Source organism: Hetaerina americana, unplaced genomic scaffold (genome assembly GCF_022747635.1).
Source record: "Hetaerina americana unplaced genomic scaffold, ioHetAmer1.1.p SCAF_37, whole genome shotgun sequence".
Lineage (NCBI taxonomy): Eukaryota > Metazoa > Arthropoda > Insecta > Odonata > Calopterygidae > Hetaerina > Hetaerina americana.
The window spans coordinates 144555-216643 of NW_027286952.1; positions in this window are offsets into that span (position 1 = coordinate 144555).

Below are 72089 nucleotides of genomic sequence, written 5' to 3' on the forward strand. Positions count from 1 at the left end.
CACTTGCATCTTTTAGGCTAAGCATCTTTTAGGCTAATTACTTGTCTTTCAGGATTTATTCTGGGTTTTATTTTGTTTTTTTGATGAAAATGAACAACAATACACACCATGGAACATTTTTCTTTGATTTGTGTCGAGTGGGATTTTCACCTAGAACCCAAAGGTATTGGCACTTTTCATGGAAAAATGTGAAAAATTAAAATTTCTAAAAATGAAATAAATGCCTTCTATACACCTCAAACATTCACTCTAAAAATAAGATTGTTGTTTTTCGCAATATTTTTTGACATTTGGGCTCTTTTAGCAACGTTAACACTTGCGCTGAAGCATCTTTTATGCTCATTTCTTGTTTTTCAGGATTTATTCTGGGTTTTATTTAGTTTATTTGATGAAAATGAACAAAGAGACACACCATGGAAACATTTTTGTTTGATTTGTGTCGAGTGAGATTTTCACCTAGAACCCAAAGGGGGGGGTATTGGCACTTTTCATGGAAAAATGTGAAAAATTAAAATTTCTAAAAATGAAAAAAATGCCTTCTATACACCTCAAACATTCACTCTAAAACAGAAGATTGCTGTTTTTCGCAATATTTTTTGAAATTTGGGCTCTTTTCGCAAGGTTAACATTTTCGCTGAAGCATCTTTTATGCTCATTTCTTGTCTTTCAGGATTTATTCTGGGTTTTATTTTGTTTATTTGATGAAAATGAACAACAATACACACCAAGGAAACATTTTTGTTTGATTTGTGTCGAGTGAGATTTTCACCTAGAACCCAAAGGGGGGGTATTGGCACTTTTCATGGAAAAATGTGAAAAATTAAAATTTCTAAAAATGAAAAAAATGCCCTCTATACACCTCAAACATTCACTCTAAAACAGAAGATTCCCGTTTTTCGCAATATTTTTTGAAATTTGGGCTCTTTTAGCAACGTTAACACTTGCTCTGAATCATCTTTTATGCTCATTTCATGTCTTTCCGGATTTATTCTGGGTTTTATTTTGTTTATTTGATGAAAATGAACAACAATACACACCATGGAAACATTTTTGTTTGATTTGTGTCGAGTGAGATTTTCACCTAGAACCCAAAGGGCACTTTTATTGGCACTTTTCATGGAAAAATCTGAAAAATTAAAATTTCTAAAAATAAAATAAATGCCTTCAATACACCTCAAACATTCACTCTAAAAAGAAGATTGTTGTTTTTCGCAATATTTTTTGAAAATTGGGCTGTTTAAGCAATGTTAACACTTTCGCTGAAGCATCTTTTATGCTCATTTCTTGTCTTTCAGGATTTATTCTGGGTTTTATTTTGTTTATTTGATGAAAATGAACAACAATTCACACCATGGAAACATTTTTGTTTGATTTGTGTCTAGTGAGATTTTCACCTAGAACCCAAAGGTATTGGCACTTTTCATGGAAAAATGTGAAAAATTAAAATTTCTAAAAATAAAATAAATGCCTTCTATACACCTCAAACAATCACTCTAAAACAAAAGATTGTTGTTTTTCGCAATATTTTTTTTAATTTGGGCTTTTTTAGTAGCGTTAACACTTACGCTGAAGCATCTATTAGGCTAATTACTTGTCTTTCAGGATTTATTCTGGGTTTTATTTTGTTTATTTGATGAAAATGAACAACAATACACACCATGGAAACATTTTTGTTTGATTTGTGTCGAATGAGATTTTCACCTAGAACCCAAAGGGGGGGTATTGGCACTTTTCATGGAAAAATGTGAAAAATTAAAATTTCTAAAAATGAAAAAAATGCCTTCTATACACCTCAAACATTCACTCTTTTAACAGCAGATTGCTGTTTTTCGCAATATTTGTTGAAATTTGGGCTCTTTTAGCAACGTTAACACTTGCGCTGAAGCATCTTTTATGCTCATTTCTTGTCTTTCCGGATTAATTCTGGGTTTTATTTTGTTTATTTGATGAAAATGAACAACAATACACACCATGGAAACATTTTTGTTTGATTTGTGTCGAGTGAGATTTTCACCTAGAACCCAAAGGGGGGGTATTGGCACTTTTCATGGAAAAATGTGAAAAATTAAAATTTCTAAAAATGAAAAAAATGCCTTCTATACACCTCAAACATTCACTCTAAAACAGAAGATTGCTGTTTTTCGCAATATTTTTTGAAATTTGGGCTCTTTTAGTAACGTTAACACTTGCGCTGAAGCATCTTTTATGCTCATTTCTTGTCTTTCAGGATTTATTCTTGGTTTTATTTTGTTTATTTGATGAAAATGAACAACAATACACACCATGGAAACATTTTTGTTTCATTTCTGTCGAGTGAGATTTTCACCTAGAACCCAAAGGGGGGGGTATTGGCACTTTTCATGGAAAAATGGGAAAAATTAAAATTTCTAAAAAAAAATAAATGCCTTCAATACACCTCAAACATTCACTCTAAAATAGAAGATTGGTGTTTTTCGCAATATATTTAAAAAATGGGCTTTTTTAGCAACGTTAACACTTGCGCTGAAGCATCTTTTATGCTCATTTCTTGTCTTTCAGGATTTATTCTTGGTTTTATTTTGTTTATTTGATGAATTTGAACAACAATACACACCATGGAAACATTTTTGTTTGATGTGTTGAGTGAGATTTTCACCTAGAACCCAAAGGGGGGGGTATTGGCACTTTTCATGGAAAAATGTGAAAAATTAAAATTTCTAAAAATGAAAAAAATGCCTTCTATACACCTCAAACATTCACTCTTTTAACAGAAGATTGTTGTTTTTCGCAATATTTTTTGAAATTTGGGCTGTTTTTGCAATGTTAACACTTGCGCTGAAGCATCTTTTATGCTCATTTCTTGTCTTTCAGGATTTATTCTGGGTTTTATTTTGTTTTTTTGATGAAAATGAACAACAATACACACCATGGAAACATTTTTGTTTGATTTGTGTCGAGTGAGATTTTCACCTAGAACCCAAAGGGGGGGTATTGGCACTTTTCATGCAAAAATGTGAAAAATTAAAATTTCTAAAAATGAAAAAAATGCCCTCTATACACCTCAAACATTCACTCTAAAACAGAAGATTCCTGTTTTTCGCAATATTTTTTGAAATTTGGGCTCTTTTAGCAACGTTAACACTTGCGCTGAATCATCTTTTATGCTCATTTCATGTCTTTCAGGATTTATTCTGGGTTTTATTTTGTTTATTTGATGAAAATGAAAAAGAATACACACCATGGAAACATTTTTGTTTGATTTGTGTCGAGTGAGATTTTCACCTAGAACCCAAAGGGCACTTTTATTGGCACTTTTCATGGAAAAATCTGAAAAATTAAAATTTCTAAAAATAAAATAAATGCCTTCAATACACCTCAAACATTCACTCTAAAAAGAAGATTGTTGTTTTTCGCAATATGCTTTGAAAATTGGGCTGTTTAAGCAATGTTAACACTTTCGCTGAAGCATCTTTTATGCTCATTTCTTGTCTTTCAGGATTTATTCTGGTTTTATTTTGTTTATTTGATGAAAATGAACATCAATTCACACCATGGAAACATTTTTGTTTGATTTGTGTCTAGTGAGATTTTCACCTAGAACCCAAAGGTATTGGCACTTTTCATGGAAAAATGTGAAAAATTAAAATTTCTAAAAATAAAATAAATGCCTTCTATACACCTCAAACAATCACTCTAAAACAAAAGATAGTTGTTTTTCGCAATATTTTTTTAATTTGGGCTTTTTTAGTAGCGTTAACACTTACGCTGAAGCATCTATTAGGCTAATTACTTGTCTTTCAGGATTTATTCTGGGTTTTATTTGTTTATTTGATGAAAATGAACAACAATACACACCATGGAAACATTTTTGTTTGATTTGTGTAGAATGAGATTTTCACCTAGAACCCAAAGGGGGGGTATTGGCACTTTTCATGGAAAAATGTGAAAAATTAAAATTTCTAAAAATGAAAAAAATGCCTTCTATACACCTCAAACATTCACTCTTTTAACAGAAGATTGCTGTTTTTCGCAATATTTGTTGAAATTTGGGCTCTTTTAGCAACGTAAACACTTGCGCTGAAGCATCGTTTATGCTCATTTCTTGTCTTTCCGGATTAATTCTGGGTTTTATTTTGTTTATTTGATGAAAATGAACAACAATACACACCATGGAAACATTTTTGTTTGATTTGTGTCGAGTGAGATTTTCACCTAGAACCCAAAGGGGGGGGTATTGGCACTTTTCATGGAAAAATGTGAAAAATTAAAATTTCTAAAAATAAAAAAAATGCCTTCTATACACCTCAAACATTCACTCTAAAACAGAAGATTGCTGTTTTTCGCAATATTTTTTGAAATTTGGGCTCTTTTCGCAAGATTAACATTTTCGCTTAAGCATCTTTTATGCTCATTTCTTGTCTTTCAGGATTTATTCTGGGTTTTATTTTGTTTATTTGATGAAAATTTACAACAATAAACACCATGGAAACATTTTTGTTTGATTTGTGTCGAGTGAGATTTTCACCTAGAACCCAAAGGGGGGGGTATTGGCACTTTTCATGCAAAAATGTGAAAAATTAAAATTTCTAAAAAAAATAAATGCCTTCAATACACCTCAAACATTCACTCTAAAATAGAAGATTGGTGTTTTTCGCAATATATTTAAAAAATGGGCTTTTTTAGCAACGTTAACACTTGCGCTGAAGCATCTTTTATGCTCATTTCTTGTCTTTCAGGATTTATTCTTGGTTTTATTTTGTTTATTTGATGAATTTGAACAACAATACACACCATGGAAAAATTTTTGTTTGATGTGTTGAGTGAGATTTTCACCTAGAACCCAAAGGGGGGGGTATTGGCACTTTTCATGGAAAAATGTGAAAAATTAAAATTTCTAAAAATGAAAAAAATGCCTTCTATACACCTCAAACATTCACTCTTTTAACAGAAGATTGTTGTTTCTCGCAATATTTTTTGAAATTTGGGCTGTTTTTGCAATGTTAACACTTGCGCTGAAGCATCTTTTATGCTCATTTCTTGTCTTTCAGGATTTATTCTGGGTTGTATTTTGTTTATTTGATGAAAATGAACAACTATACACACCATGGAAACATTTTTGTTTGATTTGTGTCGAGTGAGATTTTCACTTAGAACCCAAAGGGGGGGGTATTGGCACTTATCATGGAAAAATGTGAAAAATTAAAATTTCTAAAAATGAAAAAAATGCCTTCTATACACCTCAAATATTCACTCTAAAAGAGAAGATTCCTGTTTTTCGCAATATTTTTTGAAATTTGGGCTCTTTTAGCAACGTTAACATTTGCGCTGAAGCATCTTTTATGCTCATTTCTTGTCTTTCAGGATTTATTCTTGGTTTTATTTTGTTTATTTGATGAAAATGAACAACAATACACACCATGGAAACATTTTTGTTTGATTTCTGTCGAGAAAGATTTTCACCTAGAACCCAAAAGGGGGGGTATTGGCACTTTTCATGGAAAAATGTGAAAAATTAAAAATTCTAAAATTGAAAAAAATGCCTTCTATACACCTCAAACATTCACTCTTTTAACAGAAGATTGCTGTTTTTCGCAATATTTTTTGAAATTTGGGCTCTTTTAGCAACGTAAACACTTGCGCTGAAGCATCGTTTATGCTCATTTCTTGTCTTTCCGGATTAATTCTGGGTTTTATTTTGTTTATTTGATGAAAATGAACAACAATACACACCATGGAAACATTTTTGTTTGATTTGTGTCGAGTGAGATTTTCACCTAGAACCCAAAGGGGGGGGTATTGGCACTTTTCATGGAAAAATGTGAAAAATTAAAATTTCTAAAAATAAAAAAAATGCCTTCTATACACCTCAAACATTCACTCTAAAACAGAAGATTGCTGTTTTTCGCAATATTTTTTGAAATTTGGGCTCTTTTCGCAAGATTAACATTTTCGCTTAAGCATCTTTTATGCTCATTTCTTGTCTTTCAGGATTTATTCTGGGTTTTATTTTGTTTATTTGATGAAAATTTACAACAATAAACACCATGGAAACATTTTTGTTTGATTTGTGTCGAGTGAGATTTTCACCTAGAACCCAAAGGGGGGGGTATTGGCACTTTTCATGCAAAAATGTGAAAAATTAAAATTTCTAAAAAAAATAAATGCCTTCAATACACCTCAAACATTCACTCTAAAATAGAAGATTGGTGTTTTTCGCAATATATTTAAAAAATGGGCTTTTTTAGCAACGTTAACACTTGCGCTGAAGCATCTTTTATGCTCATTTCTTGTCTTTCAGGATTTATTCTTGGTTTTATTTTGTTTATTTGATGAATTTGAACAACAATACACACCATGGAAAAATTTTTGTTTGATGTGTTGAGTGAGATTTTCACCTAGAACCCAAAGGGGGGGGTATTGGCACTTTTCATGGAAAAATGTGAAAAATTAAAATTTCTAAAAATGAAAAAAATGCCTTCTATACACCTCAAACATTCACTCTTTTAACAGAAGATTGTTGTTTCTCGCAATATTTTTTGAAATTTGGGCTGTTTTTGCAATGTTAACACTTGCGCTGAAGCATCTTTTATGCTCATTTCTTGTCTTTCAGGATTTATTCTGGGTTGTATTTTGTTTATTTGATGAAAATGAACAACTATACACACCATGGAAACATTTTTGTTTGATTTGTGTCGAGTGAGATTTTCACTTAGAACCCAAAGGGGGGGGTATTGGCACTTATCATGGAAAAATGTGAAAAATTAAAATTTCTAAAAATGAAAAAAATGCCTTCTATACACCTCAAATATTCACTCTAAAAGAGAAGATTCCTGTTTTTCGCAATATTTTTTGAAATTTGGGCTCTTTTAGCAACGTTAACATTTGCGCTGAAGCATCTTTTATGCTCATTTCTTGTCTTTCAGGATTTATTCTTGGTTTTATTTTGTTTATTTGATGAAAATGAACAACAATACACACCATGGAAACATTTTTGTTTGATTTCTGTCGAGAAAGATTTTCACCTAGAACCCAAAAGGGGGGGTATTGGCACTTTTCATGGAAAAATGTGAAAAATTAAAAATTCTAAAATTGAAAAAAATGCCTTCTATACACCTCAAACATTCACTCTTTTAACAGAAGATTGCTGTTTTTCGCAATATTTTTTGAAATTTGGGCTCTTTTAGTAACGTTAACACTTGCGCTGAAGCATCTTTTATGCTCATTTCTTGTCTTTCAGGATTTATTCTTGGTTTTATTTTGTTTATTTGATGAAAATGAACAACAATACACACCATGGAAACATTTTTGTTTGATATGTTTCGAGTGAGATTTTCACCTAGAACCCAAATGGGGGGGGGTATTGGCACTTTTCATGGAAAAATGTTAAAAATTAAAATTTCTAAAAATGAAAAAAAAGCCTTCTATACACATCAAACAATCACTCTAAAACAGAAGATTGTTGTTTTTCGCAATATTTTTTGAAATTTGGGCTCTTTTAGCAACGTTAACACTTGCGCTGAAGCATCTTTTATGCTCATTTCTTGTCTTTCAGGATTTATTCTGGGTTTTATTTTGTTTATTTGATGAAAATGAACAACAATAACACCATGGAAACATTTTTGTTTGATTTGTGTCGAGTGAAATTTTCACCTAGAACCCAAAGGGGCATTGGCACTTTTCATGGAAAAATGTGAGAAATTAAAATTTCTAAAAATAAAATAAATGCCTTCAATACACCTCAAACATTCACTCTAAAAAGAAGATTGTTGTTTTTCGCAATATTTTTTGAAAATTGGGCTGTTTAAGCAATGTTAACACTTTCGCTGAAGCATCTTTTATGCTCATTTCTTGTCTTTCAGGATTTATTCTTGGTTTTATTTTGTTTATTTGATGAAAATGAACAACAATACACACCATGGAGACATTTTTGTTTGATTTGTGTCGAGTGAGATTTTCACCTAGAACCCAAATGGGGGGGTATTGGCACTTTTCATGGAAAAATCAGAAAAATTAAAATTTCTAAAAATAAAATAAATGCCTTCAATACACTTCAAACATTCAATCTTTTATAAGAAGATTGGTGTTTTTCGCAATATTTTTTGAAATTTGGGCTCTTTTAGCAACGTTAACACTAGCGCTGAAGCATCTTTTATGCTCATTTCTTGTCTTTCAGGATTTATTCTGGGTTTTATTTTGTTTATTTGATGAAAATGAACAACAATACACACCATGGAAACATTTTTGTTTGATTTGTGTCGAGTGAGATTTTCACCTAGAACCCTTTTCATGGAAAAATGTGAAAAATTAAAATTTCTAAAAATAAAATAAATGACTTCTATACACCTCAAACATTCACTCATTTAACAGAAGATTGCTGTTTTTCGCAATATTTTTTGAAATTTGGGCTCTTTTAGTAACGTTAACACTTGCGCTGAAGCATCTTTTATGCTCATTTCTTGTCTTTCAGGATTTATTCTTGGTTTTATTTTGTTTATTTGATGAAAATGAACAACAATACACACCATGGAAACATTTTTGTTTCATTTCTGTCGAGTGAGATTTTCACCTAGAACCCAAAGGGGGGGGTATTGGCACTTTTCATGGAAAAATGGGAAAAATTAAAATTTCTAAAAATAAAATAAATGCCTTCTATACACCTCAAACATTCACTCTAAAACAGAAGATTGTTGTTTTTCGCAATATTTTTTGAAATTTGGGCTGTTTTAGCAATGTTAACACTTGCGCTGAAACATCTTTTATGCTCATTTCTTGTCTTTCAGGATTTATTCTTGGTTTTATTTTGTTTATTTGATGAATTTGAACAACAATACACACCATGGAAACATTTTTGTTTGATGTGTTGAGTGAGATTTTCACCTAGAACCCAAAGGGGGGGGTATTGGCACTTTTCATGGAAAAATGTGAAAAATTAAAATTTCTAAAAATGAAAAAAATGCCTTCTATACACCTCAAACATTCACTCTTTTAACAGAAGATTGTTGTTTCTCGCAATATTTTTTGAAATTTGGGCTGTTTTTGCAATGTTAACACTTGCGCTGAAGCATCTTTTATGCTCATTTCTTGTCTTTCAGGATTTATTCTGGGTTGTATTTTGTTTATTTGATGAAAATGAACAACTATACACACCATGGAAACATTTTTGTTTGATTTGTGTCGAGTGAGATTTTCACTTAGAACCCAAAGGGGGGGGTATTGGCACTTATCATGGAAAAATGTGAAAAATTAAAATTTCTAAAAATGAAAAAAATGCCTTCTATACACCTCAAATATTCACTCTAAAAGAGAAGATTCCTGTTTTTCGCAATATTTTTTGAAATTTGGGCTCTTTTAGCAACGTTAACATTTGCGCTGAAGTATCTTTTATGCTCATTTCTTGTCTTTCAGGATTTATTCTGGGTTTTATTTTGTTTATTTGATGAAAATGAACAACAATACACACCATGGAGACATTTTTGTTTGATTTGTGTCGAGTGAGATTTTCACCTAGAACCCAAAGGGGGGGGTATTGGCACTTTTCATGGAAAAATGTGAAAAATTAAAATTTCTAAAAATGAAAAAAATGCCTTCTATACACCTCAAACATTCACTCTAAAACAGAAGATTCCTGTTTTTCGATATATTTTTTGAAATTTGGGCTCTTTTAGCAACGTTAACACTTGCGCTGAAGCATCTTTTATGCTCATTTCTTGTCTTTCAGGATTTATTCTTGGTTTTATTTTGTTTATTTGATGAAAATGAACAACAATAGACACCATGGAAACATTTTTGTTTGATTTGTGTCTAGTGAGATTTTTACCTAGAACCCAAAGGTATTGGCACTTTTCATGGAAAAATGTGAAAAATTAAAATTTCTAAAAATAAAATAAATGCCTTCTATACACCTCAAACAATAATTCTAAAACAAAAGATTGTTGTTTTTCGCAATATTTTTTGAAATTTGGGCTCTTTTAGCAACGTTAACACTTGCGCTGAAGCATCTTTTATGCTCATTTCTTGTTTTTAAGGATTTATTCTGGGTTTTATTTTGTTTATTTGATGAAAATGAACAAAAATACACACCATGGAAACATTTTTGTTTGATTTGTGTCGAGTGAGATTTTCACCTAGAACCCAAAGGTATTGGCACTTTTCATGGAAAAATGTGAAAAATTAAAATTTCTAAAAATCAAAAAAATGCCATCTATACACCTCAAACATTCACTCTAAAACAGAAGATTGCTGTTTTTCGCAATATTTTTTGAAATTTGGGCTCTTTTCGCAAGGTTAACATTTTCGCTGAAGCATCTTTTATGCTCATTTCTTGTCTTTCAGGATTTATTCTGGGTTTTATTTTGTTTATTTGATGAAAATGAACAACAATACACACCATGGAAACATTTTTGTTTGATTTGTTGCGAGTGAGATTTTCACCTAGAACCCAAAGGGTACTTTTATTGGCACTTTTCATGGAAAAATCTGAAAAATTAAAATTTCTAAAAATAAAATAAATGCCTTCAATACACCTCAAACATTCACTCTAAAAAGAAGATTGTTGTTTTTCGCAATATTTTTTGAAAATTGGGCTGTTTAAGCAATGTTAACACTTTCGCTGAAGCATCTTTTATGCTCATTTCTTGTCTTTCAGGATTTATTCTGGGTTTTATTTTGTTTATTTGATGAAAATGAACAACAATTCACACCATGGAAACATTTTTGTTTGATTTGTGTCTAGTGAGATTTTCACCTAGAACCCAAAGGTATTGGCACTTTTCATGGAAAAATGTGAAAAATTAAAATTTCTAAAAATAAAATAAATGCCTTCTATACACCTCAAACAATCACTCTAAAGCAAAAGATTGTTGTGTTTCGCAATATTTTTTTTAATTTGGGCTTTTTTAGTAGCGTTAACACTTACGCTGAAGCATCTTTTAGGCTAATTACTTGTCTTTCAGGATTTATTCTGGGTTTTATTTTGTTTATTTGATGAAAATGAACAACAATACACACCATGGAAACATTTTTGTTTGATTTGTGTCGAGTGAGATTTTCACCTAGAACCCAAAGGGGAGGGTATTGGCACTTTAAATGGAAAAATGTGAAAAATTAAAATTTCTAAAAATGAAAAAAATGCCTTCTATACACCTCAAACATTCACTCTTTTAACAGAAGATTGCTGTTTTTCGCAATATTTGTTGAAATTTGGGCTTTTTTAGTAGCGTTAACACTTGCGCTGAAGCATCTTTTATGCTCATTTCTTGTCTTTCCGGATTTATTCTGGGTTTTATTTTGTTTATTTGATGAAAATGAACTACAATACAAACCATGGAAACATTTTTGTATGATTTGTGTCGAGTGAGATTTTCACCTAGAACCCAAAGGGGGGTATTGGAACTTTTCATGGAAAAATGTGAAAAATTAAAATTTCTAAAAATGAAAAAAATGCCTTCTATACACCTCAAACATTCACTCTAAAACAGAAGATTGTTGTTTTTCGCAATATTTTTTGAAATTTGGGCTCTTTTCGCAAGGTTAACATTTTCGCTGAAGCATCTTTTATGCTCATTTCTTGTCTTCCAGGATTTATTCTGGGTTTTATTTTGTTTATTTGATGAAAATGAACAACAATACACACCATGGAAACATTTTTGTTTGATTTGTTGCGAGTGCGATTTTCACCTAGAACCCAAAGGGCACTTTTATTGGCACTTTTCATGGAAAAATCTGAAAAATTAAAATTTCTAAAAATAAAATAAATGCCTTCAATACACCTCAAACATTCACTCTAAAAAGAAGATTGTTGTTTTTCGCAATATTTTTTGAAAATTGGGCTGTTTAAGCAATGTTAACACTTTCGCTGAAGCATCTTTTATGCTCATTTCTTGTCTTTCAGGATTTATTCTGGGTTTTATTTTGTTTATTTGATGAAAATGAACAACAATTCACACCATGGAAACATTTTTGTTTGATTTGTTGCGAGTGAGATTTTCACCTAGAACCCAAAGGGCACTTTTATTGGCACTTTTCATGGAAAAATGTGAAAAATTAAAATTTCTAAAAATAAAATAAATGCCTTCTATACACCTCAAACATTCACTCTAAAACAGAAGATTGCTGTTTTTCGCAATATTTTTTGAAATTTGGGCTGTTTTAGCAATGTTAACACTTGCGCTGAAGCATCTTTTATGCTCATTTCTTGTCTTTCAGGATTTATTCTGGGTTTTATTTTGTTTATTTGATGAAAATGAACAACAATACACACCATGGAAACATTTTTGTTTGATTTGTGTCGAGTGAGATTTTCACCTAGAACCCTTTTCATGGAAAAATGTGAAAAATTAAAATTTCTAAAAATAAAATAAATGACTTCTATACACCTCAAACATTCACTCATTTAACAGAAGATTGCTGTTTTTCGCAATATTTTTTGAAATTTGGGCTCTTTTAGTAACGTTAACACTTGCGCTGAAGCATCTTTTATGCTCATTTCTTGTCTTTCAGGATTTATTCTTGGTTTTATTTTGTTTATTTGATGAAAATGAACAACAATACACACCATGGAAACATTTTTGTTTCATTTCTGTCGAGTGAGATTTTCACCTAGAACCCAAAGGGGGGGGTATTGGCACTTTTCATGGAAAAATGGGAAAAATTAAAATTTCTAAAAATAAAATAAATGCCTTCTATACACCTCAAACATTCACTCTAAAACAGAAGATTGTTGTTTTTCGCAATATTTTTTGAAATTTGGGCTGTTTTAGCAATGTTAACACTTGCGCTGAAACATCTTTTATGCTCATTTCTTGTCTTTCAGGATTTATTCTTGGTTTTATTTTGTTTATTTGATGAATTTGAACAACAATACACACCATGGAAACATTTTTGTTTGATGTGTTGAGTGAGATTTTCACCTAGAACCCAAAGGGGGGGGTATTGGCACTTTTCATGGAAAAATGTGAAAAATTAAAATTTCTAAAAATGAAAAAAATGCCTTCTATACACCTCAAACATTCACTCTTTTAACAGAAGATTGTTGTTTTTCGCAATATTTTTTGAAATTTGGGCTGTTTTTGCAATGTTAACACTTGCGCTGAAGCATCTTTTATGCTCATTTCTTGTCTTTCAGGATTTATTTTGGGTTGTATTTTGTTTATTTGATGAAAATGAACAACAATACACACCATGGAAACATTTTTGTTTGATTTGTGTCGAGTGAGATTTTCACTTAGAACCCAAAGGGGGGGGTATTGGCACTTATCATGGAAAAATGTGAAAAATTAAAATTTCTAAAAATGAAAAAAATGCCTTCTATACACCTCAAATATTCACTCTAAAAGAGAAGATTCCTGTTTTTCGCAATAATTTTTGAAATTTGGGCTCTTTTAGCAACGTTAACATTTGCGCTGAAGTATCTTTTATGCTCATTTCTTGTCTTTCAGGATTTATTCTGGGTTTTATTTTGTTTATTTGATGAAAATGAACAACAATACACACCATGGAGACATTTTTGTTTGATTTGTGTCGAGTGAGATTTTCACCTAGAACCCAAAGGGGGGGGTATTGGCACTTTTCATGGAAAAATGTGAAAAATTAAAATTTCTAAAAATGAAAAAAATGCCTTCTATACACCTCAAACATTCACTCTAAAACAGAAGATTCCTGTTTTTCGATATATTTTTTGAAATTTGGGCTCTTTTAGCAACGTTAACACTTGCGCTGAAGCATCTTTTATGCTCATTTCTTGTCTTTCAGGATTTATTCTTGGTTTTATTTTGTTTATTTGATGAAAATGAACAACAATAGACACCATGGAAACATTTTTGTTTGATTTGTGTCTAGTGAGATTTTCACCTAGAACCCAAAGGTATTGGCACTTTTCATGGAAAAATGTGAAAAATTAAAATTTCTAAAAATAAAATAAATGCCTTCTATACACCTCAAACAATAATTCTAAAACAAAAGATTGTTGTTTTTCGCAATATTTTTTGAAATTTGGGCTCTTTTAGCAACGTTAACACTTGCGCTGAAGCATCTTTTATGCTCATTTCTTGTTTTTAAGGATTTATTCTGGGTTTTATTTTGTTTATTTGATGAAAATGAACAAAAATACACACCATGGAAACATTTTTGTTTGATTTGTGTCGAGTGAGATTTTCACCTAGAACCCAAAGGTATTGGCACTTTTCATGGAAAAATGTGAAAAATTAAAATTTCTAAAAATCAAAAAAATGCCATCTATACACCTCAAACATTCACTCTAAAACAGAAGATTGCTGTTTTTCGCAATATTTTTTGAAATTTGGGCTCTTTTCGCAAGGTTAACATTTTCGCTGAAGCATCTTTTATGCTCATTTCTTGTCTTTCAGGATTTATTCTGGGTTTTATTTTGTTTATTTGATGAAAATGAACAACAATACACACCATGGAAACATTTTTGTTTGATTTGTTGCGAGTGAGATTTTCACCTAGAACCCAAAGGGTACTTTTATTGGCACTTTTCATGGAAAAATCTGAAAAATTAAAATTTCTAAAAATAAAATAAATGCCTTCAATACACCTCAAACGTTCACTCTAAAAAGAAGATTGGTTTTTTTCGCAATATTTTTTGAAAATTGGGCTGTTTAAGCAATGTTAACACTTTCGCTGAAGCATGTTTTATGCTCATTTCTTGTCTTTCAGGATTTATTCTGGGTTTTATTTTGTTTATTTGATGAAAATGAACAACAATTCACACCATGGAAACATTTTTGTTTGATTTGTGTCTAGTGAGATTTTCACCTAGAACCCAAAGGTATTGGCACTTTTCATGGAAAAATGTGAAAAATTAAAATTTCTAAAAATAAAATAAATGCCTTCTATACACCTCAAACAATCACTCTAAAACAAAAGATTGTTGTGTTTCACAATATTTTTTTAATTTGGGCTTTTTTAGTAGCGTTAACACTTGCGCTGAAGCATCTTTTATGCTCATTTCTTGTCTTTCCGGATTTATTCTGGGTTTTATTTTGTTTATTTGATGAAAATGAACAACAATACAAACCATGGAAACATTTTTGTATGATTTGTGTCGAGTGAGATTTTCACCTAGAACCCAAAGGGGGGTATTGGAACTTTTCATGGAAAAATGTGAAAAATTAAAATTTCTAAAAATGGAAAAAATGCCTTCTATACACCTCAAACATTCACTCTAAAACAGAAGATTGTTGTTTTTCGCAATATTTTTTTAAATTTGGGCTCTTTTAGCAACGATAACACTTGCGCTGAAGCATCTTTTATGCTCATTTCTTGTCTTTCAGGATTTATTCTGGGTTTTATTTTGTTTATTTGATGAAAATGAACAACAATACACACCATGGAAACATTTTTGTTTGTTTTGTGTCTAGTGAGATTTTCACCTAGAACCCAAAGGTATTGGCACTTTTCATGGAAAAATGTGAAAAATTAAAATTTCTAAAAATCAAAAAAATGCCTTCTATACACCTCAAACATTCACTCTAAAACAGAAGATTGCTGTTTTTCGCAATATTTTTTGAAATTTGGGCTCTTTTCGCAAGGTTAACATTTTCGCTGAAGCATCTTTTATGCTCATTTCTTGTCTTTCAGGATTTATTCTGGGTTTTATTTTGTTTATTTGATGAAAATGAACAACAATACACACCATGGAAACATTTTTGTTTGATTTGTTGCGAGTGAGATTTTCACCTAGAACCCAAAGGGCACTTTTATTGGCACTTTTCATGGAAAAATCTGAAAAATTAAAATTTCTAAAAATAAAAATAAATGCCTTCAATACACCTCAAACATTCACTCTAAAAAGAAGATTGTTGTTTTTCGCAATATTTTTTGAAAATTGGGCTGTTTAAGCAATGTTAACACTTTCGCTGAAGCATCTTTTATGCTCATTTCTTGTCTTCAAGATTTATTCTGGGTTTTATTTTGTTTATTTGATGAAAATGAACAACAATTCACACCATGGAAACATTTTTGTTTGATTTGTGTCTAGTGAGATTTTCACCTAGAACCCAAAGGTATTGGCACTTTTCATGGAAAAATGTGAAAAATTAAAATTTCTAAAAATAAAATAAATGCCTTCTATACACCTCAAACAATCACTCTAAAACAAAAGATTGTTGTGTTTCGCAATATTTTTTTTAATTTGGGCTTTTTTAGTAGCGTTGACACTTACGCTGAAGCATCTTTTAGGCTAATTACTTGTCTTTCAGGATTTATTCTGGGTTTTATTTTGTTTATTTGATGAAAATGAACAACAATACACACCATGGAAACATTTTTGTTTGATTTGTGTCGAGTGAGATTTTCACCTAGAACCCAAAGGGGAGGGTATTGGCACTTTAAATGGAAAAATGTGAAAAATTAAAATTTCTAAAAATGAAAAAAATGCCTTCTATACACCTCAAACATTCACTCTTTTAACAGAAGATTGCTGTTTTTCGCAATATTTGTTGAAATTTGGGCTCTTTAAGCAACGTTAACACTTGCGCTGAAGCATCTTTTATGCTCATTTCTTGTCTTTCCGGATTAATTCTGGGTTTTATTTTGTTTATTTGATGAAAATGAACAACAATACACACCATGGAAACATTTTTGTTTGTTTTGTGTCGAGTGAGATTTTCACATAGAACCGTAAGGGGGGGGTATTGGCACTTTTCATGGAAAAATGTGAAAAATTAAAATTTCTAAAAATGAAAAAAATGCCTTCTATACACCTCAAACATTCACTCTAAAACAGAAGATTGCTGTTTTTCGCAATATTTTTTGAAATTTGGGCTCTTTTCGCAAGGTTAACATTTTCGCTGAAGCATCTTTTATGCTCATTTCTTGTCTTTCAGGATTTATTCTGGGTTTTATTTTGTTTATTTGATGAAAATTTACAACAATAAACACCATGGAAACATTTTTGTTTGATTTGTGTCGAGTGAGATTTTAACCTAGAACCCAAAGGGGGGGGTATTGGCACTTTTCATGCAAAAATGTGAAAAATTAAAATTTCTAAAAAAAAAATAAATGCCTTCAATACACCTCAAACATTCACTCTAAAATAGAAGATTGGTGTTTTTCGCAATAAATTTAAAAAATGGGCTTTTTTAGGAACGTTAACACTTGCGCTGAAGCATCTTTTATGCTCATTTCTTGTCTTTCAGGATTTATTCTTGGTTTTATTTTGTTTATTTGATGAATTTGAACAACAATACACACCATGGAAACATTTTTGTTTGATTTGTGTCGAGTGAGATTTTCACCTAGAACCCAAAGGGGGGGGTATTGGCACTTTAAATGGAAAAATGTGAAAAATTAAAATTTCTAAAAATGAAAAAAATGCCTTCTATACACCTCAAACATTCACTCTTTAAACAGAAGATTGTTGTTTTTCGCAATATTTTTTGAAATTTGGGCTGTTTTTGCAATGTTAACACTTGCGCTGAAGCATCTTTTATGCTCATTTCTTGTCTTTCAGGATTTATTCTGGGTTGTTTTTTGTTTATTTGATGAAAATGAACAACAATACACACCATGGAAACATTTTTGTTTGATTTGTGTCGAGTGAGATTTTCACCTAGAACCCAAAAGGGGGGGTATTGGCACTTTTCATGGAAAAATTTGAAAAATTAAAATTTCTAAAAATGAAAAAAATGCCTTCTATACACCTCAAATATTCACTCTAAAACAGAAGATTCCTGTTTTTCGCAATATTTTTTGAAATTTGGGCTCTTTTAGCAACGTTAACATTTGCGCTGAAGCATCTTTTATGCTCATTTCTGGTCTTTCAGGATTTATTCTTGGTTTTATTTTGTTTATTTGATGAAAATGAACAACAATACACACCATGGAAACATTTTTGTTTGATTTCTGTCGAAAAAGATTTTCACCTAGAACCCAAAAGGGGGGGTATTGGCACTTTTCATGGAAAAATTTGAAAAATTAAAATTTCTAAAATTGAAAAAAATGCCTTCTATACACCTCAAACATTCACTCTTTTAACAGAAGATTGCTGTTTTTCGCAATATTTTTTGAAATTTGGGCTCTTTTAGTAACGTTAACACTTGCGCTGAAGCATCTTTTATGCTCATTTCTTGTCTTTCAGGATTTATTCTTGGTTTTATTTTGTTTATTTGATGAAAATGAACAACAATACACACCATGCAAACATTTTTGTTTGATTTGTTTCGAGTGAGATTTTCACCTAGAACCCAAATGGGGGGGGGTATTGGCACTTTTCATGGAAAAATGTTAAAAATTAAAATTTCTAAAAATGAAAAAAAGCCTTCTATACACATCAAACAATCACTCTAAAACAGAAGATTGTTGTTTTTCGCAATATTTTTTGAAATTTGGGCTCTTTTAGCAACGTTAACACTTGCGCTGAAGCATCTTTTATGCTCATTTCTTGTCTTTCAGGATTTATTCTGGGTTTTATTTTGTTTATTTGATGAAAATGAACAAAAATAACACCATGGAAACATTTTTGTTTGATTTGTGTCGAGTGAAATTTTCACCTAGAACCCAAAGGTATTGGCACTTTTCATGGAAAAATGTGAAAAATTAAAATTTCTAAAAATAAAATAAATGCCTTCAATACACCTCAAACATTCACTCTAAAACAGAAGATTGTTGTTTTTCGCAATATTTTTTGAAAATTGGGCTCTTTTTGCAACGTTAACACTTTCGCTGAAGCATCTTTTATGCTCATTTCTTGTCTTTCAGGATTTATTCTGGGTTTTATTTCGTTTATTTGATGAAAATGACCAAATATACACACCATGGAAACATTTTTGTTTGATTTGTGTCAAATGAGATTTTCACCTAGAACCCAAAGGGGGGGGTATTGGCACTTTAAATGGAAAAATGTGAAAAATTAAAATTTCTAAAAATGAAATAAATGCCTTTTATACACCTCAAACATTCACTCATTTAACAGAAGATTGCTGTTTTTCGCAATATTTTTTGAAATTTGGGCTCTTTTAGTAACGTTAACACTTGCGCTGAAGCATCTTTTATGCTCATTTCTTGTCTTTCAGGATTTATTCTTGGTTTTATTTTGTTTATTTGATGAAAATGAACAACAATACACACCATGGAAACATTTTTGTTTCATTTCTGTCGAGTGAGATTTTCACCTAGAACCCAAAGGGGGGGGTATTGGCACTTTTCATGGAAAAATGTGAAAAATTAAAATTTCTAAAAATAAAAAAAATGCCTTCTATACACCTCAAACATTCACTCTAAAACAGAAGATTGTTGTTTTTCGCAATATTTTTTGAAATTTGGGCTCTTTAAGCAACGTTAACACTTGCGCTGAAGCATCTTTTATGCTCATTTCTTGTCTTTCCGGATTAATTCTGGGTTTTATTTTGTTTATTTGATGAAAATTTACAACAATAAACACCATGGAAACATTTTTGTTTGATTTGTGTCGAGTGAGATTTTAACCTAGAACCCAAAGGGGGGGGTATTGGCACTTTTCATGCAAAAATGTGAAAAATTAAAATTTCTAAAAAAAAAATAAATGCCTTCAATACACCTCAAACATTCACTCTAAAATAGAAGATTGGTGTTTTTCGCAATAAATTTAAAAAATGGGCTTTTTTAGGAACGTTAACACTTGCGCTGAAGCATCTTTTATGCTCATTTCTTGTCTTTCAGGATTTATTCTTGGTTTTATTTTGTTTATTTGATGAATTAGAACAACAATACACACCATGGAAACATTTTTGTTTGATTTGTGTCGAGTGAGATTTTCACCTAGAACCCAAAGGGGGGGGTATTGGCACTTTTCATGGAAAAATGTGAAAAATTAAAATTTCTAAAAATGAAAAAAATGCCTTCTATACACCTCAAACATTCACTCTTTAAACAGAAGATTGTTGTTTTTTCGCAATATTTTTTGAAATTTGGGCTGTTTTTGCAATGTTAACACTTGCGCTGAAGCATCTTTTATGCTCATTTCTTGTCTTTCAGGATTTATTCTGGGTTGTATTTTGTTTATTTGATGAAAATGAACAACAATACACACCATGGAAACATTTTTGTTTGATTTGTGTCGAGTGAGATTTTCACCTAGAACCCAAAAGGGGGGGTATTGGCACTTTTCATGGAAAAATTTGAAAAATTAAAATTTCTAAAAATGAAAAAAATGCCTTCTTTACACCTCAAATATTCACTCTAAAACAGAAGATTCCTGTTTTTTCGCAATATTTTTTGAAATTTGGGCTCTTTTAGCAACGTTAACATTTGCGCTGAAGCATCTTTTATGCTCATTTCTGGTCTTTCAGGATTTATTCTTGGTTTTATTTTGTTTATTTGATGAAAATGAACAACAATACACACCATGGAAACATTTTTGTTTGATTTCTGTCGAAAAAGATTTTCACCTAGAACCCAAAAGGGGGGGTATTGGCACTTTTCATGGAAAAATTTGAAAAATTAAAATTTCTAAAATTGAAAAAAATGCCTTCTATACACCTCAAACATTCACTCTTTTAACAGAAGATTGCTGTTTTTCGCAATATTTTTTGAAATTTGGGCTCTTTTAGTAACGTTAACACTTGCGCTGAAGCATCTTTTATGCTCATTTCTTGTCTTTCAGGATTTATTCTTGGTTTTATTTTGTTTATTTGATGAAAATGAACAACAATACACACCATGGAAACATTTTTGTTTGATTTGTTTCGAGTGAGATTTTCACCTAGAACCCAAATGGGGGGGGGTATTGGCACTTTTCATGGAAAAATGTTAAAAATTAAAATTTCTAAAAATGAAAAAAAGCCTTCTATACACATCAAACAATCACTCTAAAACAGAAGATTGTTGTTTTTCGCAATATTTTTTGAAATTTGGGCTCTTTTAGCAACGTTAACACTTGCGCTGAAGCATCTTTTATGCTCATTTCTTGTCTTTCAGGATTTATTCTGGGTTTTATTTTGTTTATTTGATGAAAATGAACAAAAATAACACCATGGAAACATTTTTGTTTGATTTGTGTCGAGTGAAATTTTCACCTAGAACCCAAAGGTATTGGCACTTTTCATGGAAAAATGTGAAAAATTAAAATTTCTAAAAATAAAATAAATGCCTTCAATACACCTCAAACATTCACTCTAAAACAGAAGATTGTTGTTTTTCGCAATATTTTTTGAAAATTGGGCTCTTTTTGCAACGTTAACACTTTCGCTGAAGAATCTTTTATGCTCATTTCTTGTCTTTCAGGATTTATTCTGGGTTTTATTTCGTTTATTTGATGAAAATGACCAAATATACACACCATGGAAACATTTTTGTTTGATTTGTGTCAAATGAGATTTTCACCTAGAACCCAAAGGGGGGGGTATTGGCACTTTAAATGGAAAAATGTGAAAAATTAAAATTTCTAAAAATGAAATAAATGCCTTTTATACACCTCAAACATTCACTCATTTAACAGAAGATTGCTGTTTTTCGCAATATTTTTTGAAATTTGGGCTCTTTTAGTAACGTTAACACTTGCGCTGAAGCATCTTTTATGCTCATTTCTTGTCTTTCAGGATTTATTCTTGGTTTTATTTTGTTTATTTGATGAAAATGAACAACAATACACACCATGGAAACATTTTTGTTTCATTTCTGTCGAGTGAGATTTTCACCTAGAACCCAAAGGGGGGGGTATTGGCACTTTTCATGGAAAAATGTGAAAAATTAAAATTTCTAAAAATGAAAAAAATGCCTTCTATACACCTCAAACATTCACTCTTTTAACAGAAGATTGCTGTTTTTCGCAATATTTGTTGAAATTTGGGCTCTTTTAGCAACGTAAACACTTGCGCTGAAGCATCGTTTATGCTCATTTCTTGTCTTTCCGGATTAATTCTGGGTTTTATTTTGTTTATTTGATGAAAATGAACAACAATACACACCATGGAAACATTTTTGTTTGATTTGTGTCGAGTGAGATTTTCACCTAGAACCCAAAGGGGGGGGTATTGGCACTTTTCATGGAAAAATGTGAAAAATTAAAATTTCTAAAAATAAAAAAAATGCCTTCTATACACCTCAAACATTCACTCTAAAACAGAAGATTGCTGTTTTTCGCAATATTTTTTGAAATTTGGGCTCTTTTCGCAAGATTAACATTTTCGCTTAAGCATCTTTTATGCTCATTTCTTGTCTTTCAGGATTTATTCTGGGTTTTATTTTGTTTATTTGATGAAAATTTACAACAATAAACACCATGGAAACATTTTTGTTTGATTTGTGTCGAGTGAGATTTTCACCTAGAACCCAAAGGGGGGGGTATTGGCACTTTTCATGCAAAAATGTGAAAAATTAAAATTTCTAAAAAAAATAAATGCCTTCAATACACCTCAAACATTCACTCTAAAATAGAAGATTGGTGTTTTTCGCAATATATTTAAAAAATGGGCTTTTTTAGCAACGTTAACACTTGCGCTGAAGCATCTTTTATGCTCATTTCTTGTCTTTCAGGATTTATTCTTGGTTTTATTTTGTTTATTTGATGAATTTGAACAACAATACACACCATGGAAAAATTTTTGTTTGATGTGTTGAGTGAGATTTTCACCTAGAACCCAAAGGGGGGGGTATTGGCACTTTTCATGGAAAAATGTGAAAAATTAAAATTTCTAAAAATGAAAAAAATGCCTTCTATACACCTCAAACATTCACTCTTTTAACAGAAGATTGTTGTTTCTCGCAATATTTTTTGAAATTTGGGCTGTTTTTGCAATGTTAACACTTGCGCTGAAGCATCTTTTATGCTCATTTCTTGTCTTTCAGGATTTATTCTGGGTTGTATTTTGTTTATTTGATGAAAATGAACAACTATACACACCATGGAAACATTTTTGTTTGATTTGTGTCGAGTGAGATTTTCACTTAGAACCCAAAGGGGGGGGTATTGGCACTTATCATGGAAAAATGTGAAAAATTAAAATTTCTAAAAATGAAAAAAATGCCTTCTATACACCTCAAATATTCACTCTAAAAGAGAAGATTCCTGTTTTTCGCAATATTTTTTGAAATTTGGGCTCTTTTAGCAACGTTAACATTTGCGCTGAAGCATCTTTTATGCTCATTTCTGTCTTTCAGGATTTATTCTTGGTTTTATTTTGTTTATTTGATGAAAATGAACAACAATACACACCATGGAAACATTTTTGTTTGATTTCTGTCGAGAAAGATTTTCACCTAGAACCCAAAAGGGGGGGTATTGGCACTTTTCATGGAAAAATGTGAAAAATTAAAAATTCTAAAATTGAAAAAAATGCCTTCTATACACCTCAAACATTCACTCTTTTAACAGAAGATTGCTGTTTTTCGCAATATTTTTTGAAATTTGGGCTCTTTTAGCAACGTAAACACTTGCGCTGAAGCATCGTTTATGCTCATTTCTTGTCTTTCCGGATTAATTCTGGGTTTTATTTTGTTTATTTGATGAAAATGAACAACAATACACACCATGGAAACATTTTTGTTTGATTTGTGTCGAGTGAGATTTTCACCTAGAACCCAAAGGGGGGGGTATTGGCACTTTTCATGGAAAAATGTGAAAAATTAAAATTTCTAAAAATAAAAAAAATGCCTTCTATACACCTCAAACATTCACTCTTTAAACAGAAGATTGTTGTTTTTCGCAATATTTTTTGAAATTTGGGCTGTTTTTGCAATGTTAACACTTGCGCTGAAGCATCTTTTATGCTCATTTCTTGTCTTTCAGGATTTATTCTGGGTTTTATTTTGTTTATTTGATGAAAATTTACAACAATAAACACCATGGAAACATTTTTGTTTGATTTGTGTCGAGTGAGATTTTCACCTAGAACCCAAAGGGGGGGGTATTGGCACTTTTCATGCAAAAATGTGAAAAATTAAAATTTCTAAAAAAAATAAATGCCTTCAATACACCTCAAACATTCACTCTAAAATAGAAGATTGGTGTTTTTTCGCAATATATTTAAAAAATGGGCTTTTTTAGCAACGTTAACACTTGCGCTGAAGCATCTTTTATGCTCATTTCTTGTCTTTCAGGATTTATTCTTGGTTTTATTTTGTTTATTTGATGAATTTGAACAACAATACACACCATGGAAAAATTTTTGTTTGATGTGTTGAGTGAGATTTTCACCTAGAACCCAAAGGGGGGGGTATTGGCACTTTTCATGGAAAAATGTGAAAAATTAAAATTTCTAAAAATGAAAAAAATGCCTTCTATACACCTCAAACATTCACTCTTTTAACAGAAGATTGTTGTTTCTCGCAATATTTTTTGAAATTTGGGCTGTTTTTGCAATGTTAACACTTGCGCTGAAGCATCTTTTATGCTCATTTCTTGTCTTTCAGGATTTATTCTGGGTTGTATTTTGTTTATTTGATGAAAATGAACAACTATACACACCATGGAAACATTTTTGTTTGATTTGTGTCGAGTGAGATTTTCACTTAGAACCCAAAGGGGGGGGTATTGGCACTTATCATGGAAAAATGTGAAAAATTAAAATTTCTAAAAATGAAAAAAATGCCTTCTATACACCTCAAATATTCACTCTAAAAGAGAAGATTCCTGTTTTTCGCAATATTTTTTGAAATTTGGGCTCTTTTAGCAACGTTAACATTTGCGCTGAAGCATCTTTTATGCTCATTTCTTGTCTTTCAGGATTTATTCTTGGTTTTATTTTGTTTATTTGATGAAAATGAACAACAATACACACCATGGAAACATTTTTGTTTGATTTCTGTCGAGAAAGATTTTCACCTAGAACCCAAAAGGGGGGGTATTGGCACTTTTCATGGAAAAATGTGAAAAATTAAAAATTCTAAAATTGAAAAAAATGCCTTCTATACACCTCAAACATTCACTCTTTTAACAGAAGATTGCTGTTTTTCGCAATATTTTTTGAAATTTGGGCTCTTTTAGTAACGTTAACACTTGCGCTGAAGCATCTTTTATGCTCATTTCTTGTCTTTCAGGATTTATTCTTGGTTTTATTTTGTTTATTTGATGAAAATGAACAACAATACACACCATGGAAACATTTTTGTTTGATATGTTTCGAGTGAGATTTTCACCTAGAACCCAAATGGGGGGGGGTATTGGCACTTTTCATGGAAAAATGTTAAAAATTAAAATTTCTAAAAATGAAAAAAAAGCCTTCTATACACATCAAACAATCACTCTAAAACAGAAGATTGTTGTTTTTCGCAATATTTTTTGAAATTTGGGCTCTTTTAGCAACGTTAACACTTGCGCTGAAGCATCTTTTATGCTCATTTCTTGTCTTTCAGGATTTATTCTGGGTTTTATTTTGTTTATTTGATGAAAATGAACAACAATAACACCATGGAAACATTTTTGTTTGATTTGTGTCGAGTGAAATTTTCACCTAGAACCCAAAGGGGCATTGGCACTTTTCATGGAAAAATGTGAGAAATTAAAATTTCTAAAAATAAAATAAATGCCTTCAATACACCTCAAACATTCACTCTAAAAAGAAGATTGTTGTTTTTCGCAATATTTTTTGAAAATTGGGCTGTTTAAGCAATGTTAACACTTTCGCTGAAGCATCTTTTATGCTCATTTCTTGTCTTTCAGGATTTATTCTTGGTTTTATTTTGTTTATTTGATGAAAATGAACAACAATACACACCATGGAGACATTTTTGTTTGATTTGTGTCGAGTGAGATTTTCACCTAGAACCCAAATGGGGGGGTATTGGCACTTTTCATGGAAAAATCAGAAAAATTAAAATTTCTAAAAATAAAATAAATGCCTTCAATACACTTCAAACATTCAATCTTTTATAAGAAGATTGGTGTTTTTCGCAATATTTTTTGAAATTTGGGCTCTTTTAGCAACGTTAACACTAGCGCTGAAGCATCTTTTATGCTCATTTCTTGTCTTTCAGGATTTATTCTGGGTTTTATTTTGTTTATTTGATGAAAATGAACAACAATACACACCATGGAAACATTTTTGTTTGATTTGTGTCGAGTGAGATTTTCACCTAGAACCCTTTTCATGGAAAAATGTGAAAAATTAAAATTTCTAAAAATAAAATAAATGACTTCTATACACCTCAAACATTCACTCATTTAACAGAAGATTGCTGTTTTTCGCAATATTTTTTGAAATTTGGGCTCTTTTAGTAACGTTAACACTTGCGCTGAAGCATCTTTTATGCTCATTTCTTGTCTTTCAGGATTTATTCTTGGTTTTATTTTGTTTATTTGATGAAAATGAACAACAATACACACCATGGAAACATTTTTGTTTCATTTCTGTCGAGTGAGATTTTCACCTAGAACCCAAAGGGGGGGGTATTGGCACTTTTCATGGAAAAATGGGAAAAATTAAAATTTCTAAAAATAAAAATAAATGCCTTCTATACACCTCAAACATTCACTCTAAAACAGAAGATTGTTGTTTTTTCGCAATATTTTTTGAAATTTGGGCTGTTTTAGCAATGTTAACACTTGCGCTGAAACATCTTTTATGCTCATTTCTTGTCTTTCAGGATTTATTCTTGGTTTTATTTTGTTTATTTGATGAATTTGAACAACAATACACACCATGGAAACATTTGTTGTTTGATGTGTTGAGTGAGATTTTCACCTAGAACCCAAAGGGGGGGGTATTGGCACTTTTCATGGAAAAATGTGAAAAATTAAAATTTCTAAAAATGAAAAAAATGCCTTCTATACACCTCAAACATTCACTCTTTTAACAGAAGATTGTTGTTTCTCGCAATATTTTTTGAAATTTGGGCTGTTTTTTGCAATGTTAACACTTGCGCTGAAGCATCTTTTATGCTCATTTCTTGTCTTTCAGGATTTATTCTGGGTTGTATTTTGTTTATTTGATGAAAATGAACAACTATACACACCATGGAAACATTTTTGTTTGATTTGTGTCGAGTGAGATTTTCACTTAGAACCCAAAGGGGGGGGTATTGGCACTTATCATGGAAAAAATGTGAAAAATTAAAATTTCTAAAAATGAAAAAAATGCCTTCTATACACCTCAAATATTCACTCTAAAAGAGAAGATTCCTGTTTTTCGCAATATTTTTTGAAATTTGGGCTCTTTTTAGCAACGTTAACATTTGCGCTGAAGTATCTTTTATGCTCATTTCTTGTCTTTCAGGATTTATTCTGGGTTTTATTTTGTTTATTTGATGAAAATGAACAACAATACACACCATGGAGACATTTTTGTTTGATTTGTGTCGAGTGAGATTTTCACCTAGAAACCCAAAGGGGGGGGTATTGGCACTTTTCATGGAAAAATGTGAAAAATTAAAATTTCTAAAAATGAAAAAAATGCCTTCTATACACCTCAAACATTCACTCTAAAACAGAAGATTCCTGTTTTTTCGATATATTTTTTGAAATTTGGGCTCTTTTAGCAACGTTAACACTTGCGCTGAAGCATCTTTTATGCTCATTTCTTGTCTTTCAGGATTTATTCTTGGTTTTATTTTGTTTATTTGATGAAAATGAACAACAATAGACACCATGGAAACATTTTTGTTTGATTTGTGTCTAGTGAGATTTTCACCTAGAACCCAAAGGTATTGGCACTTTTCATGGAAAAATGTGAAAAATTAAAATTTCTAAAAATAAAATAAATGCCTTCTATACACCTCAAACAATAATTCTAAAACAAAAGATTGTTGTTTTTCGCAATATTTTTTGAAATTTGGGCTCTTTTAGCAACGTTAACACTTGCGCTGAAGCATCTTTTATGCTCATTTCTTGTTTTTAAGGATTTATTCTGGGTTTTATTTTGTTTATTTGATGAAAATGAACAAAAATACACACCATGGAAACATTTTTGTTTGATTTGTGTCGAGTGAGATTTTCACCTAGAACCCAAAGGTATTGGCACTTTTCATGGAAAAATGTGAAAAATTAAAATTTCTAAAAATCAAAAAAATGCCATCTATACACCTCAAACATTCACTCTAAAACAGAAGATTGCTGTTTTTCGCAATATTTTTTGAAATTTGGGCTCTTTTCGCAAGGTTAACATTTTCGCTGAAGCATCTTTTATGCTCATTTCTTGTCTTTCAGGATTTATTCTGGGTTTTATTTTGTTTATTTGATGAAAATGAACAACAATACACACCATGGAAACATTTTTGTTTGATTTGTTGCGAGTGAGATTTTCACCTAGAACCCAAAGGGTACTTTTATTGGCACTTTTCATGGAAAAATCTGAAAAATTAAAATTTCTAAAAATAAAATAAATGCCTTCAATACACCTCAAACATTCACTCTAAAAAGAAGATTGTTGTTTTTCGCAATATTTTTTGAAAATTGGGCTGTTTAAGCAATGTTAACACTTTCGCTGAAGCATCTTTTATGCTCATTTCTTGTCTTTCAGGATTTATTCTGGGTTTTATTTTGTTTATTTGATGAAAATGAACAACAATTCACACCATGGAAACATTTTTGTTTGATTTGTGTCTAGTGAGATTTTCACCTAGAACCCAAAGGTATTGGCACTTTTCATGGAAAAATGTGAAAAATTAAAATTTCTAAAAATAAAATAAATGCCTTCTATACACCTCAAACAATCACTCTAAAGCAAAAGATTGTTGTGTTTCGCAATATTTTTTTTAATTTGGGCTTTTTTAGTAGCGTTAACACTTACGCTGAAGCATCTTTTAGGCTAATTACTTGTCTTTCAGGATTTATTCTGGGTTTTATTTTGTTTATTTGATGAAAATGAACAACAATACACACCATGGAAACATTTTTGTTTGATTTGTGTCGAGTGAGATTTTCACCTAGAACCCAAAGGGGAGGGTATTGGCACTTTAAATGGAAAAATGTGAAAAATTAAAATTTCTAAAAATGAAAAAAATGCCTTCTATACACCTCAAACATTCACTCTTTTAACAGAAGATTGCTGTTTTTCGCAATATTTGTTGAAATTTGGGCTTTTTTAGTAGCGTTAACACTTGCGCTGAAGCATCTTTTATGCTCATTTCTTGTCTTTCCGGATTTATTCTGGGTTTTATTTTGTTTATTTGATGAAAATGAACTACAATACAAACCATGGAAACATTTTTGTATGATTTGTGTCGAGTGAGATTTTCACCTAGAACCCAAAGGGGGGTATTGGAACTTTTCATGGAAAAATGTGAAAAATTAAAATTTCTAAAAATGAAAAAAATGCCTTCTATACACCTCAAACATTCACTCTAAAACAGAAGATTGTTGTTTTTCGCAATATTTTTTGAAATTTGGGCTCTTTTCGCAAGGTTAACATTTTCGCTGAAGCATCTTTTATGCTCATTTCTTGTCTTCCAGGATTTATTCTGGGTTTTATTTTGTTTATTTGATGAAAATGAACAACAATACACACCATGGAAACATTTTTGTTTGATTTGTTGCGAGTGCGATTTTCACCTAGAACCCAAAGGGCACTTTTATTGGCACTTTTCATGGAAAAATCTGAAAAATTAAAATTTCTAAAAATAAAATAAATGCCTTCAATACACCTCAAACATTCACTCTAAAAAGAAGATTGTTGTTTTTCGCAATATTTTTTGAAAATTGGGCTGTTTAAGCAATGTTAACACTTTCGCTGAAGCATCTTTTATGCTCATTTCTTGTCTTTCAGGATTTATTCTGGGTTTTATTTTGTTTATTTGATGAAAATGAACAACAATTCACACCATGGAAACATTTTTGTTTGATTTGTTGCGAGTGAGATTTTCACCTAGAACCCAAAGGGCACTTTTATTGGCACTTTTCATGGAAAAATGTGAAAAATTAAAATTTCTAAAAATAAAATAAATGCCTTCTATACACCTCAAACATTCACTCTAAAACAGAAGATTGCTGTTTTTCGCAATATTTTTTGAAATTTGGGCTGTTTTAGCAATGTTAACACTTGCGCTGAAGCATCTTTTATGCTCATTTCTTGTCTTTCAGGATTTATTCTGGGTTTTATTTTGTTTATTTGATGAAAATGAACAACAATACACACCATGGAAACATTTTTGTTTGATTTGTGTCGAGTGAGATTTTCACCTAGAACCCTTTTCATGGAAAAATGTGAAAAATTAAAATTTCTAAAAATAAAATAAATGACTTCTATACACCTCAAACATTCACTCATTTAACAGAAGATTGCTGTTTTTCGCAATATTTTTTGAAATTTGGGCTCTTTTAGTAACGTTAACACTTGCGCTGAAGCATCTTTTATGCTCATTTCTTGTCTTTCAGGATTTATTCTTGGTTTTATTTTGTTTATTTGATGAAAATGAACAACAATACACACCATGGAAACATTTTTGTTTCATTTCTGTCGAGTGAGATTTTCACCTAGAACCCAAAGGGGGGGGTATTGGCACTTTTCATGGAAAAATGGGAAAAATTAAAATTTCTAAAAATAAAATAAATGCCTTCTATACACCTCAAACATTCACTCTAAAACAGAAGATTGTTGTTTTTTCGCAATATTTTTTGAAATTTGGGCTGTTTTAGCAATGTTAACACTTGCGCTGAAACATCTTTTATGCTCATTTCTTGTCTTTCAGGATTTATTCTTGGTTTTATTTTGTTTATTTGATGAATTTGAACAACAATACACACCATGGAAACATTTTTGTTTGATGTGTTGAGTGAGATTTTCACCTAGAACCCAAAGGGGGGGGTATTGGCACTTTTCATGGAAAAATGTGAAAAATTAAAATTTCTAAAAATGAAAAAAATGCCTTCTATACACCTCAAACATTCACTCTTTTAACAGAAGATTGTTGTTTTTCGCAATATTTTTTGAAATTTGGGCTGTTTTTGCAATGTTAACACTTGCGCTGAAGCATCTTTTATGCTCATTTCTTGTCTTTCAGGATTTATTTTGGGTTGTATTTTGTTTATTTGATGAAAATGAACAACAATACACACCATGGAAACATTTTTGTTTGATTTGTGTCGAGTGAGATTTTCACTTAGAACCCAAAGGGGGGGGTATTGGCACTTATCATGGAAAAATGTGAAAAATTAAAATTTCTAAAAATGAAAAAAATGCCTTCTATACACCTCAAATATTCACTCTAAAAGAGAAGATTCCTGTTTTTCGCAATAATTTTTGAAATTTGGGCTCTTTTAGCAACGTTAACATTTGCGCTGAAGTATCTTTTATGCTCATTTCTTGTCTTTCAGGATTTATTCTGGGTTTTATTTTGTTTATTTGATGAAAATGAACAACAATACACACCATGGAGACATTTTTGTTTGATTTGTGTCGAGTGAGATTTTCACCTAGAACCCAAAGGGGGGGGTATTGGCACTTTTCATGGAAAAATGTGAAAAATTAAAATTTCTAAAAATGAAAAAAAATGCTTCTATACACCTCAAACATTCACTCTAAAACAGAAGATTCCTGTTTTTCGATATATTTTTTGAAATTTGGGCTCTTTTAGCAACGTTAACACTTGCGCTGAAGCATCTTTTATGCTCATTTCTTGTCTTTCAGGATTTATTCTTGGTTTTATTTTGTTTATTTGATGAAAATGAACAACAATAGACACCATGGAAACATTTTTGTTTGATTTGTGTCTAGTGAGATTTTCACCTAGAACCCAAAGGTATTGGCACTTTTCATGGAAAAATGTGAAAAATTAAAATTTCTAAAAATAAAATAAATGCCTTCTATACACCTCAAACAATAATTCTAAAACAAAAGATTGTTGTTTTTCGCAATATTTTTTGAAATTTGGGCTCTTTTAGCAACGTTAACACTTGCGCTGAAGCATCTTTTATGCTCATTTCTTGTTTTTAAGGATTTATTCTGGGTTTTATTTTGTTTATTTGATGAATGAACAAAAATACACACCATGGAAACATTTTTGTTTGATTTGTGTCGAGTGAGATTTTCACCTAGAACCCAAAGGTATTGGCACTTTTCATGGAAAAATGTGAAAAATTAAAAATTTCTAAAAATCAAAAAATGCCATCTATACACCTCAAACATTCACTCTAAAACAGAAGATTGCTGTTTTTCGCAATATTTTTTGAAATTTGGGCTCTTTTCGCAAGGTTAACATTTCGCTGAAGCATCTTTTATGCTCATTTCTTGTCTTTCAGGATTTATTCTGGGTTTTATTTTGTTTATTTGATGAAAATGAACAACAATACACACCATGGAAACATTTTTGTTTGATTTGTTGCGAGTGAGATTTTCACCTAGAACCCAAAGGGTACTTTTATTGGCACTTTTCATGGAAAAATCTGAAAAATTAAAATTTCTAAAAATAAAATAAATGCCTTCAATACACCTCAAACGTTCACTCTAAAAAGAAGATTGGTTTTTTTCGCAATATTTTTGAAAATTGGGCTGTTTAAGCAATGTTAACACTTTCGCTGAAGCATGTTTTATGCTCATTTCTTGTCTTTCAGGATTTATTCTGGGTTTTATTTTGTTTATTTGATGAAAATGAACAACAATTCACACCATGGAAACATTTTTGTTTGATTTGTGTCTAGTGAGATTTTCACCTAGAACCCAAAGGTATTGGCACTTTTCATGGAAAAATGTGAAAAATTAAAATTTCTAAAAATAAAATAAATGCCTTCTATACACCTCAAACAATCACTCTAAAACAAAAGATTGTTGTGTTTCACAATATTTTTTTAATTTGGGCTTTTTTAGTAGCGTTAACACTTGCGCTGAAGCATCTTTTATGCTCATTTCTTGTCTTTCCGGATTTATTCTGGGTTTTATTTTGTTTATTTGATGAAAATGAACAACAATACAAACCATGGAAACATTTTTGTATGATTTGTGTCGAGTGAGATTTTCACCTAGAACCCAAAGGGGGGTATTGGAACTTTTCATGGAAAAATGTGAAAAATTAAAATTTCTAAAAATGGAAAAAATGCCTTCTATACACCTCAAACATTCACTCTAAAACAGAAGATTGTTGTTTTTCGCAATATTTTTTTAATTTGGGCTCTTTTAGCAACGATAACACTTGCGCTGAAGCATCTTTTATGCTCATTTCTTGTCTTTCAGGATTTATTCTGGGTTTTATTTTGTTTATTTGATGAAAATGAACAACAATACACACCATGGAAACATTTTTGTTTGTTTTGTGTCTAGTGAGATTTTCACCTAGAACCCAAAGGTATTGGCACTTTTCATGGAAAAATGTGAAAAATTAAAATTTCTAAAAATCAAAAAAATGCCTTCTATACACCTCAAACATTCACTCTAAAACAAGAAGATTGCTGTTTTTCGCAATATTTTTTGAAATTTGGGCTCTTTTCGCAAGGTTAACATTTTCGCTGAAGCATCTTTTATGCTCATTTCTTGTCTTTCAGGATTTATTCTGGGTTTTATTTTGTTTATTTGATGAAAATGAACAACAATACACACCATGGAAACATTTTTGTTTGATTTGTTGCGAGTGAGATTTTCACCTAGAACCCAAAGGGCACTTTTATTGGCACTTTTCATGGAAAAATCTGAAAAATTAAAATTTCTAAAAATAAAAATAAATGCCTTCAATACACCTCAAACATTCACTCTAAAAAGAAGATTGTTGTTTTTCGCAATATTTTTTGAAAATTGGGCTGTTTAAGCAATGTTAACACTTTCGCTGAAGCATCTTTTATGCTCATTTCTTGTCTTCAAGATTTATTCTGGGTTTTATTTTGTTTATTTGATGAAAATGAACAACAATTCACACCATGGAAACATTTTTGTTTGATTTGTGTCTAGTGAGATTTTCACCTAGAACCCAAAGGTATTGGCACTTTTCATGGAAAAATGTGAAAAATTAAAATTTCTAAAAATAAAATAAATGCCTTCTATACACCTCAAACAATCACTCTAAAACAAAAGATTGTTGTGTTTCGCAATATTTTTTTTAATTTGGGCTTTTTTAGTAGCGTTGACACTTACGCTGAAGCATCTTTTAGGCTAATTACTTGTCTTTCAGGATTTATTCTGGGTTTTATTTTGTTTATTTGATGAAAATGAACAACAATACACACCATGAAACATTTTTGTTTGATTTGTGTCGAGTGAGATTTTCACCTAGAACCCAAAGGGGAGGGTATTGGCACTTTAAATGGAAAAATGTGAAAAATTAAAAATTTCTAAAAATGAAAAAAATGCCTTCTATACACCTCAAACATTCACTCTTTTAACAGAAGATTGCTGTTTTTTCGCAATATTTGTTGAAATTTGGGCTCTTTAAGCAACGTTAACACTTGCGCTGAAGCATCTTTTATGCTCATTTCTTGTCTTTCCGGATTAATTCTGGGTTTTATTTTGTTTATTTGATGAAAATGAACAACAATACACACCATGGAAACATTTTTGTTTGTTTTGTGTCGAGTGAGATTTCACATAGAACCGTAAGGGGGGGGTATTGGCACTTTTCATGGAAAAATGTGAAAAATTAAAATTCTAAAAATGAAAAAAATGCCTTCTATACACCTCAAACATTCACTCTAAAACAGAAGATTGCTGTTTTTTCCGCAATATTTTTGAAAATTTGGGCTCTTTTCGCAAGGTTAACATTTTCGCTGAAGCATCTTTTATGCTCATTTCTTGTCTTTCAGGATTTATTCTGGGTTTTATTTTGTTTATTTGATGAAAATTTACAACAATAAACACCATGGAAACATTTTTGTTTGATTTGTGTCGAGTGAGATTTTAACCTAGAACCCAAAGGGGGGGGTATTGGCACTTTTCATGCAAAAATGTGAAAAATTAAAATTTCTAAAAAAAAAATAAATGCCTTCAATACACCTCAAACATTCACTCTAAAATAGAAGATTGGTGTTTTTCGCAATAAATTTAAAAAATGGGCTTTTTTAGGAACGTTAACACTTGCGCTGAAGCATCTTTTATGCTCATTTCTTGTCTTTCAGGATTTATTCTTGGTTTTATTTTGTTTATTTGATGAATTTGAACAACAATACACAACCATGGAAACATTTTTGTTTGATTTGTGTCGAGTGAGATTTTCACCTAGAACCCAAAGGGGGGGGTATTGGCACTTTAAATGGAAAAATGTGAAAAATTAAAATTTCTAAAAATGAAAAAAATGCCTTCTATACACCTCAAACATTCACTCTTTAAACAGAAGATTGTTGTTTTTTCGCAATATTTTTTGAAATTTGGGCTGTTTTTGCAATGTTAACACTTGCGCTGAAGCATCTTTTATGCTCATTTCTTGTCTTTCAGGATTTATTCTGGGTTGTATTTTGTTTATTTGATGAAAATGAACAACAATACACACCATGGAAACATTTTTGTTTGATTTGTGTCGAGTGAGATTTTCACCTAGAACCCAAAAGGGGGGGTATTGGCACTTTTCATGGAAAAATTTGAAAAATTAAAATTTCTAAAAATGAAAAAAATGCCTTCTATACACCCTCAAATATTCACTCTAAAACAGAAGATTCCTGTTTTTTCGCAATATTTTTTGAAATTTGGGCTCTTTTAGCAACGTTAACATTTGCGCTGAAGCATCTTTTATGCTCATTTCTGGTCTTTCAGGATTTATTCTTGGTTTTATTTTGTTTATTTGATGAAAATGAACAACAATACACACCATGGAAACATTTTTGTTTGATTTCTGTCGAAAAAGATTTTCACCTAGAACCCAAAAGGGGGGGTATTGGCACTTTTCATGGAAAAATTTGAAAAATTAAAATTTCTAAAATTGAAAAAAATGCCTTCTATACACCTCAAACATTCACTCTTTTAACAGAAGATTGCTGGTTTTTCGCAATATTTTTTGAAATTTGGGCTCTTTTAGTAACGTTAACACTTGCGCTGAAGCATCTTTTATGCTCATTTCTTGTCTTTCAGGATTTATTCTTGGTTTTATTTTGTTTATTTGATGAAAATGAACAACAATACACACCATGCAAACATTTTTGTTTGATTTGTTTCGAGTGAGATTTTCACCTAGAACCCAAATGGGGGGGGGTATTGGCACTTTTCATGGAAAAATGTTAAAAATTAAAATTTCTAAAAATGAAAAAAAGCCTTCTATACACATCAAACAATCACTCTAAAACAGAAGATTGTTGTTTTTCGCAATATTTTTTGAAATTTGGGCTCTTTTAGCAACGTTAACACTTGCGCTGAAGCATCTTTTATGCTCATTTCTTGTCTTTCAGGATTTATTCTGGGTTTTATTTTGTTTATTTGATGAAAATGAACAAAAATAACACCATGGAAACATTTTTGTTTGATTTGTGTCGAGTGAAATTTTCACCTAGAACCCAAAGGTATTGGCACTTTTCATGGAAAAATGTGAAAAATTAAAATTTCTAAAAATAAAATAAATGCCTTCAATACACCTCAAACATTCACTCTAAAACAGAAGATTGTTGTTTTTCGCAATATTTTTTGAAAATTGGGCTCTTTTTGCAACGTTAACACTTTCGCTGAAGCATCTTTTATGCTCATTTCTTGTCTTTCAGGATTTATTCTGGGTTTTATTTCGTTTATTTGATGAAAATGACCAAATATACACACCATGGAAACATTTTTGTTTGATTTGTGTCAAATGAGATTTTCACCTAGAACCCAAAGGGGGGGGTATTGGCACTTTAAATGGAAAAATGTGAAAAATTAAAATTTCTAAAAATGAAATAAATGCCTTTTATACACCTCAAACATTCACTCATTTAACAGAAGATTGCTGTTTTTCGCAATATTTTTTGAAATTTGGGCTCTTTTAGTAACGTTAACACTTGCGCTGAAGCATCTTTTATGCTCATTTCTTGTCTTTCAGGATTTATTCTTGGTTTTATTTTGTTTATTTGATGAAAATGAACAACAATACACACCATGGAAACATTTTTGTTTCATTTCTGTCGAGTGAGATTTTCACCTAGAACCCAAAGGGGGGGGTATTGGCACTTTTCATGGAAAAATGTGAAAAATTAAAATTTCTAAAAATAAAAAAAATGCCTTCTATACACCTCAAACATTCACTCTAAAACAGAAGATTGTTGTTTTTCGCAATATTTTTTGAAATTTGGGCTCTTTAAGCAACGTTAACACTTGCGCTGAAGCATCTTTTATGCTCATTTCTTGTCTTTCCGGATTAATTCTGGGTTTTATTTTGTTTATTTGATGAAAATTTACAACAATAAACACCATGGAAACATTTTTGTTTGATTTGTGTCGAGTGAGATTTTAACCTAGAACCCAAAGGGGGGGGTATTGGCACTTTTCATGCAAAAATGTGAAAAATTAAAATTTCTAAAAAAAAAATAAATGCCTTCAATACACCTCAAACATTCACTCTAAAATAGAAGATTGGTGTTTTTCGCAATAAATTTAAAAAATGGGCTTTTTTAGGAACGTTAACACTTGCGCTGAAGCATCTTTTATGCTCATTTCTTGTCTTTCAGGATTTATTCTTGGTTTTATTTTGTTTATTTGATGAATTTGAACAACAATACACACCATGGAAACATTTTTGTTTGATTTGTGTCGAGTGAGATTTTCACCTAGAACCCAAAGGGGGGGGTATTGGCACTTTTCATGGAAAAATGTGAAAAATTAAAATTTCTAAAAATGAAAAAAATGCCTTCTATACACCTCAAACATTCACTCTTTAAACAGAAGATTGTTGTTTTTCGCAATATTTTTTGAAATTTGGGCTGTTTTTGCAATGTTAACACTTGCGCTGAAGCATCTTTTATGCTCATTTCTTGTCTTTCAGGATTTATTCTGGGTTGTATTTTGTTTATTTGATGAAAATGAACAACAATACACACCATGGAAACATTTTTGTTTGATTTGTGTCGAGTGAGATTTTCACCTAGAACCCAAAAGGGGGGGTATTGGCACTTTTCATGGAAAAATTTGAAAAATTAAAATTTCTAAAAATGAAAAAAATGCCTTCTATACACCTCAAATATTCACTCTAAAACAGAAGATTCCTGTTTTTCGCAATATTTTTTGAAATTTGGGCTCTTTTAGCAACGTTAACATTTGCGCTGAAGCATCTTTTATGCTCATTTCTGGTCTTTCAGGATTTATTCTTGGTTTTATTTTGTTTATTTGATGAAAATGAACAACAATACACACCATGGAAACATTTTTGTTTGATTTCTGTCGAAAAAGATTTTCACCTAGAACCCAAAAGGGGGGGTATTGGCACTTTTCATGGAAAAATTTGAAAAATTAAAATTTCTAAAATTGAAAAAAATGCCTTCTATACACCTCAAACATTCACTCTTTTAACAGAAGATTGCTGTTTTTCGCAATATTTTTTGAAATTTGGGCTCTTTTAGTAACGTTAACACTTGCGCTGAAGCATCTTTTATGCTCATTTCTTGTCTTTCAGGATTTATTCTTGGTTTTATTTTGTTTATTTGATGAAAATGAACAACAATACACACCATGGAAACATTTTTGTTTGATTTGTTTCGAGTGAGATTTTCACCTAGAACCCAAATGGGGGGGGGTATTGGCACTTTTCATGGAAAAATGTTAAAAATTAAAATTTCTAAAAATGAAAAAAAGCCTTCTATACACATCAAACAATCACTCTAAAACAGAAGATTGTTGTTTTTCGCAATATTTTTTGAAATTTGGGCTCTTTTAGCAACGTTAACACTTGCGCTGAAGCATCTTTTATGCTCATTTCTTGTCTTTCAGGATTTATTCTGGGTTTTATTTTGTTTATTTGATGAAAATGAACAAAAATAACACCATGGAAACATTTTTGTTTGATTTGTGTCGAGTGAAATTTTCACCTAGAACCCAAAGGTATTGGCACTTTTCATGGAAAAATGTGAAAAATTAAAATTTCTAAAAATAAAATAAATGCCTTCAATACACCTCAAACATTCACTCTAAAACAGAAGATTGTTGTTTTTTCGCAATATTTTTTGAAAATTGGGCTCTTTTTGCAACGTTAACACTTTCGCTGAAGAATCTTTTATGCTCATTTCTTGTCTTTCAGGATTTATTCTGGGTTTTATTTCGTTTATTTGATGAAAATGACCAAATATACACACCATGGAAACATTTTTGTTTGATTTGTGTCAAATGAGATTTTCACCTAGAACCCAAAGGGGGGGGTATTGGCACTTTAAATGGAAAAATGTGAAAAATTAAAATTTCTAAAAATGAAATAAATGCCTTTTATACACCTCAAACATTCACTCATTTAACAGAAGATTGCTGTTTTTCGCAATATTTTTTGAAATTTGGGCTCTTTTAGTAACGTTAACACTTGCGCTGAAGCATCTTTTATGCTCATTTCTTGTCTTTCAGGATTTATTCTTGGTTTTATTTTGTTTATTTGATGAAAATGAACAACAATACACACCATGGAAACATTTTTGTTTCATTTCTGTCGAGTGAGATTTTCACCTAGAACCCAAAGGGGGGGGTATTGGCACTTTTCATGGAAAAATGTGAAAAATTAAAATTTCTAAAAATAAAAAAAATGCCTTCTATACACCTCAAACATTCACTCTAAAACAGAAGATTGTTGTTTTTCGCAATATTTTTTGAAATTTGGGCTGTTTTACCAATGTTAACACTTGCGCTGAAGCATCTTTTATGCTCATTTCTTGTCTTTCAGGATTTATTCTGGGTTTTATTTTGTTTATTTGATGAAAATGAACAACAATACACACCATGGAAACATTTTTGTTTGATTTGTGTCGAGTGAGATTTTCACCTAGAACACATTGGCACTTTTCATGGAAAAATGTGAAAAATTAAAATTTTTAAAAATGAAAAAAATGCCTTCTATACACCTCAAACATTCACTCTTTTAACAGAAGAATGCTGTTTTTCGCAATATTTTTTGAAATTTGGGCTCTTTTAGTAACGTTAACACTTGCGCTGAAGCATCTTTTATGCTCATTTCTTGTCTTTCAGGATTTATTCTTGGTTTTATTTTGTTTATTTGATGAAAATGAACAGCAATACACACCGTAGAAACATTTTTGTTTGATTTGTGGCGAGTGAGATTTTCACCTAGAACCCAAAGGGGGGGATATTGGCACTTTTCATGGAAAAATGTGAAAAATTAAAATTTCTAAAAATAAAATAAATGCCTTCAATACACCTCAAACATTCACTCTAAAACAGAAGATTCCTGTTTTTCGCAATATTTTTTGAAATTTGGGCTCTTTTAGCAACGTTAACACTTGCGCTGAAGCATCTTTTATGCTCATTTCTTGTCTTTCAGGATTTATTCTTGGTTTTATTTTGTTTATTTGATGAAAATGAACAATAATAGACACCATGGAAACATTTTTGTTTGATTTGTGTCTAGTGAGATTTTCACCTAGAACCCAAAGGTATTGGCACTTTTCATGGAAAAATGTGAAAAATTAAAATTTCTAAAAATAAAATAAATGCCTTCTATACACCTCAAACAATAATTCTAAAACAGAAGATTGTTGTTTTTCGCAATATTTTTTGAAATTTGGGCTCTTTTAGCAACGTTAACACTTGCGCTGAAGCATCTTTTATGCTCATTTCTTGTTTTTCAGTATTTATTCTGGGTTTTATTTTGTTTATTTGATGAAAATGAACAACAATAAACACCATGGAAACATTTTTGTTTGATTTGTGTCGAGTGAGATTTTCACCTAGAACCCAAAGGGGGGGGTATTGGCACTTTTCATGGAAAAATGTGAAAAATTAAAATTTCTAAAAGTGAAAAAAATGCCTTCTATACACCTCAAACATTCACTCTAAAACAGAAGATTGCTGTTTTTCGCAATATTTTTTGAAATTTGGGCTCTTTTCGCAAGGTTAGAATTTTCGCCGAAGCATCTTTTATGCTCATTTCTTGTTTTTCAGGATTTATTCTGGGTTTTATTTTGTTTATTTGATGAAAATGAACAACAATACACACCATGGAAACATTTTTGTTTGATTTGTGTCGAGTGAGATTTTCACCTAGAACCCAAAGGGGGGGTATTGGCACTTTTCATGGAAAAATGTGAATAATTAAAATTTCTAAAAATAAAATAAATGCCTTCAATACACCTCAAACATTCACTCTAAAATAGAAGATTGGTGTTTTTCGCAATATATTTTGAAAAATGGGCTTTTTTAGCAACGTTAACACTTGCGCTGAAGCATCTTTTATGCTTATTTCTTGTCTTTCAGGATTTATTCGGGGTTTTATTTCGTTTATTTGATGAAAATGAACAACAATTGACACCATGGAAACATTTTTTTTTGATTTGTTGCGAGTGAGATTTTCACCTAGAACCCAAAGGGGGGGGTATTGGCACTTTTCATGGAAAAATGTGAAAAATTAAAATTTCTAAAAATGAAAAAAATGCATTCTATACACCTCAAACATTCACTCTTTTAACAGAAGAATGCTGTTTTTCGCAATATTTTTTGAAATTTGGGCTCTTTTAGTAACGTTAACACTTGCGCTGAAGCATCTTTCATGCTCATTTTTTGTCTTTCAGGATTTATTCTTGGTTTTATTTTGTTAATTTGATGAAAATGAACAACAATACACACCATGGAAACATTTTTGTTTGATTTGTGTCGAGTGAGATTTTCACCTAGAACACATTGGCACTTTTCATGGAAAAATGTGAAAAATTAAAATTTTTAAAAATGAAAAAAATGCCTTCTATACACCTCAAACATTCACTCTTTTAACAGAAGAATGCTGTTTTTCGCAATATTTTTTGAAATTTGGGCTCTTTTAGTAACGTTAACACTTGCGCTGAAGCATCTTTTATGCTCATTTCTTGTCTTTCAGGATTTATTCTTGGTTTTATTTTGTTTATTTGATGAAAATGAACAGCAATACACACCGTAGAAACATTTTTGTTTGATTTGTGGCGAGTGAGATTTTCACCTAGAACCCAAAGGGGGGGGTATTGGCACTTTTCATGGAAAAATGTGAAAAATTAAAATTTCTAAAAATAAAATAAATGCCTTCAATACACCTCAAACATTCACTCTAAAACAGAAGATTCCTGTTTATCGCAATATTTTTTGAAATTTGGGCTCTTTTAGCAACGTTAACACTTGCGCTGAAGCATCTTTCATGCTCATTTTTTGTCTTTCAGGATTTATTCTTGGTTTTATTTTGTTTATTTGTTGAAAATGAACAAATATTTACACCATGGAAACATTTTTGTTTGATTTGTTGCGAGTGAGATTTTCACTTAGAACCCAAAGGGGGGTATTGGCAGTTTTCATGGAAAAATGTATATAATTAAAATTTCTAAAAATAAAATAAATGCCTTCTATACACCTCAAACATTCACTCTAAAACAGAAGATTGCTGTTTTTCGCAATATTTTTTGAAATTTGGGCTCTTTTAGTAACGTTAACACTTGCGCTGAAGCATCTTTCAAGCTCATTTCTTGCCTTTCAGGATTTATTCTGGGTTTTAATTTGTTTATATGATGAAAATGAAAAACAATACACACCATGGAAACATTTTTGTTTGATTTGTGTCGAGTGGGATTTTCACCTAGAACCCAAAGGGGGGGGTATTGGTACTTTTCATGGAAAAGTGTGAAAAATTAAAATTTCTAAAAATGAAATAAATGCCTTCTATACACCTCAAACAATCACTCTAAAACAGAAGATTGTTGTTTTTCGCAATATTTTTTGAAATTTTGGCTCTTTTAGCAACGTTAACACTTGCGCTGAAGCATCTTTTATGCTCATTTCTTGTCTTTCAGGATTTATTCTGGGTTTTATTTTGTTTATTTGATGAAAATGAACAAAAATACACACCATGGAAACATTTTTGTTTGATTTGTGTCGAGTGAGATTTTCACCTAGAACCCAAAGGGGGGGGTATTGGCACTTTTCATGGAAAAATGTGAAATATTAAAATTTCTAAAAATAAAATAAATGCCTTCTATACATCTAAACATTCACTCTAAAACAGAAGATTGTTGTTTTTCGCAATATTTTTTTAAATTTGGGCTCTTTTAGCAACGTTAACACTTGCGCTGAAGCATCTTTTATGCTCATTTCTTGTCTTTCAGGATTTATTCTGGGTTTTATTTTGTTTTTTTTGATGAAAATGAACAACAATACACACCATGGAAACATTTTTGTTTGATTTGTTTCGATTGAGATTTTCACCTAGAACCCAAAGGGGTGGTATTGGCACTTTTCTTGGAAAAATGTAAAAAATTAAAATTTCTAAAAATAAAATAAATGCCTTCTATACACCTCAAACATTCACTCTAAAACAGAAGATTGCTGTTTTTCGCAATATTTTTTGAAATTTGGGCTTTTTTAGTAGCGTTAACACTTACGCTGAAGCATCTTTTAGGCTAATTACTTGTCTTTCAGGATTTATTCTGGGTTTTATTCTGTTTATTTGATGAAAATGAACAACAATACACACCATGGAAACATTTTTGTTTGATTTGTGTCGAGTTAGATTTTCACCTAGAACCCAAAGGGGGGGGTATTGGCACTTTTCATGGAAAAATGTAAAAAATTAAAATTTCTAAAAATGAAATAAATGCCTTCTATACACCTCAAACATTCACTCTAAAACAGAAGATTGCTGTTTTTCGCAATATTTTTTTTAATTTGGGCTTTTTTAGTAGCGTTAACACTTACGCTGAAGCATCTTTTAGGCTAATTACTTGTCTTTCAGGATTTTTTCTGGGTTTTATTTTGTTTATTTGATGAAAATGAACAACAATACACACCATGGAAACATTTTTGTTTGATTTGAGTCGAGTGAAATTTTCACCTAGAACCCAAAGGGGGGGTATTGGTACTTTTCATGGAAAAATGTGAAAAATTAAAATTTCTAAAAATGAAAAAAATGCCTTCTATACACCTCAAACATTCACTCTAAAACAGAAGATTGCTGTTTTTCGCAATATTTTTTTAAATTTGGGCTTTTTAAGTAGCGTTAACACTTACGCTGAAGCATCTTTCAGGCTAATTACTTGTCTTTCAGGATTTTTTCTGGGTTTTATTTTGTTTATTTGATGAAAATGAACAACAATACACACCATGGAAACATTTTTGTTTGATTTGTGTCGAGTGAGATTTTCACCTAGAACCCAAAGGGGGTATTGGCACTTTTCATGGAAAAATGAGAAAAATTAAAATTTCTAAAAATGAATAAAATGCCTTCTATACACCTCAAACATTCACTCTAAAACAGAAGATTGCTGTTTTTCGCAATATTTTTTGAAATTTGGGCTCTTTTAGCAACGTTAACCCTAGCGCTGAAGCATCTTTTATGCTCATTTCTTGTCTTTCAGGATTTATTCTGGGTTTTATTTTGTTTATTTGATGAAAATGAACAACAATACACACCATGGAAACATTTTTGTTTGATTTGTGTCGAGTGAGATTTTCACCTAGAACCCAAAGGGGGGGGGTATTGCACTTTTCATGGAAAAATGTGAAAAATTAAAATTTCTAAAAATAAAATAAATGCCTTCAATACACCTCAAACATTCACTCTAAAACAGTAGATTGTTGTTTTTCGCAATATTTTTTGAAATTTGGGCTCTTTTAGCAACGATAACACTTGCGCTGAAGCATCTTTTATGCTCATTTCTTGTCTTTCAGGATTTATTCTGGGTTTTATTTTGTTTATTTGAGGAAAATAAACAACAATACACACCATGGAAACATTTTTGTTTGATTTGTGTCGAGAGAGATTTTCACCTAGAACCCAAAGGGGGGGGTATTGGCACTTTTCATGGAAAAATGTGAAAAATTAAAATTTCTAAAAATGAAATAAATGCCTTCTATATACCTCAAACATTCAGATAAAAACAGAAGTTGTTTTTCGAAATATTTTTTGAAATTTGGGCTCTCTTAGCAATGTGAACACTTGCGCTGAAGCATCTTTTATGCTCATTTCTTGTCTTTCAGGATTTATTCTGGGTTTTATTTTGTTTATTTGATGAAAATGAACAACAATACACACCATGGAAACATTTTTGTTTGATTTGTGTCGAGTGAGATTTTCACCTAGAACCCAAAGGGGGGGGTATTGCACTTTTCATGGTAAAATGTGAAAAATTAAAATTTCTAAAAATAAAATAAATGCCTTCAATACACCTCAAACATTCACTCTAAAATAGAAGATTGGTGTTTTTCGCAATATATTTTGAAAAATGGGCTTTTTTAGCAACGTTAACACTTGCGCTGAAGCATCTTTTATGCTCATTTCTTGTCTTTCAGGATTTATTCTGGGTTTTATTTCGTTTATTTGATGAAAATGAACAACAATTGACACCATGGAAACATTTTTTTTTTGATTTGTTGCGAGTGAGATTTTCACCTAGAACCCAAACGGCGGGGTATTGGCACTTTTCATGGAAAAATGTGAAAAATTAAAATTTCTAAAAATAAAATAAATGCCTTCTTTACACCTCAAACAATCACTCTAAAACAGAAGATTGTTGTTTTTCGCAATATTTTTTTGAAATTTGGGTTCTTTTAGCAACGTTAACACCTGCGCTGAAGCATCTTTTATGCTCATTTCTTGTCTTTCAGGATTTATTCTTGGTTTTATTTTGTTTATTTGATGAAAATGAACAACAATACACACCGTAGAAACATTTTTGTTTGATTTGTGGCGAGTGAGATTTTCACCTAGAACCCAAAGGGGGGGGTATTGGCACTTTTCATGGAAAAATGTGAAAAATTAAAATTTATAAAAATAAAATAAATGCCTTCAATACACCTCAAACATTCACTCTAAAATGGAAGATTGGTGTTTTTCGCAATATATTTTGAAAAATGGGCTTTTTTAGCAACGTTAAATTTGCGCTGAAGCATCTTTTATGCTCATTTCTTGTCTTTCAGGATTTAATCTGGGTTTTATTTCGTTTATTTGATGAAAATGAACAACAATACACACCATGGAAACATTTTTGTTTGATTTGTGTCGAGTGAGATTTTTACCTAGGACCCAAAGGGGGGGGTATTGGCACTTTTCATGCAAAAATGTGAAAAATTAAAATTTCTAAAAAAAATAAATGCCTTCAATACACCTCAAACATTCACTCTAAAACAGAAGATTGGTGTTTTTCGCAATATATTTAAAAAATGGGCTTTTTTAGCAACGTTAACACTTGCGCTGAAGCATCTTTTATGCTCATTTCTTGTCTTTCAGGATTTATTCTTGGTTTTATTTTGTTTATTTGATGAATTTGAACAACAATACACACCATGGAAAAATTTTTGTTTGATGTGTTGAGTGAGATTTTCACCTAGAACCCAAAGGGGGGGGTATTGGCACTTTTCATGGAAAAATGTGAAAAATTAAAATTTCTAAAAATGAAAAAAATGCCTTCTATACACCTCAAACATTCACTCTTTTAACAGAAGATTGGTGTTTTTCGCAATATTTTTTGAAATTTGGGCTCTTTTAGCAACGTTAACACTTGCGCTGAAGCATCTTTTATGCTCATTTCTTGTTTTTCAGGATTTTTTCTGGGTTTTATTTTGTTTATTTGATGAAAATGAACAACAATACACACACTGGAAACATTTTTGTTTGATTTGGGTCGAGTGAGATTTTCACCTAGAACCCAAAGCTGGCGGTATTGGCACTTTTCATGGAAAAATGTAAAAAATTAAAATTTCTAAAAATAAAATAAATGCCTTCAATACACCTCAAACATTCACTCTAAAATGGAAGATTGGTGTTTTTCGCAATATATTTTGAAAAATGGGCTTTTTTAGCAACGTTAACACTTGCGCTGAAGCATCTTTTATGCTCATTTCTTGTCTTTCAGGATTTATTCTGGGTTTTATTTCGTTTATTTGATGAAAATGAACAACAATACACACCATGGAAACATTTTTGTTTGATTTGTGTCGAGTGAGATTTTCACCTAGGACCCAAAGGGGGGGGTATTGGCACTTTTCATGGAAAAATGTGAAAAATTAAAATTTCTAAAAATGAAAAAAATGCCTTCTACACACCTCAAACATTCACTCTAAAACAGAAGATTGTTGTTTTTCGCAATATTTTTTGAAATTTGGGATCTTTTAGCAACGTTAACACTTGCGCTGAAGCATCTTTTATGCTCATTTCTTTTTTTCAGGATTTATTCTGGGTTTTATTTTGTTTATTTGATGAAAATGAACAACAATACACACCATGGAAACATTTTTGTTTGATTTGTGTTGAGTGAGATTTTCACCTAGAACCAAAAGGGGGGGGTATTGGCACTTTTCATGGAAAAATGTGAAAAATTAAAATTTCTAAAAATGAAATAAATGCTTTCTATACACCTCAAACATTCACTCTAAAACAGAAGATTGCTGTTTTTCGCAATATTTTTTGAAATTTGGGCTCTTTTCGCAAGGTTAACATTTTCGCTGAAGCATCTTTTATGCTCATTTCTTGTCTTTCAGGATTTATTCTGGGTTTTATTTTGTTTATTTGATGAAAATGAACAACAATACACACCATGGAAACATTTTTGTTTGATTTGTGTCGAGTGAGATTTTCACCTAGAACCCAAAGGGGGGGGTATTGCACTTTTCATGGAAAAATGTGAAAAATTAAAATTTCTAAAAATAAAATAAATGCCTTCAATACACCTCAAACATTCACTCTAAAATAGAAGATTGGTGTTTTTCGCAATATATTTTGAAAAATGGGCTTTTTTAGCAACGTTAACACTTGCGCTGAAGCATCTTTTATGCTCATTTCTTGTCTTTCAGGATTTATTCTGGGTTTTATTTCGTTTATTTGATGAAAATGAACAACAATTGACACCATGGAAACATTTTTTTTTGATTTGTTGCGAGTGAGATTTTCACCTAGAACCCAAAGGGGGGGGTATTGGCACTTTTCATGGAAAAATGTGAAAAATTAAAATTTCTAAAAATGAAAAAAATGCCTTCTATACACCTCAAACATTCACTCTTTTAACAGAAGAATGCTGTTTTTCGCAATATTTTTTGAAATTTGGGCTCTTTTAGCAACGTTAACACCTGCGCTGAAGCATCTTTTATGCTCATTTCTTGTCTTTCAGGATTTATTCTGGGTTTTATTTTGCTTATTTGATGAAAATGAACAACAATACACACCATGGAAACATTTTTGTTTGATTTGTGTCGAGTGAGATTTTCACCTAGAACCCAAAGGGAGGGGCATTGGCACTTTTCATGGAAAAATCTGAAAAATTAAAATTTCTAAAAATAAAATAAATGCCTTCAATACACCTCAAACATTCACTCTAAAACAGAAGATTGTTGTTTTTCGCAATATTTTTTGAAAATTGGGCTGTTTTAGCAATTTTAACACTTGCGCTGAAGCATCTTTTATGCTCATTTCTTGTCTTTCAGGATTTATTCTGGGTTTTATTTTGTTTATTTGATGAAAATGAACAACAATACACACCATGGAAACATTTTTGTTTGAGTTGTGTCGAGTGAGATTTTCACCTTGGAACTTTTCATGGAAAAAATGTGAAAAATTGAAATTTCTAAAAATGAAAAAAATGCCTTCTATACACCTCAAACATACACTCTAAAACAGAAGATTGTTGTTTTTCGCAATATTTTTTGAAATTTGGGCTCTTTTAATAACGTTAACACTTGAGCTGAAGCATCTTTTATGCTCATTTCTTGTCTTTCAGGATTTATTCTTGGTTTTATTTTGTTTATTTGATGAAAATGAACAACAATACACACCATGGAAACATTTTTGTTAGATTTCTGTCGAGCAAGATTTTCACCTAGAACCCAAAGGTATTGGCACTTTTCATGGAAAAATGTGAAAAATTAAAATTTCTAAAAATAAAATAAATACCTTCTATACACCTCAAACAATCACTCTAAAACAGAAGATTGTTGTTTTTCGCAATATTTTTTGAAATTTGGGATCTTTTAGCAACGTTAACACTTGCGCTGAAGCATCTTTTATGCTCATTTCTTTTTTTCAGGATTTATTCTGGGTTTTATTTTGTTTATTTGATGAAAATGAACAACAATACACACCATGGAAACATTTTTGTTTGATTTGTGTTGAGTGAGATTTTCACCTAGAACCAAAAGGGGGGGTATTGGCACTTTTCATGGAAAAATGTGAAAAATTAAAATTTCTAAAAATGAAAAAATGCCTTCTATAAACCTCAAACATTCACTCTTTTAACAGAAGATTGGTGTTTTTCGCAATATTTTTTGAAATTTGGACTCTTTTAGCAACGTTAACACTTGCGCTGAAGCATCTTTTATGCTCATTTCTTGGTTTTCAGGATTTTTTCTGGGTTTTATTTTGTTTATTTGATGAAAATGAACAACAATACACACCATGGAAACATTTTTGTTTGATTTGTGTCGAGTGAGATTTTCACCTAGAACCCAAAGGGAGGGTATTGGCACTTTTCATGGAGAAATGTAAAAATTAAAATTTCTAAAAATAAAATAAATGCTTTCAATCCACCTCAAACATTCACTCTAAAATAGAAGATTGGTGTTTTTCGCAATATATTTTGAAAAATGGGCTTTTTTAGCAACGTTAACACTTGCGCTGAAGCATCTTTTATGCTCATTTCTTGTCTTTCAGGATTTGTTCTGGGTTTTATTTTGTTTATTTGATGAAAATGAACTACAATACACACCATGGAAACATTTTTGTTTGATTTGTGTCGAGGAGATTTTCACCTAGAACCCAAAGGGGGGGGTATTGGCACTTTTCATGGAAAAATGTGAAAAATTAAAATTTCTAAAAATGAAAAAAATGCCTTCTATACACCTCAAACATTCACTCTATAACAGAAGATTGCTGTTTTTCGCAATATTTTTTAAAATTTGGGCTCTTTTCGCAAGGTTAACATTTTCGCTGAAGCATCTTTTATGCTCATTTCTTGTCTTTCAGGATTTATTCTGGGTTTTTTTTTTGTTTATTTGATGAAAATGAACAACAATACACACCATGGAAACATTTTTGTTTGATTTGTGTCGAGTGAGATTTTCACCTAGAACCCAAAGGGGGGGGTATTGGCACTTTAAATGGAAAAATGTGAAAAATTAAAATTTCTAAAAATAAAATAAATGCCTTCTATGCACCTCAAACATTCACTCTAAAACAGAAGATTGCTGTTTTTCGCAATATTTTTTGAAATTTGGGCTCTTTTCGCAAGGTTAACATTTTCGCTGAAGCATCTTTTATGCTCATTTCTTGTCTTTCAGGATTTATTCTGGGTTTTATTTTGTTTATTTGATGAAAATGACCAACAATACACACCATGGAAACAGTTTTGTTTGATTTGTGTCGAGTGAGATTTTCACCTAGAACCCAAAGGGGGGGCATTGGACTTTTCATGGAAAAATGTGAAAAATTAAAATTTCTAAAAATAAAATAAATGCCTTCAATACACCTCAAACATTCACTCTAAAATAGAAGATTGGTGTTTTTCGCAATATATTTTGAAAAATGGGCTTTTTTAGCAACGTTAACACTTGCGCTGAAGCATCTTTTATGCTCATTTCTTGTCTTTCAGGATATATTCTGGGTTTTATTTTGTTTATTTGTTGAAAATGAACAACAATACACACCATGGAAACATTTTTGTTTGATTTCTGTCGAGTGAGGTCTTCACCTAGAACTCAAAGGGGGGGTATTGGCGCTTTTCTTGGAAAAATGTAAAAAATTAAAATTTCTAAAAATAAAATAAATGCCTTCAATACACCTCAAACATTCACTCTAAAACAGAAGATTGCTGTTTTTCGCAATATTTTTTTAAATTTGGGCTTTTTTAGTAGCGTTAACACTTACGCTGAAGCATCTTTTAGGCTAATTACTTGTCTTTCAGGATTTATTCTGGGTTTTATTTTGTTTTTTTGATGAAAATGAACAACAATACACACCATGGAACATTTTTCTTTGATTTGTGTCGAGTGGGATTTTCACCTAGAACCCAAAGGTATTGGCACTTTTCATGGAAAAATGTGAAAAATTAAAATTTCTAAAAATGAAATAAATGCCGTCTATACACCTCAAACATTCACTCTAAAACAGAAATTTGCTGTTTTTCGCAATATTTTTTGAAATTTGGGCTTTTTTAGTAGCGTTAACACTTGCATCTTTTAGGCTAAGCATCTTTTAGGCTAATTACTTGTGTTTCAGGATTTATTCTGGGTTTTATTTGGTTTTTTTGATGAAAATGAACAACAATACACACCATGGAACATTTTTCTTTGATTTGTGGCGAGTGAGATTTTCACCTTGGAACTTTTCATGGAAAAATGTGAAAAATTGAAATTTCTAAAAATGAAAAAAATGCCTTCTATACACCTCAAACATACACTCTAAAACAGAAGATTGTTGTTTTTCGCAATATTTTTTGAAATTTGGGCTCTTTTAATAACGTTAACACTTGAGCTGAAGCATCTTTTATGCTCATTTCTTGTCTTTCAGGATTTATTCTTGGTTTTATTTTGTTTATTTGATGAAAATGAACAACAATACACACCATGGAAACATTTTTGTTAGATTTCTGTCGAGCAAGATTTTCACCTAGAACCCAAAGGTATTGGCCCTTTTCATGGAAAATTGTGAAAATTTAAAATTTCTAAAAATAAAATAAATACCTTCTATACACCTCAAACAATCACTCTAAAACAGAAGATTGTTGTTTTTCGCAATATTTTTTGAAATTTGGGATCTTTTAGCAACGTTAACACTTGCGCTGAAGCATCTTTTATGCTCATTTCTTTTTTTCAGGATTTATTCTGGGTTTTATTTTGTTTATTTGATGAAAATGAACAACAATACACACCATGGAAACATTTTTGTTTGATTTGTGTTGAGTGAGATTTTCACCTAGAACCAAAAGGGGGGGTATTGGCACTTTTCATGGAAAAATGTGAAAAATTAAAATTTCTAAAAATGAAAAAATGCCTTCTATAAACCTCAAACATTCACTCTTTTAACAGAAGATTGGTGTTTTCGCAATATTTTTTGAAATTTGGGCTCTTTTAGCAACGTTAACACTTGCGCTGAAGCATCTTTTATGCTCATTTCTTGGGTTTCAGGATTTTTTCTGGGTTTTATTTTGTTTATTTGATGAAAATGAACAACAATACACACCATGGAAACATTTTTGTTTGATTTGTGTCGAGAGAGATTTTCACCTAGAACCCAAAGGGAGGGTATTGGCACTTTTCATGGAAAAATGTAAAAATTAAAATTTCTAAAAATAAAATAAATGCCTTCAATCCACCTCAAACATTCACTCTAAAATAGAAGATTGGTGTTTTTCGCAATATATTTTGAAAAATGGGCTTTTTTAGCAACGTTAACACTTGCGCTGAAGCATCTTTTATGCTCATTCCTTGTCTTTCAGGATTTGTTCTGGGTTTTATTTTGTTTATTTGATGAAAATGAACTACAATACACACCATGGAAACATTTTTGTTTGATTTGTGTCGAGGAGATTTTCACCTAGAACCCAAAGGGGGGGGTATTGGCACCTTAAATGGAAAAATGTGAAAAATTAAAATTTCTAAAAATAAAATAAATGCCTTCTATGCACCTCAAACATTCACTCTAAAACAGAAGATAGTGGTTTTTTTCGCAATATTTTTTGAAATTTGGGCTCTTTTAGCAACGTTAACACTTGCGGTGAAGCATCTTTTATGCTCATTTCTTGTCTTTCAGGATTTATTCTGGGTTTTATTTTGTTTATTTGATGAAAATGACCAACAATACACACCATGGAAACAGTTTTGTTTGATTTGTGTCGAGTGAGATTTTCACCTAGAACCCAAAGGGGGGGCATTGGCACTTTTCATGGAAAAATGTGAAAAATTAAAATTTCTAAAAATAAAATAAATGCCTTCAATACACCTCAAACATTCACTCTAAAATAGAAGATTGGTGTTTTTCGCAATATATTTTGAAAAATGGGCTTTTTTAGCAACGTTAACTCTTGCGCTGAAGCATCTTTTATGCTCATTTCTTGTCTTTCAGGATTTATTCTGGGTTTTATTTCGTTTATTTGATGAAAATTAACAACAATACACACCATGGAAACATTTTTTTTTATTTGTTGTGAGTGAGATTTTCACCTAGAACCCAAAGGGGGGTATTGGCACTTTTCATGGAAAAATGTGAAAAATTAAAATTTCTAAAAATAAAAAAAATGCCTTCTATACACCTTAAACATTCACTCTAAAACAGAAGATTGTTGTTTTTCGCAATATTTTTTGAAATTTGGGCTCTTTTAGTAACGTTAACACTTGCGCTGAAGCATCTTTTATGCGCATTTCCTGTCTTTCAGGATTTATTCTTGGTTTTATTTTGTTTATTTGTTGAAAATGAACAACAATACACACCATGGAAACATTTTTGTTTGATTTCTGTCGAGTGAGGTCTTCACCTAGAACTCAAAGGGGGGGTATTGGCGCTTTTCTTGGAAAAATGTAAAAAATTAAAATTTCTAAAAATAAAATAAATGCCTTCAATACACCTCAAACATTCACTCTAAAACAGAAGATTGCTTTTTTTCGCAATATTTTTTGAAATTTGGGCTTTTTTAGTAGCGTTAACACTTACGCTGAAGCATCTTTTAGGCTAATTACTTGTCTTTCAGGATTTATTCTGGGTTTTATTTTGTTTTTTTGATGAAAATGAACAACAATACACACCATGGAACATTTTTCTTTGATTTGTGTCGAGTGGGATTTTCACCTAGAACCCAAAGGTATTGGCACTTTTCATGGAAAAATGTGAAAAATTAAAATTTCTAAAAATGAAATAAATGCCGTCTATACACCTCAAACATTCACTCTAAAACAGAAATTTGCTGTTTTTCGCAATATTTTTTGAAATTTGGGCTTTTTTAGTAGCGTTAACACTTGCATCTTTTAGGCTAAGCATCTTTTAGGCTAATTACTTGTCTTTCAGGATTTATTCTGGGTTTTATTTGGTTTTTTTGATGAAAATGAACAACAATACACACCATGGAACATTTTTCTTTGATTTGTGGCGAGTGAGATTTTCACCTTGAAACTTTTCATGGAAAAATGTGAAAAATTGAAATTTCTAAAAATGAAAAAAATGCCTTCTATACACCTCAAACATACACTCTAAAACAGAAGATTGTTGTTTTTCGCAATATTTTTTGAAATTTGGGCTCTTTTAATAACGTTAACACTTGAGCTGAAGCATCTTTTATGCTCATTTCTTGTCTTTCAGGATTTATTCTTGGTTTTATTTTGTTTATTTGATGAAAATGAACAACAATACACACCATGGAAACATTTTTGTTAGATTTCTGTTGAGCAAGATTTTCACCTAGAACCCAAAGGTATTGGCCCTTTTCATGGAAAATTGTGAAAATTTAAAATTTCTAAAAATAAAATAAATACCTTCTATACACCTCAAACAATCACTCTAAAACAGAAGATTGTTGTTTTTCGCAATATTTTTTGAAATTTGGGATCTTTTAGCAACGTTAACACTTGCGCTGAAGCATCTTTTATGCTCATTTCTTTTTTTCAGGATTTATTCTGGGTTTTATTTTGTTTATTTGATGAAAATGAACAACAATACACACCATGGAAACATTTTTGTTTGATTTGTGTTGAGTGAGATTTTCACCTAGAACCAAAAGGGGGGGGTATTGGCACTTTTCATGGAAAAATGTGAAAAATTAAAATTTCTAAAAATGAAAAAATGCCTTCTATAAACCTCAAACATTCACTCTTTTAACAGAAGATTGGTGTTTTTCGCAATATTTTTTGAAATTTGGGCTCTTTTAGCAACGTTAACACTTGCGCTGAAGCATCTTTTATGCTCATTTCTTGGGTTTCAGGATTTTTTCTGGGTTTTATTTTGTTTATTTGATGAAAATGAACAACAATACACACCATGGAAACATTTTTGTTTGATTTGTGTCGAGAGAGATTTTCACCTAGAACCCAAAGGGAGGGTATTGGCACTTTTCATGGAAAAATGTAAAAATTAAAATTTCTAAAAATAAAATAAATGCCTTCAATCCACCTCAAACATTCACTCTAAAATAGAAGATTGGTGTTTTTCGCAATATATTTTGAAAAATGGGCTTTTTTAGCAACGTTAACACTTGCGCTGAAGCATCTTTTATGCTCATTCCTTGTCTTTCAGGATTTGTTCTGGGTTTTATTTTGTTTTTTTGATGAAAATGAACTACAATACACACCATGGAAACATTTTTGTTTGATTTGTGTCGAGGAGATTTTCACCTAGAACCCAAAGGGGGGGGTATTGGCACTTTTCATGGAAAAATGTGAAAAATTAAAATTTCTAAAAATGAAAAAAATGCCTTCTATACACCTCAAACATTCACTCTATAACAGAAGATTGCTGTTTTTCGCAATATTTTTTGAAATTTGGGCTCTTTTCGCAAGGTTAACATTTTCGCTGAAGCATCTTTTATGCTCATTTCTTGTCTTTCAGGATTAATTCTGGGTTTTTTTTTTGTTTATTTGATGAAAATGAACAACAATACACACCATGGAAACATTTTTGTTTGATTTGTGTCGAGTGAGATTTTCACCTAGAACCCAAAGGGGGGGGTATTGGCACTTTTCATGGAAAAATGTGAAAAATTCAAATTTCTAAAAATGAAAAAAATGCCTTCTATACACCTCAAACATTCACTCGAAACAGAGGATTGCTGTTTTTCGCAATATTTTTTTGAAATTTGGGCTCTTTTAGTAACGTTAACACTTGCGCTGAAGCATCTTTTATGCTCATTTCTTGTCTTTCAGGATTTATTCTGGGTTTTATTTTGTTTATTTGATGAAAATGACCAACAATACACACCATGGAAACAGTTTTGTTTGATTTGTGTCGAGTGAGATTTTCACCTAGAACCCAAAGGGGGGGGCATTGGCACTTTTCATGGAAAAATGTGAAAAATTACAATTTCTAAAAATAAAATAAATGCCTTCAATACACCTCAAACATTCACTCTAAAATAGAAGATTGGTGTTTTTCGCAATATATTTTGAAAAATGGGCTTTTTTAGCAACGTTAACACTTGCGCTGAAGCATCTTTTATGCTCATTTCTTGTCTTTCAGGATTTATTCTGGGTTTTATTTCGTTTATTTGATGAAAATGAACAACAATACACACCATGGAAAAATTTTTTTTTATTTGTTGCGAGTGAGATTTTCACCTAGAACCCAAAGGGGGGTATTGGCACTTTTCATGGAAAAATGTGAAAAATTAAAATTTCTAAAAATAAAAAAAATGCCTTCTATACACCTTAAACATTCACTCTAAAACAGAAGATTGTTGTTTTTCGCAATATTTTTTGAAATTTGGGCTCTTTTAGTAACGTTAACACTTGCGCTGAAGCATCTTTTATGCGCATTTCTTGTCTTTCAGGATTTATTCTTGGTTTTATTTTGTTTATTTGATGAAAATGAACAACAATACACACCATGGAAACATTTTTGTTTGATTTCGGTCGAGTGAGGTCTTCACCTAGAACTCAAAGGGGGAGTATTGGCGCTTTTCTTGGAAAAATGTAAAAAATTAAAATTTCTAAAAATAAAATAAATGCCTTCAATACACCTCAAACATTCACTCTAAAACAGAAGATTGCTGTTTTTCGCAATATTTTTTGAAATTTGGGCTTTTTTAGTAGCGTTAACACTTACGCTGAAGCATCTTTTAGGCTAATTACTTGTCTTTCAGGATTTATTCTGGGTTTTATTTTGTTTTTTTGATGAAAATGAACAACAATACACACCATGGAACATTTTTCTTTGATTTGTGTCGAGTGGGATTTTCACCTAGAACCCAAAGGTATTGGCACTTTTCATGGAAAAATGTGAAAAATTAAAATTTCTAAAAATGAAATAAATGCCGTCTATACACCTCAAACATTCACTCTAAAACAGAAATTTGCTGTTTTTCGCAATATTTTTTGAAATTTGGGTTTTTTTAGTAGCGTTAACACTTGCATCTTTTAGGCTAAGCATCTTTTAGGCTAATTACTTGTCTTTCAGGATTTATTCTGGGTTTTATTTGGTTTTTTTGATGAAAATGAACAACAATACACACCATGGAACATTTTTCTTTGATTTGTGGCGAGTGAGATTTTCACCTAGAACCCAAAGTGGAGGGTATTGGCACTTTTCATGGAAAAATGTAAAAAATTGAAATTTCTAAAAATAAAATAAATGCCTTCTATACACCTCAAACATTCACTCTAAAACAGAAGATTTTTCTTTTTCGCAATATTTTTTGAAATTTGGGCCTTTTTAGCAACGATAACACTTGCGCTGAAGCATCTTTTATGCTCATTTCTTGTCTTTCAGGATTTATTCTGGGTTTTATTTTGTTTTTTTGATGAAAATGAACAACAATACACACCATGGAACATTTTTCTTTGATTTGTGTCGATTGGGATTTTCACCTAGAACCCAAAGGTATTGGCACTTTTCATGGAAAAATGTGAAAAATTAAAATTTCTAAAAATGAAATAAATGCCTTCTATACACCTCAAACATTCACTCTTAAACAGAAGATTGCTGTTTTTCGCAATATTTTTTGAAATTTGGGCTCTTTTAGTAACGTTAACACTTGCGCTGAAGCATCTTTCATGCTCATTTCTTGTCTTTCTGGATTTATTCTGGGTTTTATTTTGTTTATTTGATGAAAATGAACAACAATACACACCATGGAAACATTTTTGTTTGATTTGTGTCGAGTGAGATTTTCACCTAGAACCCAAAGGTATTGGCACTTTTCATGGAAAAATGTGAAAAATTAAAATTTCTAAAAATAAAATAAATTCCTTCTATACACCTCAAATAATCACTCTAAAACAGAAGATTGTTGTTTTTCGCAATATTTTTTGAAATGTTGGCTCTTTTAGCAACGTTAACACTTGCGCTGAAGCATCTTTTATGCTCATTTCTTGTCTTTCAGGATTTATTATGGGTTTTATTTGGTTTATTTGATGAAAATGAACAACAATACACACCATGGAAACAGTTTTGTTTGATTTGTGTCGAGTGAGATTTTCACCTTGAACCCAAAGGGGGGGGCATTGGCACTTTTCATGGAAAAATCAGAAAAATTAAAATTTCTAAAAATAAAATAAATGCCTTCTATACATCTCAAACATTCACTCTAAAAACAGAAGATTGTTGTTTTTCGCAATATTTTTTGAAAATTCGGCTGTTTTAGCAATGTTAACACTTGCGCTGAAGCATCTTTTATGCTCAATTCTTGTCTTTCAGGATTTATTCTGGGTTTTATTTTGTTTATTTGATGAAAATGAACAACAATTCAAACCATGGAAACATTTTTGTTTGATTTGTGTCGAGTGAGATTTTCACCTAGAACCCAAAGGTATTGGCACTTTTCATGGAAAAATGTGAAAAATTAAAATTTCTAAAAATGAAATAAATGCCTTCTATAAACCTCAAACATTCACTCTTAAACTGAAGATTGCTGTTTTTTGCAATATTTTTTGAAATTTGGGCTTTTTTAGTAGCGTTAACACTTGCATCTTTTAGGCTAAGCATCTTTTAGGCTAATTACTTGTCTTTCAGGATTTATTCTGGGTTTTATTTTGTTTTTTTGATGAAAATGAACAACAATACACACCATGGAACATTTTTCCTTGATTTGTGGCGAGTGAGATTTTCACCTAGAACCCAAAGTGGAGGGTATTGGCACTTTTCATGGAAAAATGTAAAAAATTAAAATTTCTAAAAATAAAATAAATGCCTTCTATACACCTCAAACATTCACTCTAAAACAGAAGATTGTTCTTTTTCGCAATATTTTTTGAAATTTGGGCTTTTTAGCAACGATAACACTTGCGCTGAAGCATCTTTTATGCTCATTTCTTGTCTTTCAGGATTTATTCTGGGTTTTATTTAGTTTTTTTGATGAAAATGAACAACAATACACACCATGGAACATTTTTCTTTGATTTGTGTCGAGTGGGATTTTCACCTAGAACCCAAAGGTATTGGCACTTTTCATGGAAAAATGTGAAAAATTAAAATTTCTAAAAATGAAATAAATTCCTTCTATACACCTCAAACAATCACTCTAAAACAGAAGATTGTTGTTTTTCGCAATATTTTTTGAAATTTTGGCTCTTTTAGCAACGTTAACACTTGCGCTGAAGCATCTTTTATGCTCATTTCTTGTCTTTCAGGATTTATTCTGGGTTTTATTTTGTTTATTTGATGAAAATGAACAACAATACACACCATGGAAACAGTTTTGTTTGATTTGTGTCGAGTGATATTTTCACCTTGAACCCAAAGGGGGGGGCATTGGCACTTTTCATGGAAAAATCTGAAAAATTAAAATTTCTAAAAATAAAATAAATGCCTTCAATACATCTCAAACATTCACTCTACAGACAGAAGATTGTTGTTTTTCGCAATATTTTTTGAAAATTCAGCTGTTTTAGCAATGTTAACACTTGCATCTTTTAGGCTAAGCATCTTTTAGGCTAATTACTTGTCTTTCAGGATTTATTCTGGGTTTTATTTTGTTTTTTTGATGAAAATGAACAACAATACACACCATGGAACATTTTTCTTTGATTTGTGGCGAGTGAGATTTTCACCTAGAACCCAAAGTGGAGGGTATTGGCACTTTTCATGGAAAAATGTAAAAAATTAAAATTTCTAAAAATAAAATAAATGTCTTCTATACACCTCAAACATTCACTTCAAAACAGAAGATTGTTCTTTTTCGCAATATTTTTTGAAATTTGGGCCTTTTTAGCAACGATAACACTTGCGCTGAAGCATCTTTTATGCTCATTTCTTGTCTTTCAGGATTTATTCTGGGTTTTATTTAGTTTTTTTGATGAAAACGAACAACAATACACACCATGGAACATTTTTCTTTGATTTGTGTCGAGTGGGATTTTCACCTAGAACCCAAAGGTATTGGCACTTTTCATGGAAAAATGTGAAAAATTAAAATTTCTAAAAATGAAATAAATGCCTTCTATATACCTCAAACATTCACTCTTAAACAGAAGAATGCTGTTTTTCGCAATATTTTTTGAAATTTGGGCTCTTTTAGTAATGTTAACACTTGCGCTGAAGCATCTTTCATGCTCATTTCTTGTCTTTCAGGATTTATTCTGGGTTTTATTTTGTTTATTTGATGAAAATGAACAACAATACACACCATGGAAACATTTTTGTTTGATTTGTGTCGAATGAGATTTTCACCTAGAACCCAAAGGTATTGGCACTTTTCATGGAAAAATGTGACAAATTAAAATTTCTAAAAATAAAATAAATGCCTTCTATACACCTCAAACATTCACTCTAAAACAGAAGATTGTTGTTTTTCGCAATATTTTTTGAAATTTGGGCTCTTTTAGCAACGTTAACACTTGCGCTGAAGCATCTTTTATGCTCAGGTCTTTCAGGATTTATTCTGGGTTTTATTTTGTTCATTTGATGAAAATGAACAACAATACAGTCCATGGAAACATTTTTGTTTGATTTGTGCCGAGTGAGATTTTCACCTAGAACCCAAAGGGGGGTATTGGCGCTTTTCTTGGAAAAATGTAAAAAATTAAAATTTCTAAAAATAAAATAAATGCCTTCTATACACCTCAAACATTCACTCTAAAACAGAAGATTGCTGTTTTTCGCAATATTTTTTTAAATTTGGGCTCTTTTAGTAACGTTAACACTTGCGCTGAAGCATCTTTCATGCTCATTTCTTGTCTTTCAGGATTTATTCTGGGTTTTAATTTGTTTATATGAAGAAAATGAACAACAATACACACCATGGAAACATTTTTGTTTGATTTGTGTCGAGTGAGATTTTCACCTAGAACCCAAAGGTATTGGCACTTTTCATGGAAAAATGTGAAAAATTAAAATTTCTAAAAATAAAATAAATTCCTTCTATACACCTCAAACAATCATTCTAAAACAGAAGATTGTTTTTTTTCGCAATATTTTTTGATATTTTGGCTCTTTTAGCAACGTTAACACTTGCGCTGAAGCATCTTTTATGCTCATTTCTTGTCTTTCAGGATTTATTCTGGGTTTTATTTTGTTTATTTGATTAAAATGAACAACAATACACACCATGGAAACATTTTTGTTTGATTTGTGCCGAGTAAGATTTTCACCTAGAACCCAAAGGGGGGGTATTGGCACTTTTCATGGAAAAATTTAAAAAATTAAATTTTCTAAAAATAAAATAAATGCCTTCTATACACCTCAAACATTCACTCGAAAAGAGAAGATTGTTCTTTTTCGCAATATTTTTTGAAATTTGGGCTCTTTTAGCAACGATAACACTTGCGCTGAAGCATCTTTTATGCTCATTTCTTGTCTTTCAGGATTTATTCTGGGTTTTATTTTGTTTATTTGATGAAAATGAAATACAATACACACCATGGAAACATTTTTGTTTGATTTGTGTCGAGTGAAATTTTCACCTAGAACCCAAAGGGCAGTATTATTGTATTGTTATATTATAGTATTGTATTGTATTATTATAGTAGTATTGGCACTTTCCATGGAAAAATGTGAAAAATTAAAATTTCTAAAAATGAAAATAATGCCTTGTATACACCTCAAATATTCACTCTAAAACAGAAGATTGCTGTTTTTCGCAATATTTTTTGAAATTTGGGCTTTTTTAGTAGCGTTAACACTTACGCTGAAGCATCTTTTAGGCTAATTACTTGTCTTTCAGGATTTTTTCTGGGTTTTATTTTGTTTATTTGATGAAAATGAACAACAATACACACCATGGAAACATTTTTGTTTGATTTGTGTCGAGTGAAATTTTCACCTAGAACCCAAAGGGGGGGGCATTGGCACTTTTCATGGAAAAATGTGAAAAATTAAAATTTCTAAAAATGAAAAAAATGCTTGTATACACCTCAAACATTCACTCTAAAACAGAAGATTGCTGTTTTTCGCAATATTTTTTTAAATTTGGGCTTTTTTAGTAGCGTTAACACTTACGCTGAAGCATCTTTTAGGCTAATTACTTGTCTTTCAGGATTTTTTCTGGGTTTTATTTTGTTTATTTGATGAAAATGAACAACAATACACACCATGGAAACATTTTTGTTTGATTTGTGTCGAGTGAAATTTTCACCTAGAACCCAAAGGGGGGGTATTGGCACTTTTCATGGAAAAATTTGAAAAATTAAAATTTCCAAAAATGAAAAAAATGCCTTCTATACACCTCAAACATTCACTCTAAAACAGAAGATTGCTGTTTTTCGCAATATTTTTTGAAATTTGGGCTCTTTTAGTAACGTTAACACTTGCGCTGAAGCATCTTTCATGCTCATTTCTTGTCTTTCAGGATTTATTCTGGGTTTTAATTTGTTTATTTGATGAAAGTGAACAACAATACACACCATGCAAACATTTTTGTTTGATTTGTGTCGAGTGAGATTTTCACCTAGAACCTAAAGGTATTGGCACTTTTCATGGAAAAATGTGAAAAATTAAAATTTCTAAAAATGAAATAAATGCCTTCTATACATCTCAAACATTCACTCTAAAACAGAAGATTGTAGTTTTTCGCAATATTTTTTGAAATTTGGGCTCTTTTAGCAACGTTAACACTTGCGCTGAAGCATCTTTTATGCTCATTTCTTGTCTTTCAGGATTTATTCTGGGTTTTATTTTGTTTATTTGATGAAAATGAACAACAATAGACACCATGGAAACAGTTTTGTTTGAATTGTGTCGAGTGAGATTTTCACCTAGAACTTAAAGGGGGGGGCATTGGCACTTTTCATGGAAAAATCTGAAAAATTAAAATTTCTAAAAATAAAATAAATGCCTTCAATACATCTCAAACATTCACTCTAAAACAGAAGATTGCTGTTTTTCGCAATATTTTTTGAAATTTGGGCTTTTTTAGTAGCGTTAACACTTTCGCTGAAGCATGTTTTAGGCTAATTACTTGTCTTTCAGGATTTATTCTGGGTTTTATTTTGTTTTTTGATGAAAATGAACAACAATACACACCATGGAACATTTTTCTTTGATTTGTGTCGAGTGGGATTTTCACCTAGAACCCAAAGGTATTGGCACTTTTCATGGAAAAATGTGAAAAATTAAAATTTCTAAAACTGAAATAAATGCCTTCTATACACCTAAAACATTCACTCTAAAACAGAAATTTGCTGTTTTTCGCAATATTTTTTGAAATTTGGGCTCTTTTAGTAACGTTAACACTTGCGCTGAAGCATCTTTCATGCTCATTTCTTGTCTTTCAGGATTTATTCTGGGTTTTAATTTATTTATATGATGAAAATGAACAACAATACACACCATGGAAACATTTTTGTTTGATTTTTGTCGAGTGAGATTTTCACCTAGAACCCAAAGGTATTGGCACATTTCATGGAAAAATGTGAAAAATTAAAATTTCTAAAAATAAAATAAATTCCTTCTATACACCTCAAACAATCACTCTAAAATAGAAGATTGTTGTTTTTCGCAATATTTTTTGAAATTTTGGCTCTTTTAGCAATGTTAACACTTGCGCTGAAGCATCTTTTATGCTCATTTCTTGTCTTTCAGGATTTATTCTGGGTTTTATTTTGTTTATTTGATGAAAATGAACAACAATACACACCATGGAAACAGTTTTGTTTGATTTGTGTCGAGTGAGATTTTCACCTTGAACCCAAAGGGGGGGGCATTGGCACTTTTCATGGAAAAATGTGAAAAATTAAAATTTCTAAAAATAAAATAAATTCCTTCTTTACACCTCAAACATTCACTCTAAAATAGAAGATTGTTCTTTTTCGCAATATTTTTTGAAATTTGGGCTCTTTTAGCAACGATAACACTTGCGCTGAAGCATCTTTGATGCTCATTTATTGTCTTTCAGGATTTATTCTGGGTTTTATTTTGTTCATTTGATGAAAATGAACAACAATACAGTCCATGGAAACATTTTTGTTTGATTTGTGCCGAGCGAGATTTTCACCTAGAACCCAAAGGGGGGTATTGGCGCTTTTCTTGGAAAAATGTAAAAAATTAAAATTTCTAAAAATAAAATAAATGCCTTCTATACACCTCAAACATTCACTCTAAAACAGAAGATTGCTGTTTTTCGCAATATTTTTTTAAATTTGGGCTTTTTTAGTAGCGTTAACACTTACGCTGAAGCATCTTTTAGGCTAATTACTTGTCTTTCAGGATTTTTTCTGGGTTTTATTTTGTTTATTTGATGAAAATGAACAACAATACACACCATGGAAACATTTTTGTTTGATTTGTGTCGAGTGAGATTTTCACCTAGAACCCAAAGGTATTGGCACTTTTCATGGAAAAATGTGAAAAATTAAAATTTCTAAAAATAAAATAAATTCCTTCTATACACCTCAAACAATCACTCTAAAACAGAAGATTGTTTTTTTTCGCAATATTTTTTGAAATTTTGGCTCTTTTAGCAACGTTAACACTTGCGCTGAAGCATCTTTTATGCTCATTTCTTGTCTTTCAGGATTTATTCTGGGTTTTATTTTGTTTATTTGATTAAAATGAACAACAATACACACCATGGAAACATTTTTGTTTGATTTGTGTCGAGTGAAATTTTCACCTAGAACCCAAAGGGCAGTATTATTGTATTGTTATATTATAGTATTGTATTGTATTATTATAGTAGTATTGGCACTTTCCATGGAAAAATGTGAAAAATTAAAATTTCTAAAAATGAAAAAAATGCCTTCTATACACCTCAAACATTCACTCGAAAAAAGAAGATTGTTCTTTTTCGCAATATTTTTTTAAATTTGGGCTCTTTCAGCAACGATAACACTTGCGCTGAAGCATCTTTTATGCTCATTTCTTGTCTTTCAGGATTTATTCTGGGTTTTATTTTGTTTATTTGATGAAAATGAACAACAATACACACAATGGAAACATTTTTGTTTGATTTGTGTCGAGTGAAATTTTCACCTAGAACCCAAAGGGCAGTATTATTGTATTGTTATATTATAGTATTGTATTGTATTATTATAGTAGCATTGGCACTTTCCATGGAAAAATGTGAAAAATTAAAATTTCTAAAAATGAAAAAAATGCCTTGTATACACCTCAAACATTCACTCTAAAACAGAAGATTGCTGTTTTTCGCAATATTTTTTGAAATTTGGGCTTTTTTAGTAGCGTTAACACTTACGCTGAAGCATCTTTTAGGCTAATTACTTGTCTTTCAGGATTTTTTCTGGGTTTTATTTTGTTTATTTGATGAAAATGAACAACAATACACACCATGGAAACATTTTTGTTTGATTTGTGTCGAGTGAGATTTTCACCTAGAACCCAAAGGTATTGGCTCTTTTCATGGAAAAATGTGAAAAATTAAAATTTCCAAAAATGAAAAAAATGCCTCCTATTCACCTCAAACATTCACTCTAAAACAGAAGATTGCTGTTTTTCGCAATATTTTTTGAAATTTGGGCTCTTTTAGTAACGTTAACACTTGCGCTGAAGCATCTTTCATGCTCATTTCTTGTCTTTCAGGATTTATTCTGGGTTTTAATTTGTTTATTTGATGAAAATAAACAACAATACACACCATGGAAACATTTTTTTTTATTTGTTGCGATTGAGATTTTCACCTAGAACCCAAAGGGGGGGTGTTTTTTGCACTTTTCATGGAAAAATGTAAAAATTTAAAATTTCTAAAAATAAAATACATGCCTTCTATACACCCCAAACATTCACTCTAAAACAGAAGATTGTTGTTTTTCGCAATATTTTTTTAAATTTGGGCTCTTTTAGTAACGTTAACACTTGCGCTGAAGCATCTTTTATGCTCATTTCTTGTCTTTCAGGATTTTTTCTGGGTTTTGTTTTGTTTATTTGATGAAAATGAACAACAATACACAACATAAAAACATTTTTGTTTGATTTGTGTCGAGTGAAATTTTCACCTAGAACCCAAAGGGCACTTCTCATGGAAAAATGTAAAAAATTAAAATTTCTAAAAATAAAATAAATGCCTTCTATACACCTCAAACATTCACTCTAAAACAAAAGATTGTTGTATTTCGCAATATTTTTTGAAATTTGGGCTTTTTTAGCAACGTTAACACTTGCGCTGAAGCATCTTTTATGCTCATTTCTTGTATTTCAGGATTTGTTCTGGGTTTTATTTTGTTTATTTGATGAAAATGAACAACAATACACACCATGGAAACATTTTTGTTTGATTTGTGTCGAGTGAGTTTTTCACCTAGAACCCAAGGGGGGGGTATTGGCACTTTTCATGGAAAAATGTAAAAAATTAAAATTTCTAAAAATAAAATAAATGCCTTCTATACACCTAAAACATTCACTCTAAAACAGAAGATTGTTGTTTTTCGCAATATTTTTTTAAATTTGGGCTCTTTTAGCAACATTAACACTTGCGCTGAAGCATCTTTTATGCTCATTTCTTGTCTTTCAGGATTTGTTCTGGGTTTTATTTTGTTTATTTGAGGAAAATGAACAACAATACACACCATGGAAAAATTTTTGTTTGATTTGTGTCGAGTGAGATTTTCACCAAGAACCCATAGGGGGGGGTATTGGCCCTTTTTATGGAAAAATGTAAAAATTTAAAATTTCAAAAAATAAATAAATGCCTTCTATACACCTCAAACATTCACTCTAAAACAGAAGATTTTTTTTTTTCGCAATATTTTTTGAAATTTGGGCTCTTTTAGCAACGTTAACACTTGCGCTGAAGCATGTTTTATGCTCATTTCTTGTCTTTCAGGATTTATTCTGGGTTTTATTTTGTTTATTTGATGAAAATGAACAACAATACACACCATGGAAACATTTTTTTTTTATTTGTGTCGTGTGAGATTTTCACCTAGAAACCAAAGGGGGGGGTATTGGTACTTTTCATGGAAAAATGGGAAAAATTAAAATTTCTAAAAATAAAATAAATGCGTTCTATACACCTCAAACATTCACTCTAAAACAGAAGATTGTTGTTTTTCGCAATATTTTTTGATTTTGGGCTCTTTTAGCAACGTTAACACTTGCGCTGAAGCATCTTTTATTTTCATTTCTTGTCTTTCAGGATTTATTCTGGATTTTCTTTTGTTTATATGATGAAAATGAACAACAATACACACCATGGAAACATTTTTTTTTGATTTGTTGCGAGTGAGATTTTCACCTAGAACCCAAAGAAGGGGTTTTGTCAATTTTCATGGAAAAATGTAAAAAATTAAAATTTCTAAAAATAAAATAAATGCCTTCTATACACCTCAAACATTCACTCTAAAACAGAAGATTGTTGTTTTCCGCAATATTTTTTGAAATTTGGGCTCTTTCAGCAACGTTAACACTTGCGCTGAAGCATCTTTTATGCTCATTTCTTGTCTTTCAGGATTTATTCTCGGTTTTATTTTGTTTATTTGATGAAAATGAACAACAATACACAACATAAAAACATTTTTGTTTGATTTGTGTCGAGTGAAATTTTCACCTAGAACCCAAAGGGCACTTCTCATGGAAAAATGTAAAAAATTAAAATTTCTAAAAATAAAATAAATGCCTTCTATACACCTCAAACATTCACTCTAAAACAAAAGATTGTTGTTTTTCGCAATATTTTTTGAAATTTGGGCTTTTTTAGCAACGTTAACACTTGCGCTGAAGCATCTTTTATGCTCATTTCTTGTATTTCAGGATTTGTTCTGGGTTTTATTTTGTTTATTTGATGAAAATGAACAACAATACACACCATGGAAACATTTTTGTTTGATTTGTGTCGAGTGAGTTTTTCACCTAGAACCCAAGGGGGGGGTATTGGCACTTTTCATGGAAAAATGTAAAAAATTAAAATTTCTAAAAATAAAATAAATGCCTTCTATACACCTAAAACATTCACTCTAAAACAGAAGATTGTTGTTTTTCGCAATATTTTTTTAAATTTGGGCTCTTTTAGCAACATTAACACTTGCGCTGAAGCATCTTTTATGCTCATTTCTTGTCTTTCAGGATTTGTTCTGGGTTTTATTTTGTTTATTTGAGGAAAATGAACAACAATACACACCATGGAAAAATTTTTGTTTGATTTGTGTCGAGTGAGATTTTCACCAAGAACCCATAGGGGGGGGTATTGGCCCTTTTCATGGAAAAATGTAAAAATTTAAAATTTCAAAAAATAAATAAATGCCTTCTATACACCTCAAACATTCACTCTAAAACAGAAGATTTTTTTTTTTCGCAATATTTTTTGAAATAATGGCTCTTTTAGCAACGTTAACACTTGCGCTGAAGCATGTTTTATGCTCATTTCTTGTCTTTCAGGATTTATTCTGGGTTTTATTTTGTTTATTTGATGAAAATGAACAACAATACACACCATGGAAACATTTTTTTTTTATTTGTGTCGTGTGAGATTTTCACCTAGAAACCAAAGGGGGGGGTATTGGTACTTTTCATGGAAAAATGGGAAAAATTAAAATTTCTAAAAATAAAATAAATGCGTTCTATACACCTCAAACATTCACTCTAAAACAGAAGATTGTTGTTTTTCGCAAAATTTTTTGATTTTGGGCTCTTTTAGCAACGTTAACACTTGCGCTGAAGCATCTTTTATTTTCATTTCTTGTCTTTCAGGATTTATTCTGGATTTTCTTTTGTTTATATGATGAAAATGAACAACAATACACACCATGGAAACATTTTTTTTTGATTTGTTGCGAGTGAGATTTTCACCTAGAACCCAAAGAAGGGGTTTTGTCAATTTTCATGGAAAAATGTAAAAAATTAAAATTTCTAAAAATAAAATAAATGCCTTCTATACACCTCAAACATTCACTCTAAAACAGAAGATTGTTGTTTTCCGCAATATTTTTTGAAATTTGGGCTCTTTCAGCAACGTTAACACTTGCGCTGAAGCATCTTTTATGCTCATTTCTTGTCTTTCAGGATTTATTCTCGGTTTTATTTTGTTTATTTCATGAAAATGAACAACAATACACACCATGGAAACATTTTTGTTTGATATGTGTCGAGTGAGATTTTCACCTAGAACCCAAAGGGGGGGTTCTAGGTGAAAACTTTGGATTGGAACTTTTCATGGAAAAATGTGAAAAATTAAAATTTCTAAAAATGAAATAAATGCCTTCTATACACCTCAAACATTCACTCTAAAACAGAAGATTGCTGTTTTTCGCAATATTTTTTTAAATTTGGGCTCTTTTAGCAACGTTAACACTTGCGCTGAAGCATCTTTTATGCTCATTTCTTGTCTTTCAGGATTTATTCTGGGTTTTATTTTGTTTATTTGATGAAAATGAACAACAATACACACAATGGAAACATTTTTGTTTGATTTGTGTCGAGTGAGATTTTCACCTAGAACCCAAAGGGGGGGGAATTGGCACTTGTCATGGAAAAATGTAAAAAATTAAAATTTCTAAAAATAAAATAAATGCCTTCTATACACCTCAAACATTCACTCTAAAACAAAAGATTGTTGTTTTTCGCAATATTTTTTGAAATTTGGGCTTTTTTAGCAACGTTAACACTTGCGCTGAAGCATCTTTTATGCTCATTTCTTGTCTTTCAGGATTTGTTCTGGGTTTTATTTTGTTTATTTGATGAAAATGAACAACAATACACACCATGGAAACATTTTTGTTTGATTTGTGTCGAGTGAGATTTTCACCTAGAACCCAAGGGGGGGGTATTGGCACTTTTCATGGAAAAATGTAAAAAATTAAAATTTCTAAAAATAAAATAAATGCCTTCTATACACATCAAACATTCACTCTAAAACAGAAGATTGTTTTTTTTCGCAATATTTTTTTAAATTTGGGCTCTTTTAGCAACATTAACACTTGCGTTGAAGCATCTTTTATGCTCATTTCTTGTCTTTCAGGATTTGTTCTGGGTTTTATTTTGTTTATTTGAGGAAAATGAACAACAATACACACCATGGAAAAATTTTTGTTTGATTTGTGTCGAGTGTGATTTTCACCTAGAACCCATAGGGGGGGGTATTGGCCCTTTTCATGGAAATATGTAAAAATTTAAAATTTCAAAAAATAAAAAAAATGCCTTCTATACACCTCAAACATTCACTCTAAAACAGAAGATTTTTGTTTTTCGCAATATTTTTTGAAATTTGGGCTCTTTCAGCAACGTTAACACTTGCGCTGAAGCATCTTTTATGCTCATTTCTTGTCTTTCAGGATTTATTCTGGGTTTTATTTTGTTTATTTGATGAAAATTAACAACAATACACACCATGGAAACATTTTTGTTTGATTTGTTCGAGTGAGATTTTCACCTAGAACCCAAAGTGGGGGGTATTGGCATTTTTTATGGAAAAATGTAAAAAATTAAAATTTCTAAAAATGAAATAAATGCCTTCTATACACCTCAGACTTTCATTCTAAAAGACAAGATTGTGGTTTTCCGCAATGTTTTTGGAAATATGGGCTCTTTTACTAACATTAACACTTTCGCAGAATCATCTATTATGCTCATTTCTTGTCTTTCAGGATTTTTTCTGGGTTTTATTTTGTTTATTTTATCAAAATGAACAATAATACACACCTTAAAAAATGTTTTGTTTATTTCTTGTCGAGTGACACTTTCACCTAGAACCCGAAGGGGTATTGGCACTTTTCATGGTAAAATGTTAAAAATAACAATTCCAAAAAATGAAATAAAAACCTTCTATACACCTCAAACATTCACTATAAAAGAAAAAATTGTTTTTTTTCGCAATATTTTTGGAAATATGGGCTCTATTTCTAACATTACCACGCGCCTAAGCACCTATTATGCTCATTTCTTGTCTTTCAGGATTTATTCTGCGTTTTATTTTGTTTATTTGATGAAAATGAACAACAATACACACCATGGAAACATTTTTTTTTGATTTGTTGCGAGTGAGATTTTCACCTAGAACCCAAAGGGGTATTGGCACTTTTCATGGAAAAATGTGAAAAATTAAAATTTCTAAAAATGTAATAAATGCCTTCTATACACCTCAGACATTCACTCTAAAAGAGAAGATTGTTGTTTTTCGCAATATTTTTTTAAATTTGGGCTCTTTTAGCAACATTAACACTTGCGTTGAAGCATCTTTTATGCTCATTTCTTGTCTTTCAGGATTTGTTCTGGGTTTTATTTTGTTTATTTGAGGAAAATGAACAACAATACACACCATGGAAAAATTTTTGTTTGATTTGTGTCGAGTGTGATTTTCACCTAGAACCCATAGGGGGGGGTATTGGCCCTTTTCATGGAAATATGTAAAAATTTAAAATTTCAAAAAATAAAAAAAATGCCTTCTATACACCTCAAACATTCACTCTAAAACAGAAGATTTTTGTTTTTCGCAATATTTTTTGAAATTTGGGCTCTTTCAGCAACGTTAACACTTGCGCTGAAGCATCTTTTATGCTCATTTCTTGTCTTTCAGGATTTATTCTGGGTTTTATTTTGTTTATTTGATGAAAATGAACAACAATACACTCCATGGAAACATTTTTGTTTGATTTCTGTCGAGTGAGATTTTCACTTAGAACCCAAAGGGGGGGGTATTGGCACTTTTCATGGAAATATGTGAAAAATTAAAATTTCTAAAAATAAAATAAATGCCTTCTATGCACCTCAAACATTCACTTCAAAACAGAAGATAGTGGTTTTTTTCGCAATATTTTTTGAAATATCGGCTCTCTTAGCAACGTTAACACTTGCGCTGAAGCATCTTTTATGCTCATTTCTTGTCTTTCAGGATTTATTCTGGGTTTTATTTTGTTTATTTGATGAAAATTAACAACAATACACACCATGGAAACATTTTTGTTTGATTTGTTCGAGTGAGATTTTCACCTAGAACCCAAAGTGGGGGGTATTGGCATTTTTTATGGAAAAATGTAAAAAATTAAAATTTCTAAAAATGAAATAAATGCCTTCTATACACCTCAAACATTCACTCTAAAACAGAAGATTTTTGTTTTTCGCAATATTTTTTGAAATTTGGGCTCTTTCAGCAACGTTAACACTTGCGCTGAAGCATCTTTTATGCTCATTTCTTGTCTTTCAGGATTTATTCTGGGTTTTATTTTGTTTATTTGATGAAAATGAACAACAATACACTCCATGGAAACATT